Raw genomic sequence first — 53,596 nt, 5'->3', positions numbered from 1 at the left:
GACCTGTGGAATATTGTCCCACTCCTCTTCAATGGCTGTGCGATGTTGCTGGATATTGTCGGGAACTGGAACACGCTGTCGTACACGTAAATCCAGAGCATCCCAAACATGCTCAATGGGTGACATGTCTTGTGAGTATGTAGGCCATAGAAGAACTGGGATATTTTCATCTTCCAGGAATTGTGTACAGATCCTTGCGTCAAGGGGCCGTGCATTATCATGCTGAAACATGAGGTGATGGCGGTGGATGAATGGCACTACAGTGGGCCTCAGGATCTCGTCTCTGTGTATTCAAATTGCCATCGATAAAATGCCATTGTGTTCGTTGTCTGTAGTTTATGCCTGCCCATACCATAATCCCCCGCCACCATTGGGCACTCTGTTCACAACATTGACATCAGCAAACCGCTCGCCCACACGACGCCATACACATGGTCTGCGGTTGTGAGGCCGGTTGGACGTACTGCCAAATTCTCTAAAATGACATTGGAGGCAGCTTATGGTATAGAAATTAACATTAAATTCTCTGGCAACAGCTCTGGTGGACATTCCTGCTGTCAGCATGCCAACTGCACGCTCCCTCAAAACTTGAGACATCTGTGGCATTGTGTTGTGTGACAAACTACATTTTAGAGTGGCCTTTTATTTTCCCCAGCACAAGATGCACCTGTGTAATGATCATGCTATTTAATCAGCTTCTTGATATGCCACACCTGTCAGGTGGATGAATTATCTTGGCAAAGGAGAAATGTTCACTAACAGGGATGTAAACAAATTTGTGCACAGAATTTGAGAGAATTTAGCTTTTTGTGCGTATGGAACATTTCTGAGGTCTTTTATTTCAGCTCATGAAACATGGGACCAACACCTTACATGTTGCGTTTATATTTTGGTTCAGTGTGCATAAAGTATCAGCAAGGTGCAACATGAAATGGTAGTAGCTAGTCTGACTTGCTGTTAATGTACAGAGAGAAGATAACATTTATGTAGAGGGATGATGCATCTAGGCAGGCAGCAGCGAAGGAGAATAAAAGTCAGCCTCTCCATTACAACCTATTGTGCCAGCCACTAGAGAGCTGCATAGCCTTACACCCTCAGCCATATCTTGCTGACGGAATAGTTTCCTTCCTTTTATCCTTCAGGACAAAGATAAACCTGTGAAATTCCTGCTGGTTGCCTTTCTCTGATTGAGAAGGACAGCTATAGACACACTGTAAAGTGTCAACCAATAGTAACAGGTGACCCAATGAGAAATCATGCCCCCGTACAACGTTGACTGTAACTTAACACCCTCTGTCTTTTTTCACTATATTATTATTAGTTCACACATCTCCCGTCTCCAGACTAAATAAGCACCTGCTGTCCACTCTCAGTGTTCCACTCCTCATTCTCACGTCCTTGACGGTCCCATAAAGTTCAATTTTTAGAGAAGGACTGCCCACCTCCTTACTCTCTCTTCTCCTGACTAACATTGGATCAGTCATGGCTCTGCTGGATGGTCTCTTCAGTGGTCATCTTCCTACCAGACTCCAGCAGGCTACAGAAGGGCTCTCACCACTGATGATCCTCAGAACCTGTTCAGAGAGAAAACAGCCTGCAGAAGAATTGAAGAGCGGAAAGTGGAAAGATCAGACTTTGTTTCATTTTAGATTGCTTTGATGCTTTTGATCTGGTAGCTCTGTTTGTCTCTCACAGGATCAATTTGAGAAGGCTCAACTCAAGGATGCTTCCCACCGATAGTTTTTCCCTGGCCAGCATCTCTGCATGGCTCCACTGTCCATGGTCCAGCAGGCAGGCAACACTTGAAAGAAATTAAGCAGGTATGTAAACAGTTTTGAAGAATTGTTCATTATAACCTTTGAAAGGTAGGCCTAGACATAGGTAACATAGGCCTAGACCTTTTCTCAACTCTCAATTTATTTTAAAATGTAAAACAAAAAAAAAGTAGATTTTAGAGTGAGTCACCAAAGCCAATAGCAAAGAAATGGAGTGGGAAGAATAACCAAGTTTGGGATGTCAACTAGTAGGCTAGCAGATCAGCCACGCGTCACAGAATCCCGGCCGAAATTGGTCAAGTAGCTTGTGCAGCGAGCTGTTGCTGTCTGACGATGTTCTGTCCTTTCTCCCAAGTAAGTACTACTAACAGCTAGGAAGCGAAGCAAGAATGGCCTAAATTCAGAAACGTTTCCCATTATCTACCACCGGTAAGTTAGTTACTCAAGCAACTTTGCAATGTAGTTTCCTTTGGGTGGAACAAGCTTAAAACATATGTAGAAACTGCTTTAGTAGCTAGTTATTGAGGCTAAATAATAGTAGCTACCCACTGGGCACAGACGTCAATTCAACGTCCATCCCATGTTTGTTCAACGTAATTTTGTTGAAATTACGTGGAAACAAAGTTGATTCAACCAGTGTGTGCCCACTGGGTAGCTATCTAGCTAGCTAGTTGGACTGGTGAAGTAGTAAAACTAAAAAAGTGCTAACTGCTGTTATATCCCATATAGTCATGACTTTGTAAGTTTGCTTACAACAAGGGACATCATCAAATTGCCATTGTCTAAAGCTAAAAGCTGGTGAGACTGCAGTGACTGGGTTACATCTTTGCTAGTTACTGCAGATTCAACTTTGCTGCCACATGATTGAGCCTGAAATCCAAGCAACCAGATCCAGCTATGTGGTAAGTTATGAGTTGCATGTTTGTTTCAACAATGATTAGGCATGTTTGTTACAACAATGATTAGGCATGTTTGTTACAGTAATGATTAGGCATGTTTGTTACAGTAATGATTAGGCATGTTTGTTACAATAATGATTAGGCATGTTTGTTACAACAATGATTAGGCATGTTTGTTACAACAATGATTAGGCATGTTTGTTACAATAATGATTAGGCCATTCTTTGCTTGTATTTGTGGCTGTGGCATGGCCATCTTCTTGCCAATATGCACATGTTAGGGTACTATTCAGCCACAGTGTAGCAATTCACATATGTTTAGGAACATGTGAATGATGGGGTGTCTTGCCAGTGGTGTAATGTACTTAAGTAAAAATACTTTAAAGTACTACTTAAGTAGTTTTTGTGGATATCTGTACTTTACTTTACTATTTATATTTTTGGCAACTTTTACATCACTACATTCCTAAAGAAAATAATGTACTTTTTACTGCATACATTTTCTCTGACACCCAAAAGTACTCCTTAGATTTTGACTGGAAAATGGTCCAATTCATTCACTTATCAAGCAAATATCCCCGGTCATCCCTACTGCATCTGATCTGGCGGACTAACTAAACACAAATGCTTTGTTTGTAAATGATATCTGAGTGATGGAGTGTGGCCATGGCTATCCATAAAAAAAATTTAAACAAGAAAATGGTGTTGTATGTTTTGCTTAATACAGTGAGGGAAAAAGTATTTGATCCCCTGCTGATTTTGTACGTTTGCCCACCGACAAAGACATGATCGGTCTATAATTTTAATGGTAGGTTTATTTGAACAGTGAGAGACAGAATAACAACAAAAACATCCAGAAAAACGCATGTCAAAAATTTTATAAATTGATTTGCATTTTATTGAGGGGAAATAAGTATTTGACCCCTCTGCAAAACATGACTTAGTACTTGGTGGCAAAACCCTTGTTGGCAATCACAGAGATCAGACGTTTCTTGTAGTTGGCCACCAGGTTTGCACACATCTCAGGAGGGATTTTGTCCCACTGCTCTTTGCAGATCTTCTCCAAGTCATTAAGGTTTCGAGCCTGACGTTTGGCAACTCGAACCTTCAGCTCCCTCCACAGATTTTCTATGGGATTAACGTCTGGAGACTGCCTAGGCCACTCCAGGACCTTAATGTGCTTCCTCTTGAGCCACTCCTTTGTTGCCTTGGCCGTGTGTTTTGGGTCATTGTCATGCTGGAATACCCATCCACGACCCATTTTCAATGCCCTGGCTGAGGGAAGGAGGTTTTCACCCAAGATCTGACGGTACATGGCCCAGTCCATCATCCCTTTGATGCGGTGAAGTTGTCCTGTCCCCTTAGCAGAAAAACACCCCCAAAGCATAATGTTTCCACCTCCATGTTTGACGGTGGGGATGGTGTTCTTGGGGTCATAGGCAGCATTCCTCCTCCTCCAAACACGGCGAGTCGAGTTGATGCCAAAGAGCTCCATTTTGGTTTCATCTGACCACAACACTTTCACCCAGTTCTCCTGTGAATCATTCAGATGTTCATTGGCAAACTTCAGACGGCCCTGTATATGTGCTTTCTTGAGCAGGGGGACCTTGCGGGCGCTGCAGGATTTCAGTCTTTCACGGCGTAGTGTGTTACCAATAGTTTTCTTGGTGACTATGGTCCCAGCTGCCTTGAGATCATTGACAAGATCCTCCCGTGTAGTTCTGGGCTGATTCCTCATCGTTCTCATGATCATTGCAACTCCACGAGGTGAGATCTTGCATGGAGCCCCAGGCTGAGGGAGATTGACAGTTCTTTTGTGTTTCTTCTATTTGCGAATAATCGCAACAACTGTTGTCACCTTCTCACCAAGCTGCTTGGCGATGGTCTTGTAGCCCATTCCAGTCTTGTGTAGGTCTACAATATTGTCCCTGACATCCTTGGAGAGCTCTTTGGTCTTGGCCATGGTGGAGAGCTTGGAATCTGATTGATTGATTGCTTCTGTGGACAGGTGTCTTTTATACAGGTAACAAGCTGAGATTAGGAGCACTCCCTTTAAGAGTGTGCTCCTAATCTCAGCTCGTTACCTGTATAAAAGAACCTGGGAGCCAGAAATCTTTCTGATTGAGAGGGGGTCAAATACTTATTTCCCTCATTAAAATGCAAATCAATTTATAACATTTTTGACATGCGTTTTTCTGGATTTTTTTGTTGTTATTCTGTCTCTCACTGTTCAAATAAACCTACCATTAAAAAGTATAGACTGATCATTTCTTTGTCAGTGGGCAAATGTACAAAATCAGTAGGGGATCAAATACTTTTTTCCCTCACTGTATAAGGAATTTGAAATGATTTATACTTCTACTTTTACTTTTGATACTTAAGTACATTTTAGCAATTCCATTTACTTTTGATACTTAAGTATATTTAAAACCAAATACTTTTACTCAAGTAGTATTTCATAGTATTTCATGACTTTCACTTTTACTTAAGTCATTTTCTATTAAGGTATCTTTACTTTTACTCAAGTATGACGATTGAGTACTTTTTCCACCACTGTGTCTTGCTCATAAAACAGGTGTAAGGTTCACTAGCTACAGTCGGATCTCTGAAGCTGTTTGCTCTTTTTTATGAAATTTTTTACTTGTGTGACCCACTTGTCTATGTTATTCAAGTTCAACCGACCTCTACATTTAAACATTCGACCTCTGCACTAACAAAGGTCAATTACTGAGCTCTATTGAGGGGATGAACATTCCATTCCTGGCTACTCCATGACTTTAAGCCAACCCATTCCCAGCTGTCCATATCCCTTCTCTGAACAGGTAGTTGTTTATATTAGACTAAAAAGCCTTATCATCAGTTGCTGCAATCCGACTCCATTGGCCTTGCATCTTTAACGCATAGGGGTCCTATTATTAGTTCATTGGCACTCTTGAACAATACCATAAAGGACCATGACTATTGTCTGTCCTTTTGCATTGTGTGTCTAGACTAGAGATTGTGTATATATCCATTTTTATGAAGGCATCAGGCAGAGTTCTGCTGTCGTAAATGAGATATGCAGAGAATGTTTTGCAGTCCACATACCCACACGTTCTATATATGTAATGTATACAATAACTATGTACAGTTGAAGTCAGAAGTTTACATACACCTTAGCCAAATACATTTAAACTCAGTTTTTCACAATTCCTGACATTTAATCCTAGTAAAAATTCCCTGTCTTAGGTCAGTTAGGATCACCACTTTATTTTAAGAATGTGAAATGTCAGAATAATAGTAGAGAGAATGATTTATTTCAGGTTTTATTTCTTTCATCACATTCCCAGTGGGTCAGAAGTTTACATACACTCAATTAGTATTTGGTAGCATTGCCTTTAAATTGTTTAACTTGGGTCAAACGTTTCGGGTAGCCTTCCACAAGCTTCCCACAATAAGTTGGCTGAATTTTGGCCCATTCCTCCTGACAGAGCTGGTGTAACTGAGTCAGGTTTGAAGGCCTCCATGCTCGCACACACTTTTTCAGTTCAGCCCACAAATGTTCTATAGGATTGAGGTCAGGGCTTTGTGATGGCCACTACAATACCTTGACTTTGTTGTCCTTAAGCCATTTTGCCTCAACTTTGGAAGTATGCTTGGGGTCATTGTCCATTTGGAAGACCCATTTGCGACCAAGCTTTAACTTCCTGACTGATGTCTTGAGATGTTGCTTCAATATATCCATATAATTTTCCTTCCTCATGATGCCATCTATTTTGTGAAGTGCACCAGTCCCTCCTGCAGCAAAGCACCCCCACAGCATGATGCTGCCACCCCTGTGTTTCACGGTTGGGATGGTGTTCTTCGGCTTGCAAGCTACCACCTTTTTCCTCCAAACATAACAATGGTCATTATGGCCAAACAGTTCTATTTTTTTTTCATCAGACCAGAGGGCATTTCTCCAAAAAGTACGATCTTTGTCCCCATGTGCAGTTGCAAACCATAGTCTGGCTTTTTTATTGTGGTTTTGGAGCAGTGGCTTCTTCCTTGCTGAGGTGCCTTTCAGGTTATGTCGATATAGGACTCGTTTTACTGTGAATATAGATACGTTTGTACCTGTTTCCTCCAGCATCTTCACAAGGTCCTTTGCTGTTGTTCTGGGATTGATTTGCACTTTTCGCACAAAAGTACTTTCATCTCTAGGAGACAGAACACGTCTCCTTCCTGAGCGGTATGACGGCTGCGTGGTCCCATGGTGTTTATACTTGCGCGCTATTGTTTGTACAGATGAACGTGGTACCTTCAGGCGTTTGGAAATTGCTCCCAAGGATGAACCAGACTTGTGGAGGTCTACAATTTTTTCTCTGAGGTCTTGGCTGATTTCTTTTGATTTTCCCATGATGTCAAGCAACGAGGCACTGAGTTTGAAGGTAGGCCTTGAAATGCATCCACAGGTACACCTCCAATTGACTCAAATGATGTAAATTAGCCTATCAGCAGCTTCTAAACCATTGACATCATTTTCTGGAATTCTCCAAGCTGGTTAAAGGCACAGTCAATTTAGTGTATGTAAACTTCTGACCCACTGGAATTGTGATACAGTGAATTATAAGTGAAATAATCTGTCTGTAAACAATTGTTGGAAAAATTACTTGTGTCATGCACAAAGTAGATGTCCTAACCGACTTGCCAAAACTATAGTTTGTTAACAAGAAATTTGTGGAGTGGTTGAAAAACAAGTTTTAATGACCAACCTAAGTGTATGTAAACTTCCTACTTCAACTGTATTTATACTATGATCCTCCCATTATATGGAATTCCCACCGCCCTCATATGTCAGGTCTGTTCAAATGTTTTACTTGGTTCTTTAATGACAGATGGAACAGAAAAGGTTAAGTTTGATTCTATACAAGTAAAGAACAAAAAATCCAACTTATCACATGGAAAGTTCATGGGCTCCATGATGGGGGGGAAAAAAGCATATGGTTCTTGAATACCTAAAGAGATTGTCAGCAGATGTGGTCATTTTACAAGAGTTTTTTGATAGAATTCAAGCTATAGTTAGATCAAACTATTATTTTAGCATTATTGAGCTAAATCACATATTTGATAAGATTGACAGATGTAGTAATAAAAAAGGCAATTTAGGGAGCCTCCAAAGAGGCTGAAAAATGTAATCTCTACAAATAATTTACAGGACACCTGGAGATAACTATTCCCAACTACAAAATAATAAAAAAAAATTCTCAAAGTAAGAAAAGCTATTCAAGAATTGACTACATTTTTATTTCCAAAAGTGCACTCAATAATTTACTGAATAAAAAAATTCATGATATAGTGATATTGGATCATTCTACAGTATCGCGCTTAATTACACCAATAGAAAATACATTTAGTGACAGAATTTGGAGAATGAACCCAAATTTGATTAAATATGTAAACAAAACATTTTTAATCTTTACCATTACAAATATAGACACAGAGGACAGAGAAAAGCTGACCCTCGACGTAAGGGTTGGTGTGAGGTGTGACCCAGGTGCGGTGCAGGATAGACAGTAGGAAGTAGGCAGAGACGGTGAAACTGCGAACCCCTCCTGTAACACCCCGATATAATTTGGGATGACTTTATGGCGTACATTAGGAGAATAATAATCTTATATTCTGAAAAAAGTTACATCTGATTTAGAAAGTAAAGAAATCACTATTTTCGAAAAAGCCCATAAAAAATCTTTACATGGTAAAGAAGAAAATACATTTTCTGAATATTATCTTTTACTTCTGAAGAGAGCCAACAACTATACAGTGCATTCAGAAAGTATTCAGACCCCTTAAAAAAAAAATCATCATCAATACCCCATAATGACAAAGTGAAAACAGGTTTAAAACAAAAACGGAAATACCTTATTTACATCAGTATTCAGACCCTTTGCTATGAGACTCGAAATTGAGCTCAGGTGCATCCTGTTTCCATTGATCATCATTGAGAAGTTTCTACAACTTGATTGGAGTCCACCTGTGGTAAATTCAATTGATGATGATTTGGAAAGGCACACAACTGTCTATATACAGTGGGGGGAAAAAGTATTTAGTCAGCCACCAATTGTGCAAGTTCTCCCACTTAAAAAGATGAGAGAGGCCTGTAATTTTCATCATAGGTACACGTCAACTATGACGGACAAAATGAGAAAATAAATTCCAGAAAATCACATTGTAGGATTTTTTATGAATTTATTTGCAAATTATGGTGGAAAATAAGTATTTGGTCAATAACAAAAGTTTCTCAATACTTTGTTATATACCCTTTGTTGGCAATGATACAGGTCAAACGTTTTCTGTAAGTCTTCACAAGGTTTTCACACACTGTTGCTGGTATTTTGGCCCATTCCTCCTTGCAGATCTCCTCTAGAGCAGTGATGTTTTGGGGCTGTCGCTGGGCAACACAGACTTTCAACTCCCTCCAAAGATTTTCTATGGGGTTGAGATCTGGAGACTGGCTAGGCCACTCCAGGACCTTGAAATGCTTCTTACGAAGCCACTCCTTCGTTGCCCGGGCGGTGTGTTTGGGATCATTGTCATGCTGAAAGACCCAGCCACGTTTCATCTTCAATGCCCTTGCTGATGGAAGGAGGTTTTCACTCAAAATCTCACGATACATGGCCCCATTCATTCTTTCCTTTACACGGATCAGTCGTCCTGGTCCCTTTGCAGAAAAACAGCCCCAAAGCATGATTTTTCCACCCCCATGCTTCACAGTAGGCATGGTGTTCTTTGGATGCAACTCAGCATTCTTTGTCCTCCAAACACGACGAGTTGAGTTTTTACCAAAAAGTTATATTTTGGTTTCATCTGACCATATGACATTCTCCCAATCCTCTTCTGGATCATCCAAATGCACTCTAGCAAACTTCAGACGGGCCTGGACATGTACTGGCTTAAGCAGTGGGACACGTCTGGCACTGCAGGATTTGAGTACCTGGCGGCGTAGTGTGTTACTGATAGTAGGCTTTGTTACTTTGGTCCCAGCTCTCTGCAGGTCATTCACTAGGTCCCCCCGTGTGGTTCTGGGATTTTTGCTCACCGTTCTTGTGATCATTTTGACCCCACGGGGTGAGATCTTGTGTGGAGCCCCAGATCGAGGGAGATTATCAGTGGTCTTGTATGTCTTCCATTTCCTAATAATTGCTCCCACAGTTGATTTCTTCAAACCAAGCTGCTTACCTATTGCAGATTCAGTTTTCCCAGCCTGGTGCAGGTCTACAATTTTGTTTCTGGTGTACTTTGACAGCTCTTTGGTCTTGGCCATAGTGGAGTTTGGAGTGTGACTGTTTGAGGTTGTGGACAGGTGTCTTTTATACTGATAACAAGTCCAAACAGGTGCCATTAATACAGGTAACGAGTGGAGGACAGAGGAGCCTCTTAAAGAAGAAGTTACAGGTCTGTGAGAGCCAGAAATCTTGCTTGTTTGTAGGTGACCAAATACTTATTTTCCACCATAATTTGCAAATAAATTCATAAAAAATCCTACAATGTGATTTTCTGGATTTTTTTTCCTCAATTTGTCTGTCATAGTTGACGTGTACCTATGATGACAATTACAGGCCTCTCTCATCTTTTTAAGTGGGGGAACTTGCACAATTGGTGGCTGACTAAATACTTTTTTCCCCCACTGTAAGGTCCCACAGTTGACAGTGAATGTCAGAGCAAAAACCAAGCCATGAGGTCGAAGGAATTGTCCGTAGAGCTCCAAGACAGGATTGTGTCGAGGCACAGATCTGGGGAATTTTACCAAAATATTTCGGCAGCATTTAAAGTCCCCAAGAACACAGTGGCCTCCATCATTCATAAATGGAAGAAGTTTGGAACCACCAAGACTCTTCCCAGAGTTGGCTGCCCGGCCAAACTGAGCAATCGGGGGAGAAGGATCTTGGTCAGGGAGGTGACCAAGGACCCGATGGTCACTCTGACAGAGCTCCAGAGTTCCTCTGTGGAGATAGGTTAACCTTCCAGAAGGACAACAATCTCTGCAGCACTCTACCAATCAGGCCTTTATGGTAGAGTGACCAGACGGAAGCCACTCCTCAGTAAAAGGCACATGACAGCCCACTTGGAGTTTGCCAAAAGTTACCTAAAGACTCTCAGACCATGAGAAACAAGATTCTCTGGTCTGATGAAACCAAGATTGAACTATTTGGCCTGAATGCCAAGCGTCACGTCTGGAGGAAACCTGGCACCATCCCTAAGGTGAAGCATGGTGTTGGCAGCATCAAGCTGTGGGGATGTTTTTCAGCGGCAGGAACTGGGAGACTAGTCAGGATCGAGGGAAAGATGAATGGAGCAAAGTACAAAGAGATCCTACCCACTAAGAAAAAGAAAAAAAAAGGGAAAAAAGAGATCCTTGATGAAAACCTGCTCGAGAGCGCTCAGGACCTCAGACTTTGGCGAAGGTTCACCTTCCAACAGGACAACAACCCTAAGCACTCAGCCAAGACAATGCAGGTTTGGCTTCAGGACATGTCTCTGAATGTCCTTGAGTGGTCCAGCCAGAGCCCAGACTTGAACCCGATCTAACATCTCTGGAGAGACCTGAAAATAGCTGTGCACTCCATCCAACCTGACAGAGATTTAGAGGATTTGCAGAGAATAATGGGAGAAACTCCCCAAATACAGGTGTGCTAAGCTTGTAGCGTCATACCCAAGAAGACTCGAGGCTGTAATCGCAGCCAAAGTACTGAGTAAAGGTTCTGAATACTTATATAAATGTGGTATTTCCATTTTTTTAAAAATACATTTGCTTTGTGGATTGATGAGGGGAAACAAATGATTTAATACATTTTAGAATAAAGCTGTAATGTAACAAAATGTGAAAAAAGTGAAGGGGTCTGAATAATTTCCGAATGCACTGTAAGTTAAACTCAAATAAAGCATACTACTTAAATGGCAAATAAACCTGGTAAATATCTCGCAACTCTCACAATAGTAATATATGCTGAACCAGCTATAATTTTAAAAGATAAAGATACAAAAACAGCAATTAGAAATAACAATGCTATTAATGACAAGATTAAGAGTTTTTATGAAAATGTATATAAATCAGAATTAAACAATGGGACGGATCCTATAGTCTTCATAGATTTAACAACTCTGAAGCAACTATCAGCAGAGAAAAAAATATCATTAAAAACAGAGCTCACCCAAGAAGAAATATTAGATACTGTTAAAACATTCGCACAGAGAAAAACACCAGGAATGGTTTTCCCATAGAATTTTATTCCACATTTTGGGACAAAGTAGCCCCCGTATTTACACAAATGACAACACACATCACTTAATTCAGTACTTCCTAGTTCCATGTATCAACTAGTTATTTCAGTTATATTAAAACCAGGAAATTCTGGAGAGTCCCCTGCCGATTCAGAGCGACTTACAAATTGGATAAATTATGATAATAAAATAATAACAAAGCTTATAAGCAATTGAATGGCAAAAGTCTTACCACACTTGATACATATCAATCAAACAGGGTTTATTAAAAATAGATGCTTACAAACAAATACAAAAACATGTTTCAGTTTAATGTAATACGCTAAAAAACAAGATACAGATTTATCAATAATGGCTGTTGATGCTGAAAAAGATTTTGATAATCTTGAATGGCCTTATTCAAAACTTTGGAAGCTTTTTATTTTCCAGCTGAAATAATAAATTGCAAACAAAATATTGTATAAATATCCTAAAGCAAAAATATACCTGAATAATACCTTATCTGAAGAAATTGCTTTAGAAAGGTGCACAAGACAGGGAAGTCCTCTCTCTCCCCTCCTGTTTGCACAGGCAATTGAACCGCTTGCAGAAAGAATTAACAGGTATCAGTACTGGTAAACATGAATATAAACTGAACTTATTTGCAGATGATCGCCTGATATACCTGACCAATATTGAAAACGCAATGCCCACTTTCCTAAAAATATTTTCTAAATACTCAAAATATCAGGTTATAAAATTTAACTTTGAAAAAAATGAAATAATGGCAATAGGAAAAACAAAGAATAACTCACCATTTACAGCAATCCTTTAAGTGGACCACAAAAAAGATTATATACTTAGGATGCTTAATAAGTGACAACAAATGTATAAATATAGCTTTTTTCCATTAGTTAACAACATGAAAGCAGATCTAATTAAATGGAATAATCTTCCCATAAATCTTACAGGTAGAATAAACCTCTTTTATAAACTGGATGGTTCCTGAGCCCTGAATGCTGATTGGCTGACAGCCGTGTTATATCATACCGTATAACACAGATATGACAAAACATTTATTTTTACTGTTCTAATTACGTTGGCAACCAGTTTATAATAACAGTAAGGCACCTCTGGGGTTTGTGATATATCGCCAATATACCACAGCTAAGGGCTGTATCCCTAAGGGCTGTATCCAGGTACTCCGCGTTGCGTCGTGCGTAAGAACAGTCCTTAGCCATGGTATATTGGTCGTATATCACACCCCCTCGGGCCTTATTGCTTAATTAGAACGGCATGGCAGCCAAAGTTTTTGTATCTATTTTCAGTAATACCAAAAAGTATATTCGGTCATAAGACTTTATATGGGCAAATAAAATGTATAGAATAAATAGGAAAGATTTACATCTTCCAAAATCTGAGGGTGGTTTTAACCTTCCAGACTTGTAATTGTATCAACTCTCTACCCAAGGCTTTTACTTGCGACGTGTAGTTGAATGCACTAAATAGGAACAATGGGTACATATTGAAGATGCACATACTCATCCCCAGAAACTTTTTAGGTGTTTATTTTCAAAGGATAAAGCTAAGAACATGAACAATTTCATAGTTAAGAACACTATAACGATATGGAAGAAATAACCAATATCACTCCCTAGAAACACAAGTCTATGGAATAATCCTTGGATAGCTTTTCAGAACTCACCGATAATTTGGCACACATGGAAAACTAAAGGCATTGAAACCGTAAATGACTTGGTAACAGGAAATAAAAAAAAATCCATGACAGAATTAAAAAGCAATTTTGGACTGACCAATGTAGATAGTTTCAAATACATGGAACTTAAAAGTTCCATACTGTATCACGTAATTTCAATTTGAAATCTTTTGGACATCAGAGCAACCTTGGGGGAATTGTATTTGAGTCAGAAAATGATGTTCATATGATATGGAAGATCTACAAAACCTTGCAGAAGGCATATCCAACTGACAATCTCTTAGAAAAACATATAAACTAATCGAACCAAGATTTAAAAATAACTGATGTTGGCACAAGATGGAGGGAAAGTTGGAGCATAACTAACAAAATTACAGTTAACAAAAATGTACGTTTGATCCAGTATAAACTAATGTATATAATTTATACAAGAGACAGAATTCAAAAGTTCTATAGCACAACGGCAGAGTCGTGTCTCAAGTGTAAAACTAATATCGACTCAATAATCCATGCTTTCTGGGAACACTATAAAGTTTGGAGGTTGTGGGCAGAGCTAGCAAGTTGGCTCTCAGAAGTATTACAATGTAAACTTACTTTTAATCCTTCTGTCTGCATATTTCAAGACATGACAGACATATGGGGGTGTAGTGAGGCTGGACGATTCTTTTCTCATCACTCATTTTGAAAAAATGTATACTAAATACTTGGAAGTCATTCAATCAGCCATCATTGACATATTAGAAAAATCAAATTATTTATTGAAATATTGAAATAGCATGGGCGACTGGGAAAAACAAATTGGTACAATTTAAGACCAAGTGCCAAACAATAATGCAGGCACTAGGGATGGGGGTGTGAGCATGCAGGTCTGGGCAGAAGAGATGTAGTCATTGTTTGTAAGTTGTAGTTCGTATGTTTTTTTGTTTTTGTGGAATGTAGAAAAAATAAATAATTTGCAGTTATACTTCAAACAATTTATCCAATCAACATTACTTTACAAACGTATTTATCTTAAATTCTCTTTCTCTACTGCAGTGAGGTCAGGTGGACAGTCTGAGTACTATGACAACTGACACCACAGGAGGCTGAGTGAGCCAGTGTAAGGGACAAGTTTTGGAAACCCTGAATTACACCACAGCAGAAGGTTTCAGAGATCCATCTAAGAGCTTCACTCTTCATCATGCCCTTTCTGTGATGGGAAAGAACTAGAGAATAGAGAGATACATCAGGGAGAGAAGATATTGGTAAGCACTGGTCAAGCTTTAGTAGATAAAGTGGAAATCTAGCCTATAGAGTTAAGACTGTACAGTGCCTTCAGAAAGTATTCACACTCTCACTTTTTCCACATTTTTTGTGTTACAGCCTGAATTTAAAATGTATTAAATTGAGATGCTTTGTCACTGGCCTACATGCAATACCCCATAATGTCAAAGTGGAATTATGTTTTTAGAAATGTGTACAAATTCATTAAAAATGGAAAGCTGAAATGTCTTGAGTCAAGAAGTATTCAACCCCTTTGTTATGGCAAGCCTAAGTAAGTTCAGGAGTAAGAATGTGCTTAGCAAGTCACGTAATATGTTGCATGCACTCACTCTGTGTGCAATAATAGTGTTTAACATGATTTTTTAATGACTACCTAATCTCTGTACCCAACCCATACAATGATCTGTAAGGTCCCTCAGTCGAGCAGTGTATTTCAAACACAGATTCAACCACAAAGGCCAGGGAGGTTTTCCAATGCCTCGCAAAGAAAGGCACCTATTGGTAGATAGGTAAAAAAAGCAGACATTGAATATCTCTTTGAGCATGGTGAAGTTATTAATTACATTTTGGATGGCGTATCAATACACCCAGTCACTACAAAGATACAGGTGGCCTTCCTAACTCAGTTGCCCGAGAGGAAGGAAACCGCGCAGGGATTTCACCATGAGGCCAATGGTGAATTTTAAACAGTTACATAGTTTAATGGCTGTGATAGGAGAGAACTGAGGATGGATCAACAACATTGTAGTTACTCCACAATACTAACCTAATTGACAGAGTGAAAAGAAGGAAGCCTGTACATAATATTAATATTCCAAAACATGCATCCTGTTTGCAACAAGGCATTAAAGTAATACTGCAAAAAAATGTGTCAAAGCAATTCACTTTTTGTCACGAATACAAAGTGTTATGTTTGGGGCAAATCCAATACAACACATAACTGAGTACCACTCTCCATATTTTCAAGCATAGTGGTGGCTGCATCATCTTATGGGTATGCTTGTAATCGTTAAGATCTGGGGTGTTTTTTGGGATAAAAAAGAAACTGAAAAAGCACAGGAAAAAGCCTAGAGGAAAACCTGCTTCAGTCTGCTTTCCACCAGACACTGGGAGATTAATTCACCTTTCAGCAGGACAATAACCTAAAACACAAGGCCAAATCTACACTGGAGTTGCTTACCAAGAAGACAGTGAATGTTCTTGAGTGGCCGAGTTACAGTTTTGACTTAAATCTAATTGAAAATCTATGGGAAGACTTGAAAATGGTTGTCTAGCAATGATCAACAACTTGAAGAATTTTTAAAGAATAATGGGCAAGTGTTGCACAATCCAGGTGTGGAATGCTCTTAGAGACTTACCCAGAAAGACTCACAGCTGTAATCATTGCAAAAGGTGCTTCTACAAAGTATTGACTCAGGGGTGTGAATACGTATGTAAATTAGATATTTCTGTATTTCATTTTCAATAACTTTGCTGAAATTTCTAAAAACATGTTTTCATTTGGTCATTATGGGGTATTGTGTATAGATGGGTGAGAATATTTTAAATATTTAATCCATTTTGAATTCAGGCTGTAACACAACAAAATGTGCGATAAGTCAAGGAGTATGAATACTTTCTGAAGGCACTGTATTACATCAAACGTGCCATAGCAATAAAACATTGTCTTTGTTTACAAACTAGCTTATGAACAAACACTTCCTCTTTCTGAAAACTAAAAGCATATACTTGTTTAGGGAGTCTACCTAGTAGTAGTAAAAGTGGGTTTTTACAGTGCCCAGAACCATTCTGTGGATTCATTTAGCCACCGTGACAATACAACATTGCAAGTGATGAAAAGGTGTCCTAAATCTTGGACTCTTCAATATAAGGCCCTTGATTTGTCACTTAAACATCATAATACACTGATAAATTACTATTTTTTTATGACACTTCACATAAGTGTAACAGTTGATGACACTTCAGCTACATCCTCATCACCTCCTTAATCCATTCACTAACCAATTACCTAGGCTAAATATTTAACTAGACTTAACTATCAGAAAGACTGGATGGCTACGTATTTTAATACTTTTGAAGTAACATTTCACAAGGTAAGTAACACATTCTAATGGTGTAGACTTATCAAGACCTGAAGATAAGAACCAACTCTCATAACAGGATACTGTAAAAAGTGTAATTTGGAATCACTTTGACTAACCAACTGACCACCAATTCCTCTTAAAAGTATAATTACTAGCATGACACATACAGAATACCAATCCTATATGACAAATACAGGCTATATATTGACAAAGGCAGGTGATAAAATCTGATGCATTATGATAATACTGTTATAATTCTTTACTTAAAAAATAAAATATATTTCAATGTAGTTTTGGTCTGATTTTTTGGGTTTGAATAAGAACGTTGCTTTATGAATGTTTACATGTGGTTACATAGTCACTCACAACAAAAATATATATTTTCTACTTTTGCTTATGATATTGAAATACTAGAATAAAAAAATTAAAATGATATTCAAGAATCTGGAAATTAACTTAGCACGCAGCTTGTTGACCTGAGACTCAGCGATGTCGGCCCTTTCCTCAGCCTCGTCCAGCTCATGCTGTATTTTGTGGACTTGCCCAGATGGTTGTTGGCCTGCTTCTCCTGTGACACGGAAACACAACAAGCATAATTATAGCAAAAGCAGAGACCGATACACTTAAGCAAGCGAAAGGTCCCCAATATTATAAGTAAGTCCACACTTACAGCTTCCTCGGCAGCTCTCTTGTAGGCTTTCACCATCTGCTGCAGCTTATCGACAAGGTCTTGGAGGCGGGCCATATTCTTGCAGTCCTCATCAGTCTGTAAAGACAGAATCCATAGCAAATAGCAGTTAGTTGATGAAAAGCACAAATCTATGCTTGCCTGTCATGGTAACAACTATATAAAAAAAGATTACCTGGTAGGTGATCGAAAAGTTCTTGAAGGCGGGCCATATTCTTACGGTCCTCCTCATTCTGTCCCAAAAAAGTTAAACCCATTTGTTATAAGGTCGAAAGACTGGACAGCCAATGACAGTGTTACTAAAGATACCTGGTAGGTCAGCTCCTTGATGCACCTCTCATATTTAGGAATTCCTTTGCTTGCATCAGCACCCTTCTTCTGCTCAGCCTCAACCTCATTCTCCATCTCCTTCACTTGTCACAACAAATAAATAACATTTATGTTACAGGATGCAGTATTATTATTTTGCAAATGTCTCAATATGTAATGTAAAGTTACACTTACCCTGGCCTCCAGCTTCTGCACCTGCTTCTTGCCCCCTTCAAAGCTATTTGTTCAGCCTCATCCAGACGGTGCTGCAGGTCCTTGATGGTTTGCTCCATGTTCTTCTTCATACGCTCCAGGTGAGAACTGGTGTCCTGCTCTTTCTTCAGCTCCTCTGCACTCCTGCACTGCCTCCTCTGCCTCAGTCTGAAGCTGGTTTGTGTCGCCCTCCAGCTTCTCCTTTTGGTTTGGCAGGCTGGTGTTCTACAGATGGGAATATGTTTCCACTGTTATAGAGTGGGACACTCCACAGGAAATAAACAATACAACAGTAACATACTATTGCTAAATTCCCTAAATAATCATTTTCACACCGGTGAGTTCAGCAGCTGCACCCTCTCACTGATGTCCAGCAGCTCTTGCTTAGCCAGCTTGCGACCTCTCTGAGTCTGTTCAAGACAGTTAGTTAGCACCTCCAGCTATGCTTGTATCAGATTGTTATGTCTCTCTACAATGGCAATGTTCTCCTTCAGATCATTATTGGAACGAAGAGAGTCATCCAACTGGAGTTGGGCATCCTAGAAGACAAGACATTTGTACAATGAATTAAGTCAATTGCTTTTTACCAGATGTAGACCTTAAATAATCTGATATGTTTTACTCCGGATTTACCTTCAGATGAGCATGAACGCTCTTCAGCTGATTCTGGGCCTCTGATGCCTGCCTGTTGGATTGGCTGAGCTGGATTTCCTTCTTCTTCAGCCTAAGGGCTTCGGTCCTGCTCTGGCGCTCTGCCTCGAGCGCTACAGGGTATCAATGTTCCTCTGCAGATTCCTCTTGGACTGGTCCATCTCCTTGTCCTTTTCAGCCAGCTTGCGCTCAATATCAGCCATTACCTGATTGAACTCTAGCTGGGCTCTCAGAATCTTACCCTCTTCATGCTCCAGAGAAGCCTGTTAGATCACAATGGTTCAGGTTTATTATAAAGGTGTACAGTATAAGTTCGTACAAGATATTATGAATCGATACTGGACAGAGGGCACCTACTTCAGCTTCCTCCAGAGCAGATTGGATCTCACTTTTCTCCTTTTCCAGCTGTTTCCTTATTTTCTCCAGCTCGTGGATGCTCTTTCCTCCCTCGCCAAGTTGCTGAGTAAGGTCGGAAATCTCAGCTGTGAGGAATCTGTTGGAAACAATCAAACAAAAATGTAATTTAAAAGAAAGGATCATGCACCTCTAATTTAAGATATTTATCTACGGCTTAAAATGTTTACTTTGTCAAAGTTTTTTTGTTTCTTGTTCAGAGCAGCAGCAGCGGCATTAGATCTCTCCACATCTACCATGAGATCTTCAATCTCATTCTGCAGTCTGTGTTTGGTCTTCTCCAAGGAGGAACACTTGGCGTTCACTGCCTCCACAGCTTCTTCAGCATCCTGCAGGCGTTGATCCAGTTTCTTCCTAGTTTAAAGAATCAGAAACAGGAGAAATGTAGTATCTGCAGTGTGACTTATTTTGCTTCATAGGTAAATTAACCTTGGACACTTACTAATAGCTGCGTGGTCAGCTATCAGACACACTTTTTGTTTGTCTTACATTTTAGAAGAAACATAAGACAAACAAAAAAGCTTATCTGCTACAAGAGAAACCGTGTCTTTCTTCAAAAACATTTCAGTAGAAGAGTGGATACATTTCTGTTATGACTGTCATGATTTCTTACATAGCTTCCTCCAGTTCTTCAGTTTTCTGAATGGCATCAGTCTCATACAGTGAGGGTAAAAAGTATTTGATCCCCTGCTGATTTTGTACATTTGCCCACTGAAAAAGACATGATCAGTCTATCATTTTAATGGTAGGTTTATTTGAACAGTGAGAGACAGAATAACAACAACAAAATCCAGAAAAACGCATGTCAAAAATGTTATAAATTGATTTGCATTTTAATGAGGGAAATAAGTATTTGACCCCTCTGCAAAACATGACTTAGTACTTGGTGGCAAAACCCTTGTTAGCAATCACAGAGGTCAGACGTTTCTTGTAGTTGGCCACAAGGTTTGCACACATCTCAGGAGGGATTTTGTCCCACTCCTCTTTGCAGATCTTCTCCAAGTCATTAAGGTTTCAAGCCTGACGTTTGGCAACTCGAACTTTCAGCTCCCTCCACAGATTTTCTATGGGATTAAGATCTGGAGACTGGCTAGGCCACTCCAGGACCTTAATGTGCTTCTTCTTGAGCCACTCCTTTGTTGCCTTGGCCATGTGTGTTTTGGGTCATTGTCATGCTGGAATACCCATCCACAACCCATTTTCAATGCCCTGGCTGAGGGAAGGAGGTTCTCCCCCAAGATTTGATGGTACATGGCCCCGTCCATCGTCCCTTTGATGCGGTGAAGTTGTCCTGTCTCCTTAGCAGAAAAACACCCCCAAAGCATAATGTTTCCACCTCCATGTTTGACGGTGGGGATGGTGTTCTTGGGGTCATAGGCAGCATTCCTCCTCCTCCAAACATGGCGAGTTGATTTGATGCCAAAGAGTTCTATTTAGGTCTCATCTGACCACAACACTTTCACCCAGTTCTCCTCTGAATCATTCAGATGTTCATTGGCAAACTTCAGACGGGCCTGTATATGTGCTTTCTTGAGCAGGGGGACCTTGCGGGCACTCCAGGATTTCAGTCCTTCACGGCGTAGTGTGTTACCAATTGTTTTCTTGGTGACTATGGTACCAGCTGCCTTGAGATCATTGACAAGATCCTCCTGTGTAGTTCAGGGCTGATTCCTCACCGTTCTCATGATCATTGCAACTCCACGAGGTGAGATCTTGCATGGAGCCCCAGGCCGAGGGAGATTGACAGTTATTTTGTGTTTCTTCCATTTGCGAATAATCGCACCAACTGTTGTCAACTTCTCACCAAGCTGCTTGGCGATGGTCTTGTAGCCCATTCCAGCCTTGTGTAGGTCTACAATCTTGTCCCTGACATCCTTGGAGAGCTCTTTGGTCTTGGCCATGGTGGAGAGTTTGGAATCTGATTGATTGATTGCTTCTGTGGACAGGTGTCTTTTATACAGGTAACAAGTTGAGATTAGGAGCACTCCCTTTAAGAGTGTGCTCCTAATCTCAGCTCGTTACCTGTATAAAAGACACCTGGGAGCCAGAAATCTTTCTGATTGAGAGGGGGTCAAATACTTATTTCCCTCATTAAAATGCAAATCAATTTATAACATTTTTAACATGCGTTTTTCTTGATTTTTTTGTTGTTATTCTGTCTCTCACTGTTCAAATAAACCTACCATTAAAATTATTGACTGATCATTTCGTTGTCAGTGGGAAAACGTACAAAATCAGCAGGGGATCAAATACTTTTTTCCCTCACTGTACTTAGTTCTCTACTGAGCCACCTCAGAGTTAGCCTTGGACATGCCACGCTGCAGCCAAGCTTTGGCTTCCTGTTGTTCCTCATACTGCTCTATAAGCAGGTCACTGTCATGGCGAGCAGACTGCACTGCATGGTCTAGTGCATTTTTTGCTTGGGAGACAAATATTTTCACACATTGTGTATTATTAGCTAAGGAGATTACAGTATCTTATATAGCTTCAGATGAACATATTCATCTCTCACCTTTGTCTCCTCCTGCAGTTGTCTTTTGAGGTCCTCAATCTGCTGAGTGTAGGACAGCTTCCCTCTACTCAGCTGAGATACAAGGGATTCCTTTTCCTCAAGCTGACTGGAAAGCTGCCCTAGTGAAGTAAATTATGAAACTGTTAAGATTTCACTGCCTTGATCAGTGTGGAAGAAGGCATAATTTACTAATATTGATTATCATTTATCATAAGCTCTTAGCATGTTGTTACAACCTAGGCAGGTTGAGAATTTTTGCAATCAAGGTGACAGACAGTGACACATTCAATAACACCTTGCACACTCTTGCCTGCATCTAGCTGATCTAGGGTGTAATCATTAGTTCAACAGTTGCAAACGAGAGTTTCTATTGGACAAATTCAGGTATGTTTATCCTTGTTTCATTTCGTTTGCTTCCATTTAAGAAACATTTTTCAACAGAATCGGCGCAATGAATACACACACACACAGTTCACTTTCATAGCAGCCACATACAAACAGCTCATTGTATATATAATTCCGTCTCGCATCTATCTACGCATTCTCCTCTCACCTTTTCCCTTCGCTTGTGGACTTCAGTGCACAACACATCAGCTGTCTGTGACCAGGCGAAAGTGAAAGAAATATATACTACGAAATACAGCTCTCTGTCTTTCTCTCTCTCTCTTGCGTCTCCTTAATTTTGGAATACATGAATTTGTTCAAAACTGTTCAACTATTATATTTCTCTCTCTTTGAGTCAACTACTCACCACATTTTATGCACTGCAGTGCTAGCTAGCTGTAGCTTATGCTTTCAGTACTAGATTAATTTTCTGATCCTTTGATTGGGTGGACAACATGGCAGTTCATGCTGCAAGAGCTCTGATAGGTTGGAGGATGTCCTCTGAATGTTGTCATAATAACTGTAAGTCTGTGGAAGGGGGTGAGAACCAGAGGAAGACAGAAGCTAGTTGTCTTCCGGCTACACCGTGGTGCTACCCTACAGAGTGCTGTTGAGGCTACTGTAGACCTACATTGCAAAACAGTGTGTTTTAATCAATTATTTGGTGACGTGAATATATTTAGTATAGTTTTATCTAAAAGTAATAACTTTTTTTATGTTTCACTTTTATTTTTTCTGAAATTCACTGAGTACGATGGTCCTCCCCTTCCTCCACTGAGGAGCCTCCACTGCTTGAACCCATTTGCAGTCCACATTGTTCTAAGTAATTGCATGGCTTCAATAGCATTCACACTGATCTATAGGGGCTAGGCCTACTGTAAATTGCATTATGGCTGAGAATGGACATGCCAAACATTGTCAATAAGCAAGATGAAATTAATTATTGATAAGGCCTAAAAAGACAATTAATAATTTGAATCAAATTCTAAACAAAACGAATCATCAACTTGTTTTATATAGGCTATGTCACACTGACAGGCACCATAATTTCTCCCTGTGGGCATATAATATTAAAACAACGCAGACTATGGAGGGTTTTACGCACATCCAAGCTTTTCACAGTAGCTGGACAAAGATCCAATATAAAGAGAAAGGGAGAATGTCCACTCACCGTTATACTGCTCCCAAATAGGCCTATGTTTTAATAATATAATAGAAACCATCTTACAGATCAGATCGCATTCACACATCTCCAGAAGTTGCATTGCAAGCGTGCCACGGATGTTGTCACCATAAAACCAGGAAGGTGAATCATTCTAATAACTTTGGTTGTAATAGTATTTTACGAAAAACAAGCGAAACGTTTTTTTTTAAACAACAATAATAAATCAATGGAAAATGTACTACATCATGAAATAGCCAGGATAAAAAAGACACACATTGCTGTCGAACCAGCCTATGTTATATTAGTCCTAAGGAAGGGCTTGAGTTTTGAACATATGAAACGGAAAAGAAGCAACTTGTACAGGTTACATATAACTTCTAGGTATTCACAATGTTCTCATCTCTCGTTTCATGATGGGCATGGACACGTAGCTTACATCAGGGAGGGGGTTTTACGCACATCCAAAACGGGACCAGCATGGCTAAAATAATGTGGGCCTGCCTACAATGCATAGATAAAAAAGCAATGTCAGCTCACTGTTTTACTCATTTACATTTTAGTCATTTAGCAGACGCTCTTATCCAGAGCGACTTACAGTTAGTGAGTGCATACATTTTTTAAAATATTTTTTCCCCCATACTGGCCCCCGTGGGAATCGAACCACCATCCTGGCGTTGCAAGCGCCATGCTCTACCAACTGAGCTACACAGGGCCCAAACTTCTCTCAAACTTGATATTTTAATAAAGCTTTGGTGATTAAGATTTATTTCCATCTGGTCTCAGGAGACAAACCCTTTATCGACACAGTCTTGACTACTTCGCGATTTCATTGGGCAGACCAAAAGAAAAGCCTTCATTGAGAGGAGTGGAGGCTATGCTTGGTTTTTTATCAAATTAAACGAAATGGAAAAAACAATCTTTTTTTTATATTTCTAAATGCGAAGCACACAGACACCAAAAGCACATTAGGCTACTCTTGTTCCATGCGTCAAGGCTGGATAGGCAGCGAAAAATTCAAAATTAATGCCATAACCAACTGCATTACCACTAAAATCAGCTTTAGGTTGGTTTTACATATCAGCGCTGCCTGAAATTAGCACTTTAGATTACGTTTTTAAGGACACACCTAAAATATTTCCACCCCACCCATCTGAGCACAAGCGAGCTGATATAAGACAGGTAAATTGCCGAACCTGAAGTTAGGGCTGGAAAATCAGTGTGACAGTTTTCACATGACGAAATTGCAAACTAACGTGCGTTTGACACGGGCGCCACTTTAACACCAGCTGAAAATATAGAGCCCCAGGAGCACGAGCACCGAGTCAATGAGCAGCGGTACCAGGTAGTTGAGGTGATTGACGTAAAATGTAAATGTACGTAGGGGTAAAAGTGACTAGGCAATCAGGATATTTAACAAACAGAGTAGCAGCAGCGAATGTAAAGAGTGTGTGAGTAGTGTATGTGCTTGTATGTAAATGTGTGTGCTGGAGTGTCAGTATAGTGGGCCATAGGGCGGCGCACAATTGGCCCAGGGTAGGGAAGGGAATGGCCGGCAGGGATGTAGCTCAGTTGGTAGAGCATGGCGTTTGCAACGCCAGGGGTGTGGCTTCGATTCCCACGGGGGGCCAGTATGAAAAATAAAAAAATAATGTATACACTCACTAACTGTAAGTCGCTCTGGATAAGAGCGTATGCTAAAATGAAAAAAAAAAAAAGTAAAAAAAAAAAAATGTGTGCTTCTGCATCACTTGCTGTTTGGGGTTCTAGGCTGGGTTTCTGTATAGCACTTTGTGACATATGCTGATGTAAAACTGGCTTTATAAAGACATTTGATTGATTGAGTGTGTGGGTAGAGTCCAGTGAGTGTGCATAGAGCCAGTGCAAAAAGTAGGGGGTCAATGCAAATAGTCCAGGTAGACATTTGATTAACTGTTCAGCAGTCTTATGGCTTGGGGGTAGAAGCCGTTCAGGAGCCTTTTAGTTCCAGACTTGGCACTCTGGTACCGCTTGCCGTGGGGTAGCAGAGAGGACAGTCTATGACTTGGGTGGCTGGAGTCTTTGACCATTTTTACCGCCTGGTAAAACCGCCTGGACCGCCTGGAACAGAGGTCCTGGATGGCAGGGAGCTCAGCCCCAGTGATGTACTGGGCCATACGCATTACCCTCTGTAGCGCCTTACGGTCAGATGCCAAGCAGTTGCCAAACCAAGCGGTGATGCAGCCAGTCAAGATGCTCTCAATGGTGCAGCTGTAGAACCTTTGAAGGACCTGAGAGCCCATGCCAAATATTTTCAGCCTCAAGACACGCTCCACTACAGCCCTGTCAATGTGAATGGGGGTGTGCTCAGCCCTCCGTTTCCTGTAGTCCACGATCAGCTCCTTTATCTTGCTGACGTTTAGGGAGAGGTTGTTTTCCTGCCACCACACTGCCAGGTCTCTTACCTCCTCCATATAGGCTGTCTCATCGTTGTGTGGTAGGCCTTGTTGTGTTGGAGTCGTGCGCAGCCATGCAGTCGTGGGTGAACAGGGAGTACAGGAGGGGACTAAGCACGCACCCCCGAGGGGCCCCCGTGTTGAGGGTCAGCGTGGCGGATGTGTTGTTGCCTACCCTCACCAGCTGGGGGCAGCCCGTCAGGAAGTCCAGGATCCAGTTGCAGGTGTTCAGTCCCAGGGTCCTTAGCTTAGTGATTGAAGGACACCTTTTGTCCAGGTGGGAAAGGGAAGTGTGGAGTGCAATAGAGATTGCGTCATCTGTGGATCTGTTGGGGCCGTATGCAAATTGGAGTCGGTCCAGGGTTTCTGGGATGATGGTGTTGATGTCAGCCATGACCAGCCTTTCAAAGCATTTCATGGATACAGATGTGAGTGCTACGGGGCGATAATCATTTAGACAGGTTACCTTGGCATTCTTGGGCACATGGACGATGGTGGTCTTCTTGAAACATTTAGGTACTACAGTCTGGGTCAGGGAGAGGTTGAAAATGTCAGTGAAGACACTTGCCAGCTGGTCAGCGCATGCTCTGACTAAGCGTCCTGGTAATCTGTCTGGCCCTGCGGCCTTGTGAATGTTAAACTGTTTAAAGGTCTTACTCACATTGGCTACAGAGACATTGATCACACAGTCATCCAGAACAGCTGGTGCTCTAATGCATGGTTCAGTGTTGCTTGCCTCGAAGCGATAATAGAATGAATTTAGCTCGTCTGGTAGGCTCGCGTCACTGGGCAGCTCGTGGCTGGGTTTCCCTTTCTAACCCGTGATAGTTTGCAAACCCTGGCACATCTGACAAGCGTCAGAGCTGGAGTAGTAGGAATCGATCTTAGTCCTGTATTGACGCTTTGCCTGTTTGATGGTTCGTCGGAGGGCGTAGCAGGATTTCTTATAAGCCTCCGGATTAGTGTCCCGCTCCTTGAAAGCGGCAGCTCTAGCCTTTAGCTCAGTGCGGATGTTGTCTGTAATCTATGGCTTCTGGTTGGGATGTGTACGTACGGTCACTGTGGGGACGACATCGTCAATTAACTTATTAATGAAGCCGGTGACTAATGTGGTAAACTCAATGCCATCGGATGAATCCAGGAACATATTCCAGTCTGTGCTAGCAAAACAGTCCTGTAGCTTAGCATCCGCATCATTGGACCACTTCCTGTTTGAGTTTTTGCTTGTGAGCAGGAATCAGGAGGATAAAGTTATGGTCAGATTTACCAAATGGAGGGTGAAGGTGATCTAGAGTTTTTTCGCCTCTAGTTGAACAGGTGACATGCTGGCATCATCGGTCACTGGGAGCGCGGCCTCTGGTTGAGCATTTTCTTGTTTGCTTATGGCCCTATACAGCTCGTTGAGTGCGGTCTTAGTGCCAGCATCGGTTTGTGGTGGTAAATAGACAGCTACAAAAAATATAGATGTAAACTCTCTTGGTAAATAGTATGAGGTATTCTAACTCAGGTGAGCAGAACCTTCGAGACTTCCTTAATTTAAGAGACAGGGGCGCAACTTTGGTTTTAGAAGTGGGGGGGACATAATTGTTTTAAACACTCTGCATGGTCCTGAAGCACACCGTTGCCTCGATTGGTATCACATTCCAATAATAAAACTGGGGGGGATAAAAATGCAATTTCAGAATGTGGGGGGACATGTCCCCCCCCGTCCCCAGTGAAAGTTGCGCCCCTAATTAGAGATCTCACACCAGCTATTGTTAACAAAGAGACACACACTACCCCTCTTGAGTTTACCTGACGCTGCTGTTTTGTTCTTCCGATGTATAGAAAAAAACTGCTAGATTTATATTTTTCATGTCCTTGTTTAGCCACGACTCTGAAAACCTAGGATATTACAGTTCTTCAGATGACGTTGATAGGATAGTGAATGGAGCTCGTCCAGTTTATTCTCTAGTGATTGAATGTTTGCCAATAGAACAGAGGGTAGAGGCAGTTTAACCACCATGTAGTCTCTATCCCGCACGCCGGCCTCTCTAACACTGCCTCTTCCTTTTTTTGAATGCCGGGGTTTTGGCCTGGTACGGTATGAGCAGTACAATCTTAGAAAAAAGGGTTCTTCGGCTGTCCCATTGGAGAACCCTTTTTGGTTCCAGGTAGTAGAACTCTTTTGTGTTCCACGTAGAACCCTCTGTGAAAAGGGTTCTACATGGAACCCAAAAGGGTTATACCTGGAACCAAAAGGGTTATACCTGGAACCAAAAAGGGTTCTTCAAAGGGTTCTCCTATGGGGACAGCCGAAGAACCCTTATTGGTTAAGTTGCAGCGGAGGGTGCAGAGCTGGTGGCCCGGGTAGCATGGCCAGCCTTAGCAATATGCTTGTTGAAATTTTTAATTATCGTAGATTTATCGGTAGTGACAGTGTTTCCTAGCCTCAGTGCAGTGGGCAGCTGGGAGTAGGTGCTCTTATTCTCCATGGACTTAACAGTGTCCCAAAACATTTTGGAGTTAGTGCTACAGGATGCACATTTCTGTTTGAAAAAGTTAGCCTTTGCTTTCCTAACTGATTGTGTATATTGGTTCCTGACTTCCCTGAAAAGTTGCATATCGTGGGGGCTGTTCGATGCTAATGCAGTACGCCACAGGATGTTTTTGTGCTGGTCAAGGGCAGTCAAGTCTGAGGAGAACCAGGGGCTATATCTGTTCTTAGTTCTGAATTTTTTGAATGGGGCATGCTTATTTAAGATGGAGAGGAAAGCACTTTTAAAGAACAACCAGGCATCCTCTACTGACGGAAGGAGGTCAATATCCATCCAGGATACCCGGGCCAGGTCAAATAGAAAGGCCTGCTCGCTGAAGTGTTTTAGGGAGCGTTTGACAGTGATGAGGGGTGGTCGTTTGACCGCAGACCCATTATGGACGCAGGCAATAAGGCAGTGATTGCTGAGATCCTGGTTGAAGACAGCGGAGGTGTATTTAGAGGGTAAGTTAGTCAGGATGATATCTATGAGGGTGCCCATGTTTACGGATTTAGGGTTGTACCTGGTAGGTTCCTTGATAATTTGTGTGAGATTGAGGGCATCTAGTTTAGATTGTAGGATGGCCGGGGTGTTAAGCATATCCCAGTTTAGGTCACCAAGCAATACGAACTCTGAGGATAGAAGGGGGGCAATCAATTCACATATGGTGTTCAGGGCACAGCTGGGGGCTGAGGGGGGTCTGTAGCAAGCGGCAACAGTGAGAGACTTATTTCTGGAAAGGTGGATTTTTAGAAGTAGAAGCTCAAACTGTTTGAGCACAGACCTGGATAATATGATAGTTCTATCTAGATGTAAAATGTTGTAGTTGGGAATGGACATTTCAGAATCTTTGGTGGCCTTCCTAAGCCAGGATTCAGACACTGCTAGAACATCAGGGTTGGTGGAGTGTGCTAACGCAGTGAATAACTCAAACTTAGGGAGGAGGCTTCTGATGTTAACATGGAAGAAACCAAGGCTTTTGCAGTTACAGAAGTCAACAAATGATAGCGCCTGGGGAGCAGGAGTGATACTGGGGGCTACAGGGCCTGGGTTAACCTCTACATCACCAGAGGAACAGAGGAGGAGTAGAATAAGGATACGGCTAAAGGCTTTAAGAACTGGTCTTCTAGTGCGTTGGGTACAGAGAATAAAAGGGGCAGATTTCTGGGCGTTGTAGAATAGATTCAGGGCATTATGTACAGACAAGGATATGGAAGGATATGAGTACAGTGGAGGTAAACCTAAGCGTTGGGTAAAGATGAAAGAGATAGCATCACTGGAGGCACCGATTGAGCCGGTCTCCGCGTGTGTGGGGGGTGGGACAAAGGAGCTATCTGAGACAGGTTGAGCAGGACTGGGGACTCTACATTGAAAAAGTACAGTTAGAACTAACCGAAACAACAATAGGCAAGGCATATTGACATGGGAGAGAGGCATAAAGCAGTCACAGGTGTTATTCGAGAGAGCTAAGACAACAGCTGGTAATGGTGATGAAAGTTTGAGCTGAGGCTAAACAGATAAACAGGATGGGGTACCGTATAAAGGAACAGTCCAGCAGGCATCAGCTGTGTAGCTGAGTGATCATAAGGTCCAGTGAACAGCAATAAGTAAGTCCGGGAGCAGTTCAGTGGCTGCTACGCAACAAGTGAGCTGGAGGCATGGCTGTTGATTGCGTGTGCTGGCGGGCCGGAGCTAGCAGATGGATCTTCGTGGTCATCGCAACTGGAAGCCTGTTGAAACCACATCAGACGATTACGTCGGCAGACCAGTCGTGATGGATCGGCAGGGCTCCGTGTCAACACAAGGAGGTCCCGTCCAGTTGACAGAGGTAGATAGCCGGGAGATGGGCCTGGCTCGAGGCTAGCTCAAGGCTAACTGGGGTTAGCCAACAACGACAACAGCCATTCGGTTGCAGCTAGCTAGTTGCGATGATCCGGTGTTAAGGTCCAGTGATTCAGTGATTCCGGCAGAAAATCCGATATGCTCTGGCTCGATAGCGCGATGTGCAGACTGGTCGATAATTGTCCAGGCTAGAGCTGGCTGGTAGGTAGTGCAGGCCATGGCCACGGACAATGGTGAAGACCGCTAACGGTGGCTAATAGCAAGTAGCTAGTTAGCTGGCTAGCTGGCTATTTTCAGCCAGAGGTTCTGGATAAAAATGTTTGAAGAAATAATAGAATCCGTTCCACATTGGGTGAGGCGGGTTGCAGGAAAGTATATTTAGTTAAAGGATGGAAAGTAAGATTGAGAAATATATACGAAAAATACACAAAAAAACAGGCTATTTACATGAGGACACTACAGAAAACACGACTGCACTGCTATGCCATCTTGGATTCGAATACACTTTTGTTTGTTTTGTGAAAATAGGAAAATATTATAAATGTTACAATTACTATTTGTAAATTAAGTCTTAAAAATTTCAGCAAGCATTCAATATGCAGATTGACGTTTATTGTCATGAGTCTTGTTCTGGAGGCAGAATTGGGTGATTTCCGTAAAGATGGGCCAGCTGCAAAGTCAAAATGGCCTTTATTGTAAAAATTCATGAAAACAAACATTTGCTTTTTAGTCTTCATTTAAGGTTATGGTTAGGCATTAGTGTGGTTATGGTTATGGTTAAGCTTAGGGTTAGGTTTAAAATCAGATCTTAGGACTTTGTGGCTGTGCCAGCTAGTGACAACACTGCAGAACTGCCTCCAGAACATGATTGGTGACGAAAAACTCTACCCTGCATTCAATATGTGTGTGTATGTTTCTAAATACTCTAGTTTGGTGATGATACATTAGCATTCAAGCTCTCTGACCAAGGATGGGTAACTGGGACACAATGTAAGAGACATAATTGTCAGACTGCTTGAAGAGATTTTATTCCACACTACTACACACAGCAGAAACATGGTTTTCAGAAGGGTCCAAAGCCTCACTCTTCATCAAATCCTATCTTGATTGTTAGGGAATGTTGGAAAGAAAGGAGACAAAGAGAGACAGCCAGTGAGTGGAAATCTGGCATCAAAAGATAAAAACCATCTATCAAAATATAGAAGGCAAACAATGGTTAGTGGAAACAGAAAGATAGCCAACAGAGTGTTAGCAATCATCTGCCAGGGTCAGAAGCCATAGGTCATATATTTTATGGTAATTCTAACCTTGGAACTAACATCACGGCTCTTGGCATGCAGCTTGTTGACCTGAGACTCAGCGATGTCGGCCCGTTCCTCGGCCTCATCCAGTTCATGCTGTATCTTGCGATCCTTGGTCAGGTTAGTATTGGCCTGTTCCTCCTGTGATACAGAAAAAAAGAAAACATAATGTAGCCTGAGCTAAAACAGCTGGACAGTACCTCAAGAATGAATGCAAAAAGTCCACACTTACAGCCTCTTCTTCAGCTCTCTTGTAGGATTTCACTTTTAGCTGCAGCTTATCGAAAAGTTCTTGAAGGCGGGCCATATTCTTACGGTCCTCCTCATTCTGTCCCAAAAAAGTTAAACCCATTTGTTATAAGGTCGAAAGACTGGACAGCCAATGACAGAGTTACTAAAGATACCTGGTAGGTCAGCTCCTTGATACGCCTCTCATATTTACGAATTCCTTTGATTGCATCAGAACCCTTATTCTGCTCTGCCTCGACCTCATTCTCCAGCTCCCTCACCTGTCACAACAAAGAAATAACATTTATGTTACAGGATGCAGTATTATTATTTTGTGTCTTATGTACAGTATGTACATGTACAATATGTAAAGTTACGCTTACTCTGGCCTCCAGCTTCTGCACCTGCTTCTTGCCCCCCTTCATGGCAATTTGTTCAGCCTCATCCAGGCGGTGCTGCAGGTCCTTGATGGTTTGCTCCATGTTCTTCTTCATACGCACCAGGTGAGAACTGGTGTCTTGCTCTTTCTTCAGCTCCTCTGCCATCATGGCAGCATCAGTAATGGCCTTCTTTGCCTTTTCTTCAGCATTTCTGCACTCCCTCCTCTGCCTCAGTCTGAAACTGGGCGGTGTCAGCCTCAAGTTTCTTCTTCTGATTCAGCAGGCCAGTGTTCTATTCATAGATTTTAAGAAAATAACTTTCTAACAATCACGAAATCCATAATTAGTTATTCTACTTTACCTGTGAGTGCAGCAGCTGCACCCTCTCATTGACATCAGCAGTTCTTGCTCAGCCAGCTTGTGGCCTCTCTCAGTCTGTTCAAGACAGGTTCTTAGCTCCTCCAGCTCTGCCTGCATCAGATTGTTACGTCTCTCTACAATGGCAATGTTCTCCTTCAGACCATCATTGGAACGGAGAGAGTCATCCAACTGGATTTGGGCATCCTAGAGAGAAATATGCAATGTTGGAGATTTTTCAGCAGTATCTACTAGGCACACCACATCATTTCAACTTGGATAATTGGCTAATATTTGGTTGAGATGTTGATCAATGAGATTACAACCTATATCCACCTACTCAAAAAGACAGCCAAAAGTTAGTTGAATTTCCAATATGTTATCACTATGCTTTCAACCATCTAAAAGCACAACCAGATTCCAATGAAAAAACAATGTCTGATTTTTGGTTTAGTTGTTACTCAAATGTCTATCATACTTTCAACTATTTAAAAGCACAGCAAAATTCAAATGGGAATACAATGTCAGATAGTTTGCTTATTTATAGAACAGTTTATTATCACTGTGCTTCATCTGATAGCAGACCAAATGACCTGGATTGCAGTTGAGATTACATTGAAAGTATATGGTGCAAGTGATCGATACTGTTCGAGATTCTGCAGCAATTATGAAGATCTCCACAGACCTGTGATGACCTATGCATGCTATCTTGAACATGCACGCTTTATATGATTACATAAGAAGAAATGTATAGCTACAGTAACCTCAATGTGGCCATGGATGTGTTACTTATTTTAAGGTTGAATGTTACATTTGTTTTTAATATAGCCTTAACTTTAGGCTATTTACTGTATTACAAAAGTAATATTGAATTGTGTTTGGTTGTCAATGCAACCAAATATCAACATTTGAAGGAGATATATCTTCTGCTTGGATAGTTCAATCTGTGCCACTGACTCTGACATTAATTCCAGTTTGTCTACAAATTGATAATTCATATGTTGGATTCACATCTACATCTACATCTATTTAGTTTTTATGTGGAGATCTCTCAACAATCATTCTCAAGATAATAATAATATGCCATTTAGCAGACGCTTTTATCCAAAGCGACTTACAGTCATGTGTGCATACATTTTTGTGTATGGGTGGTCCCGGGGATCGAACCCACTACCTTGGCGTTACAAGCGCCGTGCTCTACCAGCTGAGCTACAGAGGACCACATTAGTAATAGTCAGGGAGAAATATTATAGCTAGGCAGGGCTGGGCTTGGTTAAAACCCTGGATCAGAGACCAAAGTGTAGCTGTAGATAAATAAATTCTCCAGTAGGAGGTGCTGCCCAGCCGTTAAAAAAAAGGTTTTTAGTGAATATAACGTTGAAGATCTGATGTTGTTTTAAAGGTACAAATTCAACATATTTTATACGAGGTTTGTTTATGTTGAAATTTGGTTACCATGATGACATAATCCTGTGGATTAAATTTCACCCTCAAAACAACAGTTTACGTTGATTACTTTTTAAAATCCAATGTATTTTCCACATAGATTCCACATCACAATATGTTGACAAATTATGTTGAAACAACGTTGATTCAGTCAGTTTGTGCCCAGACAGATGGCAATCTGTTTGGATTTACCTTCAGATGAGCATGAACACTCTTCATCTGTTTTTGGGCCTCAGCTGCCTGCCTGCTGGCTTGACTAAGCTGGATCTCCATCTCATTGAGGTCTCCCTCCATCTTCTTCTTTAGCCTGAGGGCCTCATTCCTGCTTCGGCACTCTGCCTCAAGAGGACTCTGCAGGGTATCAATGTTCCTCTGAAGGTTTCTCTTGGACTTCTCCATCTCCTCATCCTTCTCAGCTAACTTGCGATCAGTGTCAGCCTTGACCTGATTTAACTCCAGCTGAATTCTGAGGATCTTTCCCTCCTCGTGCTCCAGGGAGGCCTAGAATACACATCAGAAGATTCAAACTGAAAATGACAGTGGTTGATGTAAAATGGCCAATCCAGACAGAACCAGGGAAGATTTGAAATTGCACTCTTACCTCAGCTTCCTCCAGAGCAGCCTGGATCTCTACCTTCTCTTGCTCTAACTGTTTATGGACCTTCTCCAACTAATGAATTGTCTTTCCTCCCAAACCAAGCTGCTCACTCAGATCAGTTATCTCCTCTGAGAAAAAGGTGTTGCAATGAAGATATATGAAAACTATATTGGGCACTTGCAGAACCTTGGTTCATAAAAGAGCTGTTTGCTCTTCAGTGCATGGATGTGAACATTGGCAGAGCTGAAAACATTTAAAGCAAAGAGCTCTTTACTCACCTTGAAGGTTCTTGTTCTCCCTCTTCATTGTCTCCAGCTGATCCAAAGATTATTCATAGGAGTTGGAGTAGGCCTCCTGTAGCTCAGTTGGTAGAGCATGGCGCTTGCAACGTCAGGGTTGTTCGTTTCCCACGGGGGGCCAGTATGAAAAATGTATGCACTCACTAACTGTAAGTCGCTCTGGATAAGAGCGTCTGCTAAATGACTAAAATGTAAATGTAAAATTAGTTATTTAGCTTGAAGAGTTCAGTGCTCAGATACCTGGCCTCCTTCTGGGAGCTCTCCAGCTCACACTGAGACTCCTCATACTTCTGCTTCCATTCAGCCAGGACCTACATTATATAATACAGCAGCCATTTGACTTCAATCATGACTCTTTTATAAGTGTTGAAGTACGCCTATGATTTTGTTTCTGCTGTGTAGAATTCAGGAATTCAGATACACGTGTGATTTGAAGAACTGCATTGCATATTTTGTCAAAGTTTCTTTGCTTCTTGTCCAGGGCAGCAGCAGCAGCATTAGACCTCTCCACATCCACCATGAGATCTTCAATCTCATTCTGCAGTCTGTGTTTGGTCTTCTCTAGGGAGGAACACTTAGTGTTCACAGCCTCCACAGCTTCTTCAGCGTCCTGCAGGCGCTGAGCCAGCTTCTTCCTGAGTTGTAGATGAAGAGACAAAGTAGAAAATGTGGTATATCATTTCATGGCTTCTCCAAACTTCAGGCAATTTACTTAGCACTATTTGCGCATTGAGGAATGTTGCTGCTATTTAGCAGGAATTAGGATTCTAAAAAATAGCACTCATTCCTTACGTGGCTTCCTCCAGTTCTTCAGTTTTCTGAATGGCATCAGTCTCATACTTAGTTCTCCACTGAGCCACCTCAGAGTTAGCCTTGGACATGCCACGCTGCAGGTCAGCCTTGGCCTCCTGCTCCTCCTCATACTGCTCTCTAAGCAGGTCACAGTCATGGCGAGCAGACTGCACTGCATGGGATAGTGCAGTCTTTGCCTGAAGGGAGCAAGGACAGAGGGCATTCATTTTATGATGAAGGCATCATCATTTATCAATAAGAAAATGAATGTTCTAAATGACCTTGACTTCCTCCTCCAGCTGTCTCTTTAGATCTTCAAGCTGTTGACTGTAGGAATTCTTTCCTCTGGTCAGCTGAGAGACAAGAGATTCCTTATCTTCCAACTGTCTACCAATCTCATCTAGAAAGTAAGAGGTTGAGGAATAGACTTTAGCTTGTTACCTCATTCAGCTTCTTTATTGCAATATCCAGAGACAGAAGTTATTCTACCTACCATTCTCGGCTTGAAGTCGGGCTTTCTGAGTTGTAATGTCATTGAGGGATCTTTGCCTTTCCTCATACTTGGTTCTGTATTCATTGGCTTGGTCCTCTAGAGTTCTACTCAACTTCTCCAAGTTAATCTTCAAGATGAAAGACAAAAAAAATGAATTCAAGAGGTAAACAGTGACCAAATGGAAAAAAAATTGTACTTTCACTTAGATGGACTTTTTACCTTTGACTTTGCAACATGTTCCATGTTGGAGAGGACATCATCCAGCCCTAGCCTAAGATCGCTCTTCTCCTTCTCCAGTTTCTGCTTCACTCTCTGCAGGTTGTCTACCTGCTCCCCCAGGTCAGCCACACTGTCAGCTTGTTTCTTCCTGAGTGTGGCAGCTGTAGCCTCGTGCTGCAGAGTGGCCTCTTCGAGGTCTCTGCGAAGTTTCTGGAACTCCATCTCCCTCTTTTTGTTCATCTCAATCTGGACCACAGTGGCCTCCACCAGCCTCCAGCCTCTCACTGATCTCCTCCAGCTCTCTGGCCAAGTCTACTCTTTGCTTCTCCACCTTGGCTCGGGCAGTTCTTTCTGCCTCAAGCTCCTCTTCCAGTTCCTCTACACGGGCCTAGCACAATACAAAATGGCATCATCATGGTAAAATATACAAACGGTTGAAGAGTTCAAATCGATTAAGGATGTTGTACTTCTTCATTACCTGAAGCTCCTTCAACCTCTTTTGAAGTTGAATTATTATAGCCTGTTCATCCTCAATCCTACAGATCAGATTATTGATTTCAAAGTCCTTCCTGTGGAATCATTAATTGGTAGCTCGTATATGCATGTTTGCAGTAGAGTGTAGTATTATAGTTTTAATCTTACTTCTTGAGGCGTTCCTCTAGCTGTTGTTTATCATTCTCCAGGTCCATTACGCTCTCCTGGGACAACTTTAAGTTACCCTCCAGCTTCCTCTTGGCTCTTTCAAGATCCATTCGCACCTTCTTCTCTTGCTCAAGGGACCCTTCAAGCATCAGAGGACAAGAAGCAAATAAAAATTGCTAGCTGTTTGTTAGCATTTTTTCCATTAAAAGACCATCTAATCTCAATATAGGATCTCACATCATCAACTTGTTGCTCCAGCTTAGCCTTGGTTAGATTGTTGACTTTGTCCTCCTCACTCTGCAGGTCATCCAGTGTTTGCTGGTGAGCTTCTTGAAGAGCTTTCTTCTCCTTTGTCAGCTTGGCAATGATTTCATCCATAGCTGCCATTTCCTCAATCAGGTTCTTCACCTGTGAACAGACAACATAGGCTGAGCACACTGCCTTTTAAAAAACATGTTGTGTTCTTCATACAGATTCAAAGATTAAGAATTACCTTGTTCTCAGCGGCATGCTTTTCCTTCTCCACTTTAGCCAGAGTGAGCTCCAGATCATCAATGTCCTTCTTTAACTCAGAGCACTCGTCCTCCAGCTTCCTGTTCTTAGCAGTCAGTTCTGCATTTATTTCCTCTTCATCCTCCAGTCTCTCCATCAGCTCTTTGCCTTTGGCCTCAAGCTGGATCTTGCTTTTGATCAGCTCCTCACATCGCTCCTCTGCATCACACGTTTGGAAATTGCTCCCAAGGATGACCCAGACTTGTGGAGGTCTACAATTTTTTTTCTGAGGTCTTGGCTGATTTCTTTTGATTTTTCCATGATGTCGAGCAAAGAGGCACTAAGTTTGAAGGTAGGCCTTGAAATACATCCACCGGTACACCTCCAATTGACATCCAAATGATGGATAAGAGCGTCTGCTAAATGACTAAAATGTAAATGTAATGTCAATTAGCCTATCAGAAGCATCTAAAGCCATGACATCATTTTCTGGAATTTTTCAAGCTGTTTAAAGGCACGGTCAACTTAGTGTATGTAAACTTCTGACCCACTGGAATTGTGATACAGTGAATTATAAGTGAAATAATCTGTCTGTAAACAATTGTTGGAAAAATTACTGGTGTCATGCACAAAGTAGATGTCCTAACCGACTTGCCAAAACTATAGTTTGTTAACAAGAAATTTGTGGAGTGGTTTGAAAAACAAGTTTTAATGACTCCAACCTAAGTGTATGTAAACTTCCGACTTCAACTGTACATTGTACGGACACAGTATATTTTACAATAGTTACATTTTGTTTGTTTTTAGTCCCATCCTTCAGCTACCCTCAACCCCAGTTTTGATTTCTATTTGCCATATATTTTTCAACTATGCTGTTTCACAAAAGTTCTGAACCTATTTACATTTTACGGATACATTATATGTTACATTAGTTATCTTGTTATTTTTAGTCCCAATCTTCAGCTCCACTCAACCCCTCCCATCTATATCTGAACACCATCCAGTTTTGATTTCTATTCGCCATATATTTTTTTAACTGTGCTGTGATGTTTCACAAAAGTTCTGAACCTTTCTATTCTCATAGTTTCTACATATTGTAAATTAAAGATAAACATTGTTGCTAAGAGTATTGTTATATTATTGATTGATTGACTATGACTTTTCAAATCACCCAGCAGTGCTATTTACAGAGTTTGCTCCAGGTAAATCTTGCAATTCTTCAGCCATTCCTGAACCTGCAACCAAAAACAAGCTACATATGGACAGTACGAAAACAAATTATCTAATGATTCTGTCTCTTCGCAGCAAAATCTGCAGAGCCGGAATGGTTGTATCCCCTATATACATAACATTCTATTGGTTGCAATAATTTTGTATAATAATTTAAACAGAAAAACTCTACATTTTTAATACGCCGTCGTTTTGTGTATCAGTTCATAAACCATGTGCCATGAAATCGGTACATCGAAAATCTCTTCCCAACTATTTTGCAATCTATATGGCACAGCTGTCACTTTTTTGGTCCTTAAATGAAACGGGTATACTTTTTTATTTATCACACTTTAATTTAGTTTGTTGTAATTTTGGGTAGAGCAGACATTTCCATACATTTTGTTAGCTTCATGTGTGACATGACTCCACAAGTCCTATTTATTATATAATTTACAAAGATTAAACTTTTTTTTATATAATGTTTTTTTTAATAAATTAGTATATTTGAGTTTAACAATCATTTATGTTGTAATATTTGTTGTGTCTTTTCTGGTGGATTAAACTGAAATTGCAACCAACTTTCCAAGGCGTGTTTTAAAAATAGCAATATTTTGGAGATGATTTAATTTTCAAATAATATTTTGCTGTATAAAACAATGCAACTACATCCCATGTGAAGTGCTGACACAGTTTGGAAAGATTATCCCTTTTTCTTTTTCTCCTTCTTCCCACTGTCTGCTGAAGTTAGAAAAGAAAGCAATTAAGCCAACAGAAATCCTTCATTCATTCATGCACCCACGAAGAGTTTGTGCTTTACTCTTTATGAAGATCAGTCTTATTGAAGTGTGAATATCTGACAAAGTGTACAATACCTGAGTCTGCACTAGCATAAATAGCAAACAGGATAGCCAGTAACTTCATTGCAGACTTCTGGTACATTCCTACAACCGTTTCATTTAATGGATCCTTGTTCTTCACCAGCCAGTTGCTGGTGTTGTAGTCCACAGTACCAGCATAGTGAGCCAGGGCAAAATGGGCCTCTGGTTTCCCTTTGATAAGCCTGGGCTTCTGGAATTTGTTGGATTTTCCAAGATGGTTGTCGTAAAGCTTGGTTTTAAAGGTAGCATCGCTGGCCTTGGGGAACATGCACTCCTCTTCAAGGATGGACATGATACCCATTGGCTGAGCAGAAGAAACTAGAGATAAGATAGTTCACTTGACTCAACTGAGAGGTTGTTGTCTGATACAATCCTATTCAGTAGTGTTAGAAATTGCGTAATTCAAATCTGGTATTGGAATAAGAATCAACATAATCAAGAGATGTTCAATCCAAGCTAAATTTATTATATGCAAAATGTATGTATGATAAGTATGAAGGTTCGTATACGGGCTCACTGAAAAACCACGCAGGGCAGACAGAGAACTAGAATTATTGTTTACAGATTATTTCTCAAATACTCTGCCAGAAAGCCTCCACCTCTTCTGTTGGCCAACCAGAGCAAAGGACTGAGTGTGGTCCAGACTCCATTCAGCCAATCCGTTGGCGCAGGGGTTGGTCCCAACTCCTCGGCACTCCATTTGTTGCCAGGCATAGTTGCTATGATAATAACCTGCGGAGTCAGCACCCAAAAGACACCATTCCACTGTACTCCATGTTCAAGGACAGTTTCACAGACTACAAAGAGAGAGTGTTTGTATCTGTGAGAAATACAAGTCTTATCTGTCCTACCCCTAACGTTCCCCACATGAATAACAGGCTGTTATGTGAAACAATCCATATCAGTACAGTGCTCCTCATTAATGCATTCCTTCCAAGCTATTCATCACATACAGATCCAATTATGAGAAAAATAAAACCAAACAATTCCCCCTTTTGACACCCTCTAGGGTGTCACTCATTAAAATACAATACAAACAAAAATAAACACTTTTATTAATAGACAATTTGATAATAAAAGTCCTTCAGTCCTTCCATCTACACCCAACTTGCAAACGGTTGGCTATAAGTCACCCAGGCACTTCAAACCTTCACATAAGGAAAGACAAACATTCTCAATGGTTAACTTGATTAATAAAGCATAAAACACAGGATTAATAGAACACAAAACATAAGATTATTAAAACATAAAACACCAACAGGGAAGTAAATTTTGGCCCCCTTTAGACACCCTCTAGAGTGTCACTCCACCAAGCCTGGTAGGTCATATCCTTCATTCCTTAGGTCGGAGTCCGGGATTGGGCCGTATCTCACCATCTGTTTGGAAACCACCTTCTCCATCTCCTTTTCTCACCAACCCTCAGACACAGGAAATAAGACAACATCCACAAAGAACAAGTATACCCATAGAAGCTATAACTTCACCCAGAATAGTCACAACAATAGTTTTCCATTTACCAAATATGTTATCAAACCAACCGTTTATGGAGCTATCAATACCAGAGTTCTCAACCAGTTCGTTCGCCAGCGTGGTGAGTCCCTGAAGCGCTTTGGTCACGGACCCGTCCGGTGCTGTGTTGTTGGAGATGAAAGTACAGCACATATATCCAAACAGAACACAAACCCCGTCCCGCTCAGCCAAAAGCATATCTAAAGCTATTCTATTCTGCCATGTCATTAAGCTAGTTGCCGCTGTCTGTCCAATCTACATTTTTATTAATTGTTGACCACCAGAAAATACTTGATTCAAACCCAGCTGCGATCTGATTGTGGATCCCATCAATATATATCCTTTCATCAAAGGATCCCGGGAGGAGGTCCTACTTTCTACGTGACAACTCACCAGTCTCTGACACATTTGATTGTTTGCGTATGTAGGTGAGTTCACAATCAGTTATCACCACACAACCATCAGATGTCAGCACGGGCCTGGTCTGCAACAAAGAGGAGAGATTAGTCATGGTCTCTTTTAGTTGTGACATTCTCTGTGTGGGAGCAGGAGCTAAGAGGCCCTACCCTGTATCCTATCTTATTAGTCCTAGAAAAACAATAAGAATCCCCTGTGACTTCAAACTGAGGCAACCCAGGTCGGGATGACTTTGTTATCGGGGGAAACAGATAGTGCAAGTTACCATAAGACTCTTTCACCACATCCCCAGGTGGCTTGCATGGAGGATAATCCTGACAGAGAGTCAAAGCCTGTCAAGGGGAACGGAGTAGTTCTTAACCTTGGTTTGGCTGTCCTACAGGCATAACAGTCCTCTTTAGACCGTATACTGAATCCATTCCAACCACAGGTTAAAATCTATTTACTCCGTCTCCATCTGTACTACTTCCTTCAGGTCTATAGTTTGCACTATCTCACTACCTCCCTCAGACAGGTTTACTCTATAGGGTGCCCCAGTTGAAGAAGATATCTCACTTGTCAGGTCTGTAATCTGTTTTAGCATAATTCAGACTTTCAGACAGTACCTACCCTTATATGGGTCGCACTGCCATTTCTGATAATTCCCTACTTTCACAATACTCCACCTGTCCCTAAACTGTGAATGGAAATTGGTGATGTCCTTCCCTAAAGTCCCTAGTATTTCCCCTTTCCCTACGTCTAGCTGTCTCCTATGCCTTTTCAACTTGTGTTAGGTTAACTACCACTTCTGGCTGAAACAGGAGGGTCCGTGTGTGTTAGGAATATGGCCCCCACAATCAGACAGCTACCTACCGTCGGGAGACCTGTGAATCCCCACCCTCGCCCTGAGAACATGTCAGACGCCAGAGGCCAACCCATTGCTTCACCTTCTATCGAACTCAGACAGGGTAAGGGAATCTTCGTTAAGGAGCCAACCCCCGAGCCCTAGTGGTGATCGGATCTTTCTCCTAACTCTGTGTTTGTTCGTCAGGTGTAGCTGGGTTTACCTTTTTGCAGTGAGTGACATGCACCCAGATGGATCTCTCAGCTATTCTGCTGGCAAAGGCAGTACTTGGTAGGGCCCTTCCCGCCAGGCCTGATTCAGTCTCCTGGTTAGATAGAGTGGGTCACCTTCTCCTTTAGTTCACCTGTGGGGCACAAAACCTCTGAGATACAGGTGTGGTTAATAAACTATCATACATGTTTTTTTTGTTTTTTTTTGTATTTTGTCCTCTCCTTCGTATATATTTAATATTTAATCCAACCATCCCCCTTTTTGACACATGATTTGGCCATGTGTCAATATTACCACCTACCTAAACAATCACTTTAGTTAAGATTGGTAATTAATTATCCAATTGCCATTCCTCCACTCTCTCTTCTGTTATTTTATGGTTCAAATCAAATATACTATTACCAAACTATAATCTTCTTCACAATTTGCTCAGTATTACAAATTACCCTCAACTTAGTAAAATAAACTATCTTAAAGTCCTCCTCTCATGCCTTTAGAATTTACTAGTGTGGATGATTAAAATAACACCAGAATGTTAAAACAGAGTTCAGAGGCAATTGAAATCATTTAACGAACTGTTTAATCCCATAGTATACTAAACATTACCATTATTCTAAATATTTCATAAATGTTAGTTATCCCAAGTGTTCATTAAGTCCTCATGACATTCATTCTCATAAGAAATCATATATACCCCAAACTCAGCCAAAAGCTAAAAAACTCCATAAAATTCACTGTGTGCTCCTCTAAGACCTATCACCCTTGACCTGCTGAAACCCCCCCAAAATTGAAACAACAAGGCTTTATAAACATCATACTAGGTGTGTTGTTTTTTGTTTGAAAAACCCAATTTGAAAAACAACCACAAATAGCCAGGCCTTAATTTGGTAGCTCACTTTTATGACCTAAATACTGCCTAACTTCACTACTGCTCCCCTAGCCCTAGGCAACATTCCAACGAGATGAGCTAATCTCTTTCTCCTGGTTATCCCCAGTCTTAACCCATCAATAATTGTTTGTATCAATCTAATTCCTCATAACTAATCTATAAAACCACTCAAAATTCCTCGAGTATACAATTATTATTTAATTGATTACCCTAACTCTGCTACATGTACCAAAAATTTATATTTTCCCGCTAAACCATTTCAGTTCGCTATTCAATTTATTTAACTGTTCTCTCTGATTATGCCCTAATTAATAAAACAAATACTTGCTATCGTTGATTAGCATACATTTAATGATGTTCCTACCATCTGAACTGTACTATCTCTCACCCTCCCCTTGCTCCTTCGGGGAGAGCACATGGTAACCTTATAACATATTTTCATAGACTTTTCTAGAATACTTCTATTTAAGCTATCTAATTCAACCTTTCACATTTCTCAATCCACATAGTAATCTAGGTATATAGACCCACTGCGAAAGCTTTGTCTACTGTCCCTACCTGTGTTCGAACCAGGAACATCGCCAGTCACTCCACACCATCTACGATTCTCTCAAAGTAAATACTTTCACGTCGCACATCCAGCCACGTCATCACCCCCGTCTAGCCAGCCCTTCCGTCTCAAACACCCTAGTAACAAAAATAAAACACACTCTAACAGCGTTCTGCATTTACCTCTATCATCGGGTTTAAGAACTAACGTAACAACATTAACTATTCTCTATTGCTGTAGTAACGTCTTGTTTGGTTCAGTTTATTTATTACGGAGTGTCCATAATACTATAATAATACATAATCGAATTCCCCTCATGCATACAGATTTCACCTTATGCCATTGAAATGCCAAATAAACCATAATAGTTCAATGGAGCCCCCTATTGGCTCTCCCCTACCTATACATTACTTCTATAACCACTTTAGTTATGGTCCGATTACAAATTAAACCTTATCACATGATCAAACAACGCCACAACCTTAAACCCATATGGGGCGGCAGGCAGCTTAGTGATCAGTAGCGCCGCGCCAACAACCGAGAGGTCGCCGGTTCCAATCCCCGAGCCGACCAGGCGAAAAATCTGCTGATGTGCCCTCGAGCAAGGCACTCAACCCCAATCGCACCTGCAAGTCGCTCTGGACAAGAGCGTCTGCCAAATCACCAAAAATGCAAATGTAAATATTCTCCACTTTCTCACCCATGACGCACGTCTACGCTCGGATGAGCAAGTTCAGAATATCCATCGTCAGAAACCCCCAGGCACCTCTCAAATAATCACCCCGTGGTGTTCCCAGCCAACTCCAGTCTTTCCTCGCTCCAAAAGCCACAGTTTCGCTCTCTCCAGCCCCTCCCCTCACAACTCTCTCTCCAGTGCTCGGTGGGAGCAGGCTCTTTTGAGGAGCTGTGCTAGTGTTTCCAATATTCTGTCGTTATTTAAAGTACTTTAATCTAATTATTTAAATCAAATTATTCCCACCTAATTAGTTAAAGTTGGTGCATGTTTATATTGAAACGATAAACCAAATTATTTCAGTCTAATTGTTTAACCAGTATTTTGCAGGGTCAAACATCAAACGTTAAATCAAATAATAAACCAAAAAGCCTCAACCCAAGCACCTATAACCAGAATTATGCTATGTCTAACACCAAACGGCACAGTTCAAACATATCAGCTCAACCGTTTCAGTTCAGTCACACAATTCATCACTTTAGCTTTATGTTCCCAATTGTTTTAACGGGTTATATGGTTTAAGCAACCACAAACCCAACAGTTATCCCCAAATTATACAGTTTGGACAGCCACAGACGTTTTAATTCCCAATTAGTTTTCTATCAAGGTATACAGGTTTGTCATTCACACTCTCATGCATACGACAACACTCGCACTGTCTAACTTTTAAAGTACCTCCTATGAGTCTCTCAGTCATAGCTCGCACTGTCTAAACTATTTTAAAGTACCTCCTATGAGCATTCAGTCATAGCGTCGCACTGTCTAATCTATTTTAAAGTACCTCCTATGAGCCTTCAGTCATAGCGTCGCACTATCTAATCTACTTTAAAGTGCCTCCTATGAGCCTTCAGTCATAGCGTCGCACTCCCATGGGTTTAACCATCACAATTATCAAACATTTGCATAGTATATTATGAAATCGAAATAGTATACTGTAATCGTTATTTATAGTATAATAGGGTTCACTTACATCAAACAGGTGCTTCACAAAATTAATTTGGATAAAGCCAATGTGCAAAACTTCAGTTATATTACAATAGGTGTTTTGCTTACCTTTTTAGAAGCCCGGGCGATTTGTGAAACACATCGTTCGATGACAGTGATGTCCAATAGGCTGGGTGAATTCCAGCGAAGTTCCGCCACCAGATCACGTCGGGGTCAGCAATTGTTAGAAATTGCGTAATTCAAATCTGGTATTGGAATAAGAATCAACATAATCAAGAGATATTCAATCCAAGCTAAATTTATTATATGCAAAATGTATGTATGATAAGTATGAAGGTTCGTATACGGGCTCACTGAAAAACCACGCAGGGCAGACAGAGAACTAGAATTATTGTTTACAGATTCTTTCTCAAATACTCTGACAGAAAGCCTCCACCTCTTCTGTTGGCCAACCAGAGCAAAGGACTGAGTGTGGTCCAGACTCCATTCAGCCAATCCGTTGGCGCAGGGGTTGGTCCCAACTCCTCGGCACTCCATTTGTTGCCAGGCATAGTTGCTATGATAATAACCTGCGGAGTCAGCACCCAAAAGACACCATTCCACTGTACTCCATGTTCAAGGACAGTTTCACAGACTACAAAGAGAGAGTGTTCGTATCTGTGAGAAATACAAGTCTTATCTGTCCTACCCCTAACGTTCCCCACATGAATAACAGGCTGTTATGTGAAACAATCCATATCAGTACAGTGCTCCTCATTAATGCATTCCTTCCAAGCTATTCATCACATACAGATCCAATTATGAGAAAAATAAAACCCAACAATTGTATGCATCATATTATAGCTATATTTAATTTGGTCCATATATGCAGTATTTCAGTTACCTTCTCAATAAGATCAATGCAAGCCTGCACGTCCATGCCAAAGTCAATGAACTCCCATTCAATTCCCTCTTTCTTGTACTCTTATTGCTCTAGAACAAACATGTGTTGGTTGAAAAACTGTTGCAGCTTTGCATTGGTGAAGTTGATGCAGAGCTGCTCAAAGGTGTTGTACTGCAATTATAGATGGTTAAATGGTTAGGTTTTCACATAAAGGTTCCTATCAGGAACATTACTTGATAGTGTTGCTTGAGAACCTAAATTAATATTTGATAATAATTGTCTATTTATAAACTCACATCAAAGATCTCAAAACCAGCAATGTCCAGTACACCGATGAAGTACTGGCGAGCCAGCTTGGTCTCCAATGACTGGTTGATTCGCACCACCATCCACATGAACATCTTTTCATACACAGCTTTGGAAAGGGCACCAACGGTATAGTTCACCTGTTGGACAGTTTGCCCCTTGGTGACCCACTCATTCCCTACTTTGACCCTTGGGTGACAGAGACCCTTTATGAGGTCAGCAGAGTTCAGGCCCATGAGATATGAGACTTTGTCAGCACCTGGGAAAGAAAACCAGTGACTTTACACATGGATTCACAGAACTATCTAATCCCAATGCTTTTGGCTTTTAGCCAGGTCTCACCTTCAGTGCCATCAGCCTCTGCCTGCTCCTCACGCTGTTTCTGCTTGAACCTCATGTTGCCATAGTGCATGATGGCACCAGTCAGCTTATACACTGAGTTTTTCTCCTCCAGAGTAAAGCAGCATCCTGTGGAGGAGAAGAAAAGAACAGCGATGTAGAAGTAAGAATTGGTCATTTAAAACCCCCCACTGATATTTCATGATGTAATGACCACTCTGCTATAGTGGATATTATTATTTCAAACCAAGAACAGGGTAGGCTGCAATGTTTACTTGACATATGCAACATAACAAGCTGGCTTGAAATTCAACAAGACAACACTCTGATTTCCCAAACGAAAGAATACCAAAATTCAGGGGCCAGAGTGACGGTGAATAAGTAACTCACATCTGTTGCCATCAGTTCATCAGCGTCATCAATAGACAACACAGTTGTCTCCCCCTGGGAGATGAAGGCGTAGTCATAGGGATTAGCTGTCACCAGCAATGTCACGCCCTGACCTTGAGAACCCTGTTATTCTCTAGTTAGTTTGGTCAGGGTGTGAATGTTGACATTCTATGTTATATATTTCTATGTTGGCCAGGTGTGGTTCCCAATCAGAGGCAGCTGTCGATCGTTGTCTCTGATTGGGGCTCATACTTAGGCAGCCATTTTGCCTACCTTTAGTTGTGGGATCTTGTTTCTGTTTGGATTGTTTGATGTTTAGCCTCTTGAACGTCACGTTCTGTTGGATTTTGTTATTTTGTCTGTGTTTATTAAAATAAATTAAACATGTACGCATACCACGCTGCACCTTGGTCCAATCCTTTATACAACGAACGTGACAGAAGGTCCCACCATATTCGGACCAAGCAGCGTGGCCAGGAGGAGCAGACACCCTGGACACAGGTGGGGAAGACATTTTGGACATGGGAGGAGATATTAGCCGGTAAAGGACCCTGGGCGAAGGAAGAAGCCAAGGCAGGAGAGGATCAACGGCGACGCCAACGGTGCCGACCGCGAAGGAAGCACGAGAGGCAGCCCCAATAATGTTTTTTGGGGGGGGGCACACGGAGCAGAAGGAGACCCTGAAATGGCTGACTGTGGAGGAAGAGGAGGCCGCTATTATAGAGGCCCTCCAAGACATGCAGCTCAGCACTCTGAGAGAGGAGATAACTACCTTAAGGGGGCTGTTAGTTAAGAGAGAGCAGGAGAGCTCCCTTCAGAGGGAGGCGCTGCAGGAGGCCCACAGGGAGAAGGAGTCAGTGGATGCACGGAGAGAGGAGCTGGCCAGACAACAGGAGGAGCTGAGAGAGGAGTTAACCGTACAGCAAAAGAGAACGCAGTCCTTAGAGCTGGCGGAGCCAGGTTTCAGAGTAGAGCCAACTCCCCGCACTCGCGTTAAGGAGCATGGGACCATACAGGCACCCTGTTATGCTGTGATACGCACTGTATCTCCAGTGCACATTCACAGCCCGGTGCGCTTGGTGCCCGCGTCCCGCTCTTGCCGGGCTAAAATGAGCGTTCAGCCAGGACGGGTTGTGCCTGCTCCTCGCACCAAACCAGTGGTGCGTGTCCCTAGCCTGGTAAGGCCCGTGCCTGCTCCTCACACCAAACCAGTGGTGCGTGTCTCCAGTCCTGTACAACCTGTACCTGCTCCTCGCACCAAACCAGTGGTGCGTGTCGCCAGCCCGGTGCGCCCCGTACCTACTTCTCGCACCAAACCAGTGGTGCGTGTCCCTAGCCTGGTACGACCCGTGCCTGCTCCTCGCACCAAACCAGTGGTGCGTGTCTCCAGCCCGGCGTGCCCCGTACCTGCTCCTCGCACCAAACCAGTGGAGCGTGTCCACAGCCTGGTAAGGCCCGTGCCTGCTCCTCGCACTAAACCAGTGGTGCGTGTCGCCAGCCCGGTCCGCCCCGTACCTGCTCCTCGCACCAAACTAGTGGTGCGTGTCTCCAGTCCTGTACGGCCCGTACCTGCTCCTCGCACTAAAGCAGTGGTGCATGTCGCCAGCCCGGTGCGCCCCGTACCTGCTCCTCGCACCAAACCAGTGGTGCGTGTCTCCAGTCCGGTACGGCCTGTTCCAGCGCCACGCACCAGACCTCCAGTGCGGGTCCACTGCTCCACTCCGGTGCCAGAGCAGTCCGCTCCACCGGTGCCAAGTCCAGCAACGGTCAGCTGCTCCACTCCTATGCCAGAGTAGTCCGCTCCACCGGTGCCTAATCCAGCTCCGGTCAGCCGCTCCACTCCAGTGCCAGAGCAGTCCACTCCACCGGTGTCTAGTCCAGCTCCGGTCAGCTGCTTCACTCCAGTGCCAGAGCAGTCCGCTCTACCGGTGCCTAGTCCAGCTCCGGTTATCTGCTCCCTACCAGAGCCGGGGCAGTACACTTCACCGGTGCCTAGTCCGGGTCTGGTCGTCTACTCTTCCCCCATGCCGGAGCCATCCACGCCACCGGGGTCCGAGCCGGAACCAGACGTCAACCCCTCTCCGGGGTCGGGGTCTCCCACACCAGGGTCCAGACAGGGCTTGGTGCATCGCGGGAGGACTGCCGAGCCGGAACCAGACGTCAACCCCTCTCCAGGGTCGAGGGCTCCCACATCAGGGTCCAGACAGGACTTGGTGCATCGTGGGAGGACTAAGAGGGGAAGCATCGCACCGGGGTCCAGACCGGACCAGGTGTGCTACGGGAGGCAGGAAAGGAGAGGAGTGTACTGCGTCCGAAGCCGGAGCCGTCACCGAGGCTAGATGCCCACCCGGACCCTCCCCTATTGAGTCAGGTTTTTGCGGCCGGAGTCCTCACCTTTGGGGGGGGTACTGTCACGGCCTGACCTTGAGAACCTTGTTATTCTCTAGTTAGAATGTCAACATTCACACCCTGACCAAACTATGTTATATATTTCTATGTTGGCCGGGTGTGGTTCACAATCAGAGGCAGCTTTCGATCATTGTCTCTGATTGGGGTTCATACTTAGGCAGCCATTTTGCCTACCTTTAGTTGTGGGATCTTGTTTCTGTTTCAGTTTAGGCTTGTTGCTGTTAGCCTTTAGAACTTCACGTTCAGTTGCTTTTGTTATTTTGTCAAGTGTTTATTTAATAAATTAAACATGTACGCATACCACGCTGCACCTTGGTCCAATCCTTTATATAACGAACGTGACAAGCAACATCTCTGTATACCCATAAGGTCGGGAAGAGAGACATAGAAAGACAAATACAGACATGCTATTACTTATTATTACACTCCACAAATGAATGCAGTCATTACACCATTGTTATCTAATTGTGGTACTGACCCAGTTCTTGTTTGACAAGATCTGATAGAAGATGTGCTAGTCCCTCTCAGTCTTCAGCTGAAAAGTGACTCGAGACTTCTCCAGAAGGTCTGGAAATAAGGAGATTTAGAACAGTAGACAAATACATTTATTTCAGACACTGTAGACCAGTTCTCTCAGACTTTTCAAAGTGTTTTTTTATCTTTGGATTCACATGTCTCAATATCAGCAGAAGCAAGCTTTCCTCGAGTGTCAAAATTAATCCTGATAAATGTACCCTAAATATAATATTTCTGTTAGTTTCTTTTTGGGTGATTAATGCTGTATAAGAATATCCATCAGAAAACTCACAAATCTTGAGGAGTTGTCATTTCTGATGGTCTTGGCGTTACCAAAGGCCTCCAGAGCTGGGTTAGCCTGGATGATTTGATCCTCCAGAGTTCCCTTAGAATGTTATAGAAACACATGTTAGATGCTTGGCTTTACAAATAGCTACAGAACTGCTCAATCATGAAAATATGCATGCCAAAGCTGTCGCAGATTGAATACCTTGTTTTGGGCGGCTGCATCTTTCTTCCTGCCACTAGCTGCAATGCTTGCAAAGTACTGGATGACTCTCTTGGTGTTCACAGTCTTTCCAGCACCAGATTCTCCTCTGGAAACACACAGTAATCTTTAAAAATAGAGTTTATCACAATATCCTATGTAACATGACAGATAAAGCACTCTTTTAAAGCATGTGAGTAGGATGAGTAGTGTAGTACTTACGTGATCAGAATAGACTGGTTCTCACGGTCTATACAGGTAATAAAAATGCAATTTTATATAATTATCAGAATTAATTATCATTATCATTCCCTTACATATTTTCTAAAGTAGCTATTTGAGTTTACCTGTCAGCATGCACTGATAGGCATTGTCAGAGATCGAGAAGATGTGGGGAGGAGCTTCTTGCCTCTTCTTGCCTCTATAGGCTACAGATGGATCATACACTGGCAGCCACTTGTAGGTGTCAAGGGGTGCTGAAGGTGGGTGTGGTGCATGAATCAAGCGCAGGACGCAGAAGCTCAGTCCAAAAGACTTTAGTGCAATATTCACGTAGAAAATAAGCACAATAAGCCCGAAGGCGAAATAACGGCGCACACAGGCGTCAAACAAACGGCGCACTAACATGTGCGAAAAACCTCTCCAAAACACTGGAGGGAAGTACGTAGCTCCAACACAAAACAGAAGAGCAATCACACACAAAGACAAACACACACAACGAGAACTAAATAGGACACTAACGAGGACTAACAAGACACATGTGTACAACATCAAGACAAAACCAAACGAACATGAAACATAGATCGGTGGCAGCTAGTACTCCGGGGACGACGACCGCCGAAGCCTGCCCGAACCAGGAGGAGGAGCAGCCTCGGCCGAAACCGTGACAGTAGGAGTTGACAGTGACGCAGAACAGCCCTGAGTAGGTCTGTAAAAGATCGATACAGTTGAAAGTGCATAACATTGGAAAGTATTACTATGGTTTTGGTGGGGATATTTTACATAGAAAAAAGTTGTCAACTTAAGATTCAAATTTCGAACTTAATGAAGAAGCGACTCTCGTGCTCACATAGATCATCCATGCTGCGTAACGATCTTTGAGGTTGTACAGAACAGCAGGCTCGTGGAGGAAGGTCAGCATGGCCATGTCCTCAATCTTGTCAAATTTGGGAGGATTCTATTGCATAATATGAGAGTCTTTGAAGGTGAGAGTCTGTAAGAAATTGGAGAGATTTTGTAAAGACAGTTAAGCCTTGTTCACATTGGCAGTTTGAAGTGACTCATATTCGATTCGAATCTGTTCTTTTTCTTGCAGTCTGAACAGCCAAAAATAATATGGAATCAAATATTTCAAGGCGCATTTCAAACCACCTTCATAGGTGGTTTGAAATCAGATACAAATCTGTTTCCTGTCCTAGAAAGCTAAACAGCTACCTAGCTAGTTGACTGCTGTGGCTAGCCAAAAAGGACTCGTTTTGAAAGTTGGATCATCTTATCCTTTGAGGCTTTAAAAGTGTCTTACACTATGATTTTGAACATTCAAAGCAACTGGGAAACATCCATGGCAGGCATTGTTGTCACCTTAGCTTGCTACATAACTTCTGAGTGAAACATTCTTAGAGATAAAGGTGCTATCTAGAACCAATAAGGGTTCTTCGGCTGTCCCCATAGGAGAACCCTTTGAAGAACCCTTTTTGGTTCCAGGTATAACCCTTTTGGTTCCAGGTAGAACCCTTTTGGGTTACATGAAGAACCCTTTCCACAGATGGTTCTACATGGAACCCAAAAGAGTTCTACCTGATAACCAAAAAGGGTTCTCCTATGGGGACAGCCAAAGAACCCTTTTGGAACCCTTTTTTCTAAGAGTGTAGGCAGCACGAGCACCACCACCAATCAGCCTACACCACTGCACACACACCCGTCATTACTATGACAACTAGCGTAGCCATGTCAGCAAATTACTGCTGTCTGAACACACAAATCCGATTTGGTCACTTGTAACTTGCTGTTTGGACATTCAGTATTCCAAAATGGATTTGAAAAACAAAACGGATTTGAGCATTAAGGCCTGCAATGTGAACAAGTATTTATTAACCACTTAATTCTGCATTACTTTACAACCTTGTTCTGGGGGAAAAAAGGGAAGCAGAATTCAACTTGGTCACTTGAAGTAAAGACTGACCTGCCCATTCTGGGTCTGCACAGTGACCAAGTCTCCTTGGCTGGTGACGGACGCCTTGACAAACTCCTCCACGGGGTCAGGCACAAAGCATTCCTTCTTCATGTCGAAGGGACGGGTCTGGGCCTCCAGACGCTCCCGGTCAGACTTCCTCAGGTATTGGGCTGCTGCCCCAAACACCACCATCTCAGCATCACCCATGGTTGCACTGTGAGACAGAGAAAATGCCAAATTAGTTACTTCATGTTACTTTTAGAATTTCCACCATACATGTCTCATTACATCACTAATCATTTGACAAAAGAATAGTAATAAATCCTACAATTAGATTTAGATTTATGTAATAATTATCACTCAATAAAAGTTTACGACGTGTTAATTTACCTTCAACACTGCTAAGGGGTGAAGATGAATGGAGGTCTCAGAACTGTCTCCCTGCAATAGCAGAGATCATATATAACCCTGTTGGCCCTGCCTTAAAAGGCCAAGAACACTGTAACCCCATGACCCCCATGACCCCCCTCCCCACAACACACACACACGATCCTCACAATCACCCACTGAGACACA

The 53,596-nt window shown here is 42.0% G+C and overlaps 1 pseudogene across 1 annotated transcript; it reads right to left on the bottom strand.

Moving 5' to 3' along the window:
• Positions 1-14,778: 14,778 nt before the first annotated feature.
• LOC311098897 (myosin-1-like) lies at positions 14,779-53,227 on the bottom strand (annotated as a pseudogene). The gene is made up of 45 exons: positions 53,030-53,227; positions 51,917-52,060; positions 51,736-51,775; positions 51,195-51,323; positions 51,070-51,097; positions 50,851-50,956; positions 50,653-50,745; positions 50,516-50,579; positions 50,323-50,411; positions 47,436-47,543; positions 47,049-47,174; positions 46,697-46,965; positions 46,401-46,571; positions 39,415-39,724; positions 39,209-39,280; positions 38,212-38,224; positions 37,332-37,572; positions 37,076-37,246; positions 36,839-36,984; positions 36,675-36,765; positions 36,197-36,584; positions 35,978-36,104; positions 35,766-35,884; positions 35,485-35,681; positions 35,144-35,327; positions 34,905-35,003; positions 34,672-34,747; positions 34,397-34,521; positions 33,988-34,296; positions 32,354-32,556; positions 31,996-32,284; positions 31,789-31,893; positions 31,617-31,712; positions 31,391-31,525; positions 26,192-26,251; positions 21,745-21,816; positions 21,516-21,586; positions 19,403-19,586; positions 19,176-19,277; positions 18,936-19,081; positions 18,217-18,392; positions 17,955-18,058; positions 17,628-17,723; positions 17,434-17,525; positions 14,779-14,815 (listed from the first exon to the last, which is right to left on the bottom strand). The product of its transcript is annotated as a myosin-1-like (transcript).
• Positions 53,228-53,596: the final 369 nt, after the last annotated feature.

This window comes from Coregonus lavaretus, assembly GCF_964263955.1.
Source record: "Coregonus lavaretus genome assembly, chromosome: 23".
NCBI lineage: Eukaryota > Metazoa > Chordata > Actinopteri > Salmoniformes > Salmonidae > Coregonus > Coregonus lavaretus.
The sequence above is the reverse complement of the archived record's forward strand: the minus strand, read 5'-3'. Positions and strand labels throughout refer to the sequence as shown.